This window comes from Oncorhynchus masou, chromosome 21, assembly GCF_036934945.1.
Source record: "Oncorhynchus masou masou isolate Uvic2021 chromosome 21, UVic_Omas_1.1, whole genome shotgun sequence".
In the NCBI taxonomy this organism is placed as follows: domain Eukaryota; kingdom Metazoa; phylum Chordata; class Actinopteri; order Salmoniformes; family Salmonidae; genus Oncorhynchus; species Oncorhynchus masou.
Window position 1 is genome coordinate 6,256,205 of NC_088232.1, and position 60,948 is coordinate 6,317,152.

The window sequence follows — 60,948 nt, forward strand, 5'->3', positions numbered from 1 at the left end:
TCCACGAAAGTGAATCTTAATCGAACCTAACCTTCATGGATAAAAATATAAAACCATGGAAGTGAGACAGTCATTATGTATAATGCACTTTGTAATATTCATGTCATACCAGTGCAGTGGAATATTTTTATGTAACCAACAACCTCACCAATTTTAGCATAGCGTTAATTAGCATCCATATGCACGCGAGCTAGCTAATTAGCAATAGCATCCTTTTGCACGTGAGCTAGCTAATTGCTTACAATGAGGGAATCTTATTTAGACAAATTTGACTACTTGAGCAGTAAGCCTAGGTTTACATGTACAGTTATGTAATCGATTTGATCGTTGATTTTCTGTGTTTCTTCAATGTATGATTTGTGTTTTGCTGGCTCTAAACGTGTATCGTTGATGCCGACGGCCATTCCCTAAGTTACACATAGCGAGTCTACACAGGCTACACATAGTATATACAGTAATGAAATTCATGCCTTTCTAATTATCGTGCATTTTACGTCTATGCTTATTTTCTTTGATGTACAGAGTGGAGGGCGAGAGTCCCAAAATCAAAAAATGCAGCAGCAGTCGACTTCATCACTGCCCCTTCTGCACATACAAAGCTGAGCAATATATTGCCAACAACCACATGTAAGGTCATGCTTCAGTGAGGCGTAGAGGTACTATTTTACTCTTTGTTTATTGAATATATTTGATATTCACGTTTTTTTGCCTTATTTTTCAATTACATCAGTGTATCTAATTAAATTGTATAACTTGTTACTTTACTGTTATTCTTCTCTTTCAGAGTTAACGATCATAAAGTGTGGCTTCAGTTGTAGAAATGCGACTGTCAGGGGGTAGCATTGAGGCACAACACCGGAAACAGACAAGTAAACGGAAGTGAACAAGGCTAAGAACAACTTCCACGTTCGCGGTTTTATTTAGACGTTTTAACATCCTGGAACTCAAAATCGGATTAATTGAACTGCACATCACCACCCCGTGTAGTGTTTAGTTCGAGTTTGAGACAGGACTTATTTGATAGCTAACAATGGCTAACTGTATGAATTTTCACACTCAAATTTCCTCCGTCATGGAGGTTCTAGCGAATGCAGCCGTTGAAGAGATCTGTAAACTCGTAGACGACGACTATGCAGTGTTTCGTTTGGAAATAACTCAAAGCCAAAAAGAAAACAGGGCATTGCGGAGGAAACTACTGGAATCGAAGGTGGCACGGGAGCGCGCAGAAAGGACAACGCGAGAGCGCGTCCTCGCCAGTCGTCCCAGTAGTATCAAGATTGTCGAACGATACAGAGGAATGGCAAGAGGTACATTTAAACGAAGGACGAGGATGCATGGTCTGTTTCGGGTCATAGCGTAGTGCCTGTCACCTCGTTCACCAATGCAGATATGTTCAGATGTGTTACCCAGAATTATGTCTGTATATTGTATATAGAACAAGTAGAATCGGACAGTCGCTTTAAAAACAAAAAACAATTGAACAAAACAAATGTAGGGATCTGGCAGTTCTTGGGCGATGGTCTTCCACAGCTTTGATGATAGGCAGTTCAGAAAGGTATTATCTTGAGAGGGAGCATACAGTGCATTTGGAAAGTATTCAGAACCCTTGACTTTTTCCACATTTTGTTACATTACAGCCTTATTTTAAAATTGATTAAAGTAACCATTTTCCTCAATCTACACAGAATACCCCATAATGACAAAGCGAAAACAGGTTTTTAATATTTTTTTCAAATGTATAAAAAATATAACAGAAATACCTTATTTACCCTTTTCTATGAGACTCGAAATTAAGCTCAGGTGCTTCCTGTTTCTAGTGATCATCCTTGAGATGTTTCAATTTGATTGGAGTCTATCTGTGGTAAATTCAATTGATTGGACATGATTTGGAAAGGCACACACTTGTCTATATAAGGTCCTACATTTGACAGTGCATGTCAGAGAAAAAACCAAGCCGTGAGGTCGAAGGAATTGTCCATAGAGCCCTGATACAGGATTGCGTCAAGGCACAGATCTGAGGAAGAGTACCCCAAAAAATTATGCAGCATCGAAGATTCCAAGAACACAGTGGCCTCCATCATTCTTAATGGAAGAAGTTTAGAAACACCAAGGCTCTTCCTAGAGCTGGCTGCCCGGCCAAACTGGGCAATCGGAGGAGAAGGGCTTGGTCAGAGAAGTGACCAAAAACTCAATGGTCACTCTGACAGAGCTCCACAGTTCCTCTGTGGAGATGGGAGGACCTCCCAGAAGGACAACCATCTCTGCAGCACTCCACCAATCAGGCCTTTATGGTAGAGTGGCCAAACGGATGCCACTCCTCAGTAAAAGGCACATGACAGCCCACTTGGAGTTTTCCAACAGGCACCCAAAGTCTCTCAGACCATGAGAAACAAGATTCTCTGGTCTGATGAAACCAAGATTGAACTCTTCGTCCTGAATGCCAAGCATTGCATCTGGAGGAAACATGGCACCCTCCCTACAGTGATGCATGGTGGTGGCAGCATCATGCTGTGGGGATGTTTTTCAGCGGCAGGGACTGGGAGACTAGCCAGGATAGAGGGAAAGATGAACGGAGCAAAGTACAGAGAGATCCTTGATGAAAACCTGCTCCAGAGTGTTCAGGATCTCCGACTGCGGTGATGGTTCACCTTCCAACAGGACAATGACTCAAAGCACAAATCCAAAACAACGCAGGAGTTGCTTCGGGACAATGTCCTTGAGTGGCCCAGCCAGAGCCCAGACTTAAACCCACTCAAACATCTCTGAAGAAACCTGAAAATAGCTGGGCAGCGACACTCCCCATCCAACCTGACAGATCTTGAGAGGATCTGCAGAGAGGAATGGGAGAAGCTCCCCAAATACAGGTGTGCCAAGCTTGTAGCATCATACCCAAGAAGACGCTAGGCTGTAATCACTGCCAAAAGCTGCTTCAACAAAGTACTGAGTAAAGGGTCTGAATGTGTATGTTAATGTGACAGCAGTTATTTTTAAAACATTTCTAAAAACCTGTTTTGTCGTTGTAATTATGGGGTATTGTGTGTAGATTGATGAGGGGGAAAAACAAATGAATCCATTTTAGGATAATGCTGTAACGTAACAAAATGTGGAAAAAGTCAAGGGGTCTGAATACTTTCTGAATTTAGTACAGCCAGGCTGGGCAGCATGGTAGAGACAATACAATATTTACTGAGATCTCTACATAGGATGGTCCAAGTCCGTTTTAGATAGAACACCTGCCTGTGGGTAAAACAACCTATGGTTACCTACATTGCCTTCAGAAAGTATTTATACCCCTTGATTATTCCACATTTTGTCGTGTTGCAGGCAGAATTCAAAATGGATTCAAAATATTTTTCTCTCAACCATCTACACACAATACCCCGTAATGATAAAGTTGTAACATGTTATTTGAAATTTGTTGCAAATTTGTTGATAATGAAATACAGAAATGTATAAGTATTCACACCACTGTGTCACCTTTTAGAACTGTGAATCTTTGAGTACGTCTCTAAGAGCTTTCCGTGCCTGTATTGTGCAACATTTGCCCATTTATTCTTTTCAAAATTCTTCAAGCTTTGTCAAATTGGTAGTTGATCATTGCTAGACATCCCTTTTTTATGTCTTGCCATAGATCTTCTAGTAGATTGAAATCAAAACTGTAACTCGGCCACTCAGGAACTTTCACTGTGTTCTTGGTAAGCAACTCCAGTGTAGATTTGGCCTTGTGTTTTCGGTTATTGTCCTGCTGAATGGTGAATTAGTCTCCCAGTGTCTGGTGGAAAGCAGACTGAACCAGGTTGTCCTCTAGGATTTTGCCTGTGCTTAGCTCCATTCCGTTTATTTTTTTATCCTGAAAAACTCCCCAGCCCTTAATGATTACAAGCATACCCGTAACATGATGCAGCCACCACTATGTTTGAAAATATGGAGAGTGGTACTCAGTAATGTGTTGTTGGATTTGTCCCAAACATAACACTTTGTATTGAGGACAAAAAGTTAATAGCTTTGCCATTTAATTTGCACTATTACTTTAGTGCCTTGTTGCAAACAGGATGCATGTTTTTGAATATTTTTATTCTGTACAGGCTTCCTTCTTTTCACTCTGTCTATTAGGTTAGTATTGTGGACTAAATACTATGTTTTTCATCCTCAGTTTTCTCTCGTCACAACCATTAAACGCTGTAACTGTTTTAAAGTCACCATTGGCCCCATGGTGAAATCCCTGAGCGGTTTCTTTCCCCCGGCAACTAACTTAGGAAGGACCTGTATTTTTAAAGTGGCTGGGTGTTTTGATGCGCCATCCAAAGTGTAATGAATACCTTTACCATGCTCAAAGAGATATTCAAAGTCTGCTTTTTTAAATGTTTTACCTATCTACCAATAGGTGCCCTTTGCGAGGCATTGGAAAACCTCCCTGGTCTTTGTGGTTGAATCTGTGTTTGAAATCCACTGCTCGACTGATGGACCTTACAGATAATTGTATGAGTACAGAGATGAGGTAGTCATTCAAAAATCATATTTAACACTATTATTGCATACAAATTGAGTCCATGCAACTCATTGTGACTTTTTAAGCAAATCTTTACTCCTGAACTTATTTAGGCTTGCCATAACAAAGGGGTTGAATACATTAAACTCAAGACATTTCAGCTTTTAAATTGAAATAATTTGTTTAAAAAAATAATGAAAAACAATTCCAATTTAACACTATGGGGCACTGAGCACTGTGTGTAGGCCAGTGACTAAAACACATACATGTAATCAATTTTAAATACTGTAGGCTGTAACACAAAATGTGAAAAAGGAGTGTGAATGCTTGCTTAAGGCACTTGTAGGTTACCCCATTGGCTCACAGAAAAAACTTGATCCTTTTCAAACAATTTTCTTGTCTGCTGTTTTAGTAAATTACAAAACTACATTTAAGAAAAATGCATTTTTAACATTGCCTGCTTCAGAGAGAGAGAGAGTCCGGGACAAGGTAGCACGTACGGTGAACAGGTCAGGGTTCCAAAGCCGCAGGCAGAACAGTTGAAACTGGAGCAGCAGCACAACCAGGTGGACTGGGGACAGCAAGGAGTTCAGGCCAGGTAGTCCTGAGGCATGGTCCCAGGATTCAGGTCCTCCGAGAGGCAGAGAGAGAGAATTAGTGAGAGCGAACTTAAATTCACACAGGACACCGGATAAGACAGGAGAAATACTACAGACATAACAGACTGACCCTAGTCGCCCGACACAAACAGTTGCAGCATAAATACGATACCCCCAGACAGGGCCAACCAGGCAGGATATAACCCCACCCACTTTGCCAAAGCACAGCCCCCACACCCCTACAGGGATATCTTCAAACCACCAACTTACTACCCTGAGACAAGGCTGAGTATAGCCCGGAAAGATCTCCCCCACGGCATGAATCCGAGGGGTGCGCCAAACCCGGACAGGAAGATCACGTTAGTGACTCAACCCACTTAAGTGACACACCCCTCCTAGAGAATGGAAGACTACCAGTATGCCAGTGACTCAGACCCCATAATAGGGTTAGAGCCAGAGAATCCCGGTGGAGAGAGGGGAACCAGCCAGGCAGAGACAGCAAGTGCGGTTTGTTGCTCCAATGCCTTTCTATTCACCTTCACACCCCTGGGCCAGACTACACTCAATCATCGGACCGACTAAAGAGATGAGTCTTCAATAAAGACATAAAAGGTTGAGACCGAGTCTGCGTCTCTCACATGGATAGGCAGACCATTCCATAAAAATGGAGCTCTATAGGAGAAAGCCCTGCCTCCAGCTGTTTGCTTAGAAATTCTAGAAACAATAAGGAGGCCTTCGTCTTGTGACCGTAGCATACGTGTAGGTATGTACGGCAGGACCAAATCGGAGACATAGGTAGGAGCAAGCCCATGTAATGCTTTGTAGGTTAGCAGTAAAACCTTGAAATCAGCCCTAGCCTTAACAAGAAGCCAATGTAGAGAGGCTAGCACTGGAGTAATACGATCAATTTCTTTGGTTCTAGTCAAGATTTTAGCAGCCGTATTTCGCACTAACTGAAGTTTATATAGTGCTTTAGCCAGGTAGCCGGAAAGTAGAGCATTGCAGTAGTCTAATCTAGAAGTGACAGAAGCATGGATTCACTTTCCTGCATCATTTTTGGACTGAAAGTTTCTTATTTTTGCAATTTTACGTAGATTTAAAAAAACTGTCATTGAAATAGTCTTGATATGTTCGTCAAAAGAGAGATCAGGGTCCAGAGTAATGCCGAGGACCTTCACAGTTTTATTTAAGACGACTGTACAACCAAGATTGTCAGATCCAACAAAAGATCTCTCTGTTTCTTGGGACCTAGAACTAGCATGTCTGTTTTGTCCGAGTTTTGCCTCCATCCACTTCCTTATGTCTGAAACAGGTTTCCAGGGAGGGCAATTTTGGGGCTTCACCATGTTTCATCAAAATGTACAGCTGTGTATCGTCCTCATAGCAGTGAAAGTTAACATCATGTTTCCGAATGACATCACCAAGAGATAAAATATATAGTGAAAACAATAGTGGTCCTAAAACGGAACCTTGAGGAACACCGAAACTTACAGTTGATTTGTCAGAGGACAAACCATCCACAGAGACAAACTGATATCTTTCCGGCAGATAAGATCTAAACCAGGCCAGAACTCGTCCATGTAGACCAATTTGGGTATCCAATCTTTCCAAAAGAATGTCATGATTGATGGTGTCAAAAGCAGCACTAAGGTCTAGGAGCACGAGGACAGATGCAGAGCCTTGGTCTGACGCCATTAAAAGTTAATTTACCACCTTCACGAGTGAAGTCTCAGTGCTATGATGGGGTCTGAAACCAGACTGAAGCGTTTGTCTTCAGGAAGGAAGTAAGTTGCTGCGCAACATCTTTTTCTAACATTTTTGAGAGGAATGGGAGATTCAATATAGGCCGATTTTATTTAAAAAAAAAAATATTTCCTTGGTTAAATTTGGGGGTTTTAAAGAGAGGCTTTATTACTGCCACTTTTAGTGAGTTTGGTACACATCCGGTGGATAGGATTCCCTTTATTATGTTCAACAAAGGAGGGTCAAGCACAGGAAGCAGCTCTTTCAGTAGTATAGTTGGAATAGGTTCCAATATTCAGCTTGAAGGTTTAGAGGCCATTACTATTTTCATGAATGTGCCAAGAGATATAGAATTAAAGAACTTGAGTGTCTCCTTTGATCCTAGGTCCTGGCAGTGTTGTGCAGACTCAGGACAACTGAACTTTGGAGAAATACTCAGATTTAAAGAGGAGTCCGTCATTTGCTTTCTAAGAATCATGATCTTTTCGTCAATGAAGTTAGTGTATTTATTACTGCTGAAGTGAAAGCCATCCTCTCTTGGGAAATGTTTTTTAGTTAGCTTTGCGACAGTATAATTTGTTTGGGGGGGGTTGTTCTTATTCTCCTCAATTAAGTTGGGAAAATAGGTTGATCGAGCAGTATTGAGGGCTCTTCAATATTGTATGGTACTGTCTTTCCAAGCTAGTCGGAAGACTTCCAGTTTGGTGTAGCGCCATTTCCGTTCCAATTTTCTGGACTCTTGCTTCAGGGTTCGGTTATTTTCTGTATACCTGGAAGCAAGTTTCTTATGACAAATGTTTTGTTTTTAGGGGTTCAACTGCATCTAGGGTATTACGCAAGGTTAAATTTAGTTCCTCAGTTAGGTGGTTAACCGATTGTTGTACTCCGATGTCCTTGGGTAGGTGGAGGGAGTCTGGAAGGGCATCTAGGAATCTTTGGGTTATCCGAGAATTTATAGCACTGCTTTTGATGATACTTGGTTGGGGTCTGAGCAGATTATTTGTTGTGATTGGAAATGTAATAAAATGGTGGTCCGATAGTCCAGGATTATGAGGAAAAACATTAAGATCCACAATATTTATTCCACGGGATTTAACTAGGTCCAGAGTATGACTGTGGCAGTGAGTAGTTCCGGAAACATGTTGGGCAAAACCCCACTGAGTCGATGATTGCTCTGAAAGCCTTTTGGAGTGGTGGGTCTGTGGACTTTTCCATGTGAATATTAAAGTCACCAAAAATTAGAATATTATCTGCCATGACTACAAGGTCCGATAGGAATTCAGGGAACACTGTATATGGCCCAGGAAAACAGTAGCTATAAAAAGTAGGAGTAGGCTGCATAGATTTCATGACTAGAAGCTCAAAATATGTAAACTTAGTTGTTTTTTAAATTGAAATGCGCAGGGGATTTAGTCACTAGTGTAACCAGGAGGAGAGGCCTCTTCACACAGTACATTCATCAGGCTTAAGCCATGTTTCAGTCAGGCCAATCACATCAAGATTATGATCAGTGATTAGTTTATTGACTATAACTGCCTTGGAAGTGAGGAATCTAACATTAAGTGATTCTATTTTGTGATATCACAATCTCTTTCAATAATGACAGGAATGGATGAGGTCTTTATTCCAGTGAGATTGCTTATGCGAACACCGCCATGTTTAGTTTTGCCCAATCAAGATTGAGGCACAGACACGGTCTCAATGGGGATAGCTGAGCTGACAACACTGACTGTGTTAGTGGCAGACTCCTCTAAGCTGGCAGGCTGGCTAACAGCCTGCTGCCTGGCCTGTACCCTATCTCATTGTGGAGATAGAGGAGTTAGAGCCCTGTCTATGTTCATAGATAAGATGAGAGCACCCCTCCAGCTAGGATTAAGATCGTGACTCCTGAGCAGGCCAGGCCTGGTCCTGTTTGTGGGTGAGTCCAAGAAAAAGGGACAATTATCTACAAATTCTATCTTTTGGGAGGGGCCGAAAACAGTTTTCAACCAGCGATTGAGATGTGATAGTCTGCTGTAGAGCTCATCACTCCCCCTAACTGGGAGGGGGGCAGAGACAATTACTCGATGCTGGCACATCTTTCTAGCTGATTTACACACGGAAGCTATGCTGCACTTGGTGACCTCTGACTGTTTCATCCTAACATTGTTGGTGCCGAGGTGGATAACAATATCCCTATACTCGCCAGTTTTAGCTTTAGCCAACACCATTTTAAGATGAGCATTTACGCCTGTAGCCCTGCCCCCTGGTAAACAGTGTATGATCTCTGGATTATTCTTTTTAAGTCTAACACGGAACACAAACCGGCTGCGCGCATGCGCCATCGTACATAAATGTATTTTGTCCCCCCACACCAAACGCGATCACGACAGGCAGGTTTAAATATCAAAACAAACTCTGAACCAATTATATTAATTTGGGGACAGGTCGAAAAGCATTAAACATTTATGGCAATTTAGTTAGCTAGCTTGCACTTGCTAGATAATTTGTCCTTTATAGCTAGCTTGCTGTTGCTAGCTAATTTGTCCTGGGATATAAACATTGAGTTATTTTTCCTGAAATGCACAAGGTCCTCTACTCCGCCAATTAATCCACACATAAAACCAGTCAACTGAATCGTTTCTAGTCATATCTCCTCCTTCCAGGCTTTTTCTTCTCTTGACTTTATATTGCGATCAGGAACTTTCATAAATCAGGTGCATTACTGCCACTGACCCTGTTCATCTTTCAGTCACCCACGTGGGTATAACCAATAAGGAGATGGCACGTGGGTACCTGCTTCTATAAACCAATGAGGAGATGGGAGAGGCAGGACTTGCAGTCGATCTGTGTCAAAAAAAGAACTGACTTCTATTTTAGCCCTTGGCAACGCAGACGCTCGTTGGCGTGCTGGGGCAGTGTGGGTGCAATAATTTAATTACAGATTTCTAAATGTATTCAGCCTGTAATCCTGTGGGTAATGGTCAGGGCTAATGGTGGGAGGTTTTGGCAGCTCAGACGCCGTAACAGGTGGAGGAGAGACATGAGAAGGCTCTGACTCGTTGCTTAATGGGGAGAACCGGTTGAAAGTTTCACTCGGATGAATGTGCGACACCAGATGAGCATTTCGACAGAATTTGCTTCCAGAAGCCAAGAGAAAACTGTCCGGCTACGGCGACTGTGCGAGAGGATTTATACTACTAGCTGTACTTTTTGGTGGCACCAATGCTGTTTCATCTTTCCAACACTGAAATTACCCTTGCCTAACGATTGTGTCTGAAGCTGGACTCAACATAAGGCGATAGTTCTCCTGTATATTATGAATAAAGCGACTGCAATTAGATGGCATAATGTTAATGTTGCTACTTAGCTTCGGCTGGTGGAGGTCCTGTAGAATAATGTCCAGATAAAGCGTACGAGATTAAAAATGTTGAGCAAGGGGAAAAATAAAAATATAAACGGTTGTTAAAAATGTAGAGTTTGCAACAAACCGCTCAGCAGCACGTAAACATTACACGTTTTCCACACACTTAGCTACGTGTAAGCTACTTGAGCACCTGGTCCCCACAATTCCCACGCCGAGTTGCCTAAAGCCACAGGGCTCTTCTTGCAGGCTATATTTCCCTACGTGGCAGCATTGCGATCCGTAGGTCAGGGTTTTTGACCTGGTTAGCAGTGGCAGTTCTAGACCATTTCATCTGGAGGGGCCAAGCTGTACCAGTTGTACTGTTAGAGGGACCAGTTACATTAGACGTTATTGTTGTCATAAAATTTTCCTCACTGCATTGCAGGCAAAAGACCATGTTCATAATCATTCAACAATTTATTAGCATTTTCTGTCTAATAACAGATGTAAAAAAGGAATGATAGCAAAAATGTGTTATGTAACAATTATTTCATACTCCACATTTAGGGGGGCCACAAGGGGGTCCAAAATTGTTGTCACATTACTTACTGCATTATTTACTAAATGAAAAAAATATGATGCATGGAACATAATACATCAAGTGTTACCTTACATCCTTGCCTATTGTAGACTTGGTCAGTAGTGTACAATATACCGTTGATAGTGCTTGACTTAACTAGGTACCAGGACTCATTTTGGGGGCCGGTACAGTTTATATTTAGGTGCAGAATCTCCACAATACTTTTGAACTAATATTCTATAAGAGGAACAGGAGTTGAAGCAGTAGAAAATTTGATGTGCTGGTACTCGGCTCCAGTGAGCTCCTGCACAAGTCAAGCACTGACATTGAACATTGACAGTAGCTAACCTAACCACAGCTTTCTCCCAATCACACTCTCAGGTGAAGGACATCTCACTGGAGGCCACAGGAGCTTTGTGAAGCCAGTGGGACACAATACTTGGAGAGATGACCAACCAATCACTGTTGATGAGGAGAGTGGAACCTCAACCCAGCACGTTATCATGATAGAGGTTAGTGTAATAGTGTAGCATAAAAAATGTGTTACTTTGTAAATCAAATGTGTCCATTTATTTCAGAACGCTCCCCTCAGCGATTCACTTGCTTACATGTATATCCTCATTTATCTGCCATAGGTGAGCTTTGTGAGACTTCACATTGTTATCTAATTCAACTAATGTAATGGTAATAACCTCTCTTCTTGTCAGTCTGCAGATGCAGAGGCTGAAGATCCTGGTGTCAAGCTAGAGAGGTCTGAAGGAGAGGAGGACCCATGGCACAGCAGAGACATCCAAACTGGAACGGCTGAAGCGCCCCATGTAAACAGAAAAGACTCAACCGCCCCAGCACAGCCAAGGACCCGACGCAGCATCACGGAGGTCAGTGGAATGTCGAATGCCGTCCTCAAGTCAGAGACAGACACCAAGACTTTAACTGTAACACACAGTCTCTTACACACAGGATGTGACCACAGATCAGATCCAGAGAGACTGGGGCTGGGGAGACTGGGCTGTCCTCCTGCTCCCGGCTCAGAGTACTTACCAGTATTTCAACAGAGCCAGAGAACAGTTAATTCCAGTGGGGATGGTAACTCGTTAGACACTAGTGGTGATGATTCATCTTGTTCTTACGCAACAGAGATGGACCCTGGCAACATATCCTTGGGTTTAGAGACACAAACTCGTCTGTCCAGAGGGGACTGGAACCGGTACAGTAGTAGTGTATACTCTGAAGGGTGCCTAGATAAGAAAGGGGAGGGTCTGGTTGTAGATGAAGTGACCATGATAGTGGAGGGCGACGTTCCTCCCACATGGAATGCAGATAGTCACCTAGTAGACAGACACTCACAGGGCAGAGATTTCTTAAATTACAGGGGAAGCTTAGAGACAAATCCAGATGTCACGACCCACTCCCCTTTGCACACGTTCAGGGATCATGACCAAGTGTCTACGTCGATGGGGCCTTCCGATTTACACAGCCGTGTCCTTTTCGATCAGGTATTGAATTCAAACGACAGGGCTAAAGCCCAGACTCAGGGACGTGTAACCACATCAGGCAATAGCAAAGAGAAACGGTTCCTCTGCATGTTCTGTAACAAAGGCTTCAGCTGCCTCCAGAAGGTGGAGGTCCACCAGAGGATCCACACAGGGGTGAAACCCTTCAGCTGTACCCAGTGTCACATGCGCTTCGCCCAGGCTGGCACCCTGAAGAGGCACCAGAGGGTCCACACAGGGGTGAAACCCTTCAGCTGTACCCAATGTAACATGCGCTTCGCCCAGGCTGGTGACCTGAAGAGGCACCAAAGGGTCCACACAGGGGAAAAACCCTACAGCTGCCCCCAGTGTGAGAAGAGATTTACCCGCCAGCACCAGCTGAAGATGCACATGAAGGTCCACACGGGAGAGAGGCCATTCGCCTGTACGCACTGCGGGAAGAGATTCTCAGATAGGAGCTACCTCAGGATACACCAGCAGAAAAAACATTCCACTCAATAGCTTCAGACGTTTAGATGTATTAAATATAAAGATTCATTTTCATTGTTGTCAGCAGAAAGGAACCACAGATGCATTTGGAATAATGCGAGTAGCAGATTTCAGTGTTGAATATTCCTGGGTAGAATATTGCATCCAGACATGTGATATATATTTTAGGCATATTTGTGACTAAAAAGTCTGTTACATATTGTGTTTGTACTGTGTAGGCCAGGGATGGGCAGCATTGATGGGTGTGGGAGCCACAAAAAAATCGGAACTCAGTCAGAGCCCGCCCTAGCCTTTTGGGGGCCCTAAGCTATATTTTGCGAGTAAAGCATTTTAGCAAAGAGAAGAAATTGTAGTTTTAGAGTTAATTTCCTGCAATTCTACACATTTTGTCATGGGGCATAGAGAAAATGTTGCAATTTGTAAGCAAGTTTTCTGCAATTCTACACATTTTTGTTATGAGGTGGATAGAAAATTGAAAATTCTTAATGTAATTTTATGCAATTCTACGCATGATCATGAGGGCTCCCAGGTCAGTAATTAAATCATGATTGCTACAAGTTTGGAAATAATATGCATTTTGCCAGAGGGTGGAAACAACTGCTTGCAGTTTTTTTTATATGATATCAAACGATCAATTGGTTGCCCCCTGTCAGTAATTCGGCCATGATTACTACAAGTTTAGATAGCTTGGGGGGGGGGGGGGTTAATCCATAGACAAAAAGGTTGCCCATCCCTGGTGTAGACTATATGTGACGCGCTCTATAATAATCAGTCGGAAGTAGCAATTACTAATTTGCATGTAAATTGTGTTTTTGTCGAAATTTAGATTTTTTTGCTATCTGGGGGTTTCATCTGGTTTTAACAAAACAATGTCTTTGCTTTCATCATCTGTATGTGTTATTGCCAAATTCCGTATGAATATAGTTTTTAATCCTTCAAACGTAGGATAAAACGTGGCACTTTCCAATCCGTTTGGTGGATGCTAGCTTGTAACACATCAGGCTTTCGAGGCACTAGCTTAACCCTCATCTATTCCGAAATCATGAATGAATTACAAACTAGCTAGCTCACTATATAGTTTAAATTAAGCTACAATAAGCTATTCAATCGGATGATTTTCCTGTTTTCCCAATCAAAGCTACTGTAGTGTATCATCTGCGGGAAAAGGCTACACTCTCTCGCTCATAAAGACCCATCATACATAGTTACACTGTCACTACTGCCTACACCGTAGCTAGTTAGCTTTGCTTTCAACTGCACTGATGGATTTCCGGGAGAGAGAAATCGCAATATTTTTAAATAGTAATTTTGTGCTTGGAGCTGGTTCAGACGATCAGTGGCATCAACTTATTGCCGACTACTTTTTGACCCTGCGCCACAGAGCAATGACATAAGCGACTCAGACAAGCTCACTGAAGTCGAGGCCGTGCACCTTGAGGAGGCAACCGAGGAAGACCACCTGTGCACCTGTTAATGGTGAATCGATCAATGACGGCGCTTCAGTCGGTCGAGGGGAAATATGTCAGTGGTGCTGGGCAAGAAATTGAAAAGGATTGCGAGTTCAGGTGAACGTGCACGTCCAATAAAGGGAAGCCCTGATATTTGGTTTTTACCCCCGAGGAGATGGTCAAGAGACGTGACCAGATGAATTAGCTAACTCACCAATGGTAAGTGCTTGCCATTCAAGTAGTAGTCAAGTTTATGTGGGTGTGTAATGTGTGCATGTTTTCTGTGCCTGTCTATCTGTTAGTGTGTTTGGGTGTGATAAGGCACACGTAGACAGACGAGCTAACTGTTCATGTATTAAAGCCAACTGTGTGTGTGTGTGTGTGTGTGTGTGTGAGTGTGTGAGTGTGTGAGTGTGTGAGTGAGTGAGTGGCTGGCTGGCTGGCTGGCTGGCTGGCTGGCTTTGGGGGGAGAGAGTGAAGTGGGGGATGTGTAGCCCATGCAACCTAGCTATGTAGATAGTAACTTATGGGACCTGTGTGTGTTGTGGGTGCTGGTATTTGTCCTAAAGACAGGTTACATAAATCCATGAAATGGCCATCTATAAAGTTATGACATTTATTTATATCGAACCTGACCCATTTACACTACTAATAAAAGTGTGTGTGATTCACGCATGCATTTCGATCTGTACAGGTTGCATAGTTTGTGTTTTCTTGAACATGTTTATATCACTTTAAAATTTATTGGCTAGAATAGATGACGACAATGACTGAATGTTAAAAAATAGTATATTGTTAGTTGTCTTATTTTTCAGATGAAAAACATCTAGTGCTCATTGGCAAGATCTCTGGTTCCATGAACCTCTGCAAGGAAATGGTCATCTCGAACCGGAACTAACAAAAAGAAAACATCAGAGGACATATTTCTTTGAGCTAATCTGCAGAGAAACATTCAAGTTCCGACACGCGTAAGTTTTCATTTGAGTAATACAACCTGATGTCCTCTGTTCTTATTAGGGCTGCAACAGTATTAACAATTTCATGAGATATTTAAGAAAATATGAGTAGTAGGCTAAATCATGAATAGAAATAAAACAGCTGAGAATACATTGTGCCTTTCAGCACATTTTAACAGGCATGTTTTAAAAATGTCAGAATTTCTACAAAAAGCTGACTGCAGTGATAAAGTTCTATAGTTCTAAGGATCGTGATAAGGCTCCAAGGAAAAAGAGGTGTGGTGGTCATCTCGCCAGAAAACAGGTGCTGTCCTACGAGGACACTCAGTGAATCGTCCACTATGTCAACAACTTCACCAATATCCACGCGGTGCCGCTCCCAGGACAGATCCCTGGATTTAAGAAGTCAGACATCCTGATGCTACCGACATTTGAGACCAAAGTCCTGTGTGTGGCGCTAGTACAAAAACGTTCATGCGTGATCATGGTGAGTGTTTTCCTAAATCTCTATACTTATATTTGTACCAAACGCTCGTCAGCTCAAGCCAGTGACAAAGACTCTAACCAAAGCCCACACGAATCGGATCCAAAGAGACTGTCGGACCTTACTCTCTGGTGACGCACTGGTGTAGTCAGATTTTCTTTAACATTTCTCATTTTAGTTGTTGCTTAGAGACCAGGACTTACTCTGACCATTTTTAGCTCATTCTGTTGCTTGTACACTACATTACCAAAAGTATGTGGACACCTGCTCGTTAAACATCTCATTCCAAAACCATGGGCATTAATATGGAGTTGGTCCCCCCTTCGCTGCTATAACAGCCTCCACTCTTCTGGGAAGGCTTTCCACTAGATGTTGGAACATTGCTGTGGGGACTTGCTTCCATTCAGCCACAAGAGCGTTAGTGAGGTCGGGCACTGATGTTAGACGATTAGGCCTGGCTCGCAGTCTGCGTTGTAATTCATCCCAAAGGTGTTTTGATGGGGTTGGGGTCAGGGCTCTATGCAAACCAGTCAAGTTCTTCCACACCAATCTCGACAAACCATTTCTATATGGACCTCGCTTTGTGCAGGGGGGCATTGTCATGCTGAAATAGGAAAGGGCCTTCCCCAAACTGTTGCCACAAAGTTGTAAGCACAGAAACGTCTAGAATGTAATTGTATGCTGCAGCATTAACATTTTCTTTCACTATAACTAAGGGGCCTAGTCCAAACCATGAAACACAGCCCCAGACCATTATTCCTTCTCCACCAAACTTTACAGTTGGCACTATGCATTGGGGCAGGTAGCATTCTCCTGGCATCCGCCAAACCCAGATTCTTCCGTTGGACTGCCAGATGGTGAAGTGTGATTCATCACTCCAGAGAACGTGTTTCCACTGCTCCAGAGTCCAATGGCGCCGTGCTTTACACCACTCCAGCCGACGCTTAGTGTTGTGCATGGTGATCTTAGGCTTGTGTGCGGCTGCTCGGCCATGAAAACCCATTTCATGAAGCTGACGTTGCTTCCAGAGGCAGTTTGGAACTCAGTAGTAAGTTCTGCAACTGAGGACAGACGATTTTGAGCTTCTCATTCTTTGAGCTCGTGTGGCCTGCCACTTCGCGGGTGAGCCGCTGTTGCTCCTAGACGTTTCCACTTCACAATAACGGCACTTACAGTTGACAGGGGCAGCTCTAGCAGGGCATAAATTGTATGAACTGACTTGTTGCAAATGTGGCATCCTATGACCGGGCCATATTGAAAGTTACTGAGCTCTTCAGTAAGGCCATTCTACTGCCAATGTTTGTCGATGGAGATTGCATGGCTGTGCGCTCCATTTTATACACCTGTCAGAAACGGGTGTGGCTGAAATAGCTAAATTCAGTCATTTGAAGGGGTGTCCACATTCTTTTGTATACATAGTTTATGTGTACAATTGTGTGCACATGTATCCATGTGTGTGTGTGTGTGTGCGTGCGCGTGCGCGTTCGTAAGTGAAAAAGAAGAACATTGGCACTCGTCAATGGATTTCATGTATTGTTTTGTAATTAAGTAAATACTTGTTGTTCATTATTTGAATAAATGTCTTAAAAGTAATTGCAAACGTTGACTGCGTTTTTCTCAAAAACATGATTTGGTGATACTCTGCATGTCATGGCATGTAACTTTCTTGTCATTTGGAGTGGAGTGATCATGACGGTCTCAGTAGAAAGCTAACATTCTCCTTTTTCCAGCACTGTGTTTTGGGGTCAATGTGACTGATTATGATAAAGCGAGTCACATATCATGTTCACAAATGCCTACTTCATTATTTCCATTTAACTACTTCATTATTTTCCCAAAACACTTTTAATGAGAAAATGAATGCAGTTCATCAAGTTCATGCCGATTTTAAATATACATATATATAATAAAATGTATGTGATTTTCATATGGTGTATTGAACACTTGTTTATGTTTAATAAAACAATTGGACTTTTCATTCTAAGACTTTCATTGAGACTCTTTAATATACATCACATCTGATCTCACCCTATTCTGCATACACCAGACAGCACTTTATAACCAATATACACTTACTAAATATACCTACACAAACCCAGACACTAACAAACACCTACTGTACATGTCAAAATAGTTTAGTCAGGTTTGTCTGATGATGACTTTTGACTTATCATCATTATTTATTTATTTTTACCCACAACATCATATTTATGTCCAGCATGATGGGTTTAACAACAATGAAGTAATTCTGTAACTACAGTATAGGACTCAAACGTGGTGGGGATGGGTAAAGACTCCATGTCAAAGGTGTGTTTATTATCTTTGTGTACATACCTGAGGGAGTGTATGTCTGTGTAATCTGTATCCCCTGTCTCTTCCAGGAGGAGGAGGGTCTGGGGGTGCTGCTGGTGAAGGAGGAGGGGTGTGAGGAGGGTCTGGGGAACCCTGAGGGGACCATGGTCATGGAGGACAACCTGACTACACCTCCTCTTGAACCCACAGAGGAACCAACTAAGCAGCACAGGACCAAACACAGTCTCACTGAGGTGAGCCCACTGTATGGTATTAGGTCAGAACCCGGACCAAACACAGTCTCACTGAGGTGAGCCCACTGTATGGTATTAGGTCAGAACCCGTATCCAAAAAGTATCTTAGAGTATGAGTGCTGCTCAGTTTCGCCTTTTAAATCATAATGAATAAGACTACATAGCAGGGATGCAAACTAGTCACCTTTCGTCGAAAATCGCCGTTTTGAATCGTGTAGATCCGATGAGAGAAGTTTTTTTGTGGGGGGACTTGGATCCCCTACTGGCTGCAAGTGAACGAGTGATGCGCGTTTGGAGAAATACTGTCGGAATCCAAGGCTCAGCCAATTGTTCACATAACAACAGAATGCAGCACGCGACTGAAGAGACAATCAACCTGCTAGTTACAGCATCGGCTCTGGAAGGACAACAGTAGGGTGCAACGGCAGTTTGCCAGTTAACTCACAGCAGCGCTTCCCGTGAACGATAACGAAGAGGTAGGTGAGAAGCCTGACCATGGAGACGGGGATGAGAAGGTGATGAAGCGTACTTCATGAGCAGTAACCGAAAAACAACTGACATTTGGAAAGTTTGAGGCGAGGGAGAAAGTGGTGGAACAAGTATCAGCATTGTTAAGTATCTTGCTAGCTGGATCGAATTCTCCGTTAGCTAGCCAGAGAACTGTTGAGCAACATTAGCCAACTTTGATGATCAAATAATTTAGTTTATTGTATGAAAATTAGCTGGCTAATAAAGTCAGACAGCTAGCTATCTAACGTTACAACATCAGATGAGCTAACGTTAGTAACCTAAATAATTTGCTATAGTATTAACTGATAACTGTTATACGACTCCTTGCGGTTCCTCAAGTTATAACGCGTTAGTTGCGTACTGGACCCTGGCAATTTGTGTGAAATGTTAACGAACTAACTACTATATGTGAACCAATGTTTACCCTCTACAGTATGTGGTTCATTTTCAGAATGAGAGAGTTAGGTTAACATGAGGCGTTGCTTGTTAAACAAGTGGGTTCAGTGATGAAGTGTAGCTAGAGCTGGGCCTGATTTATGCTGAATGCCAATTGGGTTGAAAGAAACGCCACACACGTTCCCTCCCGCCAGGTGTACTCTGCCTGAAAGAGATCAATTACACCAACAAAGGGTATCATGCTCTGCTGGCACATTGTAGAGCAGATGTCCACAGGAAGAAAGTGTACAATGTAATAACATTCCATGTAGCCCACAGATATTGCTTTTGTTGTGTTGAACTTGACCGTAACACTTTTGTGTGAGTGAGGGGGGATTATTAAATGTTTTACTCAGTGAACGTTATTTTTGTACACATGTAGCCTTGTGCACTTGATGTCTACTATAGTGGCCACTATAATAGAGCAAAAATAGAATGCCTGTTTGTTTCATTCTATTTCTACTTTAAGATTTTTTTCCCCCAAGTCCAATATTTAGATGTGTTTGGGGTCACAAGCCTTCTATTTTAAAGGCTGTCATGGTAACAAGCATTCTCTTTTAAAGGCTGTCATGGTAACAAGCGGTCTATTATAAAGGCTGCCATGGTAACAAGCGTTCTATTTTAAAGGCTGTCATGGTAACAAGTGTTCTATTATAAAGGCTGTCATGGTAACAAGCGTTCTATTTTAAAGGCTGTCATGGCTAACTGGAATATTGTATTGTTTTTTTCTCAAGACTTGAGTGTCATTTGTTGTAAAATCTAGGCAACAAATAACATTGGATTGCTTTCCTTACATTTTTTAGCTGCGAGTTAGGTTCACATTAACCACTTTTTATTTTATACACAGAGACTGATCATGTAGATCATATTCTTTGTTTAATTAATTAGTTAAAACCAGCATTTCCCCCTAGCAGGGATTTTCTTTTGCATGTTTCAGTGCCCCCCCAAAAAGTGTTACCTCACCAGTTTGCATTCCTGTATATAGGCAGGTGGGGACCTGATCCTAGACCAGCACTCTTACTCTCAGACTGTGGATACTGGCCCAGGTCTTGATTAATTTTGTTTTTAAGTGTGGGACTATGCCTTTGACTTAACAAATCATTAAATAGTGTCAAGTAATCAAATCGACTAACACACTTGCATAGTATTCATAGCAATCCTGTCAGAAATATGTGTATAGGTGGCAGGGAAGTCAGGCGCAGGAGAGTCAAACGGAGTGTAAAATGGAGTCTTTTAATAAATGTCCAAGTAACATGCTCCATAACACTAATAATAAAAATGAATATAAACAAATATGGGTACGAAGACCCGACGCGCACCTATACAAATAACACGACACTGACAATAAACAATCTCTGACAAAGACATGAGGGGAAACAGAGGGTTAAATACACAACAGGTAATGAATTAGATTGAAAACAGGTGTGTGGGAAGACAAGACAAAACCAATGGAAAATGAAAAATGGATCAATGATGGCTAGAAGACCGGTGACGTCGAACGCCGTGCACCGCCCGAACAAGGAGAGGCAACGACTTCTGTAGAAGTCGTGACAGTACCCCCCCCGACGCGCGTCGACACCGGCCTCGGGGACGACCCGGAGGGCGAGGTGCAGGGCGATCCGGATGGAGACGGTAGAATTCTGATAACATGGAACACGTCCTCCACCGGAACCCAGCATCTCTCCTCCGGCCCGTAACCCTCCCAGTCCACGAGGTACTGAAGGCCCCTCGCCCGACGTCTCGAATCCAAAATGGATCGAACAGAGTACGCCGGGACTCCCTCGATGTCTAGAGGAGGCGGAGGAACATCACGCACTTCAGCCTTCTGGAGCGGGCCAGCCACCACCGGCCTGAGGAGAGACACATGGAACGAGGGGTTAATATGGTAATTAGTAGGCAGTTGTAACCTATAACATACCTCGTTCACTCTCCTCAGGACTTTAAACGGCCCCACAAACCGCGGACCCAGCTTCCGGCAGAGCAGGCGGAGGGGCAGGTTTCGGGTCGAGAGCCAGACCCTGTCACCTGGTGCGAACACTGGGGCCTCACTGCAGCGACGGGCTGCGACAATTTTCTGGCGCCTTATGGCGCGCTGAAGGTGGACGTGGGCTGCCTCCCAGGTTTCCTCAGCGCGCCAAAACCAATTGTCCACCGCAGGAGCCACGGTCTGGCTCGGATGCCAAGGAGCCAGAACCGGCTGATACTCCTTTTCAATGTGTATTAGGGTAAGTTTAGTGGAGGAATGACGTAGCGAGTTCTGAGCCATCTCTGCCCAGGGCACGAACTTCGCCCACTCCCCCGGCCGATCCTGGCAATAAGACCGCAGAAACCTACCCACATCCTGGTTAACTCTCCACCTGCCCATTACTCTCGGGGTGAAAACCTGAGGTAAGACTAACCGAGATCCCCAGACGCTCCATGAACGCCTTCCAGACCCTTGATGTGAACTGGGGACCCTGATCAGACGCTATATCCTCAGGCACCCCATAGTGCCGGAACACGTGTGTAAACTCTGGCCTCTGCAGTTTGTAAGGCCGTAGGGAGACCAGGCAAAGGGAGAAAACCGATTCACAACGACCAGGATCGTGGTGTAACCCTGTGAAGGTGGAAGATCAGTCAAAAAATCCACCGACAGGTGCGACCAGGCCGTTGAGGAACGGGTAGAGGTTGTAGCTTACCTCTGGGCAGGTGTCTAGGAGCCTTGCACTGGGCGCACACCGAGCAGGAGGAAACATAAATCCTCACGTCCTTAGCTAAAGTGGGCCACCAGTACCTCCCATCAAGACAGCGCATCGTCCGACCTATCCCAGGAAGACCAGAGGAGGGTGACGTGTGAGCCCAATAGATCAATCGGTCGCGGACAGCAGACGGAACGTACAGATGACCAGCTGGACACTCAGGGGGAGAGGGCTCTGCACGTGACGCCCGCTCAATGTCCGTGTCCAGCTCCCACACTACAGGCGCCACCAGACACAAAGCTGGGATTATGGGAGTGGGATCCATGGATCGCTCCTCTGTGTCATACAGCCGAGACAATGCGTCTGCCTTAACGTTCTGGGAGCCTGGTCTGTAAGAAAGTGTAAACACAAAACGAGTGAAAAACATGGCCCACCTTGCCTGGCGAGGATTCAGTCTCTTCGCCTGCCGGATGTACTCCAGATTGCGGTGGTCAGTCCAGATGAGAAAAGGGTGTTTAGCCCCTTCAAGCCAATGCCTCCACACCTTCAAGGCTTCTACGACAGCTAACAGCTCTCGGTTCCCCACATCATAGTTTCGCTCCGCCGGGCTGAGCTTCTTCGAAAAGAAAGCACAGGGGCGAAGCTTCAGTGGCGTACCCGAATGCTGAGAGCGCACTGCTCCTATCTCAGCTTCAGATGCGTCCACCTCCACTATGAATGGCAAAGAGGGATCCGGATGAGCCAACACAGGCACCGAGGTAAACAGAGTCTTCAGGTGCCCAAAAGCCCTGTTCGACTCAGCCGACCACTGCAAGCGCACCGGGCCCCCCTTTAGCAGTGAGGTAATGGGAGCAGCCACCTGACCAAAACCCCGGATAAACCTCCGGTAGTAATTGGCAAACCCTAAAAACCGCTGCACCTCCTTTACCGTGGTTGGAGTCGGCAAATTACGCGCGGCTGTAATGCGGTCGCTCTCCATCTCCACTCCTGAAGTGGAAATCCGATGCCCTAGGAAGGAGATGGATTGTTGGAAGAACAAGCATTTCTCAGCCTTGACATATAGATCATGCTCCAACAGGCGACCAAGCACCCTGCGCACCAGGGACACATGCTCGGCGCGTGTAGCGGAGTATATCAGAATATCATCGATATACACCACTACACCAAGCCCGTGCAGGTCCCTGAAGATCTCATCGACAAATGATTGGAAAACTGATGGAGCATTCATCAACCCATATGGCATGACAAGGTACTCATAATGACCTGAGGTGGTGCTAAATGCCGTCTTCCACTCATCACCCTTCCGAATACGCACCAGATTGTACGCACTCCTGAGATCCAATTTTGTGAAAAAGCCTGCCCCGTGCATTAACTCAATAACCGTATTGATCAGAGGTAGCGGGTAACTATATTTCACTGTGATTTTATTAAGACCTCGATAATCAATGCACGGGCGTAAACCGCCATCCTTTTTTTTCCACAAAAAATAAACTCGAAGAGACGGGTGAAATGGATGGCTGAATGAACCCCTGATGCAGGGATTCAGAGACATATGTCTCCATAGCCTCAGTCTCCGCTTGCGACAGGGGATACATGTGACTCTTGGGATATGCAGCGTCTACCAGGAGATATATCGCACAATCCCCCCCGTCGATGGGGTGGTAATTGAGTCGCCTTCTTTTTACAGAAGGCGAGAGCCAAATCGGCATATTTGGGGGGAATGCGCACGGTGGAGACCTGGTCTGGACTTTCCACCGTAGTAGCACCAACGGAAACCCCTAAACACCTACCTGAGCACTCTCGCGACCACCCCGTGAGAGCCCTCTGTGGCCAAGAAACAGTGGGGTTATGACAAGCTAACCAGGGTAGGCCTAGCACCACAGAATACGCAGGAGAATCATTAAGGAAAAGACTAATCTTCTCCTTGTGACCCTACTGCGTTATCATACACAAAGGTGCGGTTACCTCCCTGATAAACCTTGACCCTAATGGTCGACTATCTAAGGCATGAATAGGGAAAGGCATATCCACAGAAACAATAGGGATCCCTAAACTATGAGCTAACCTTTTATTAATGAAATTCCCAGCCGCACCTGGGAATGCAGAGAAAAAAATCAGGAAAAGAGACAGAGACAAACATTAGTGCAACAGAGGGCTCTGGATGAGAATGGTGCCTACTCACCTGGGGTGATGCCAGAATGCCCTGCCTGCCTTCTCTATTCCCAGAGGAACCAACCCGGCACCGACCAGCAGTGTGCCCTCTGCGACCATGAATGGTGCTCGAGCGGGAACCCCCTCCAGTCTCCCTGCGCACCATCCCTTCCAATTCCATAGGTTCGGGAGAGAGGGTGCGGGAGGATGGAACAACCAGACCCCGATCTAGACGTCCACGAGTAGCCAGCATGTTGAGGGTGGTGTCTCTACAGGCCAGCTCCCGACGGACGTCCTTGCGTAGAGCTCACCTGCTGCTTTGCCTTCGGGTGGATGGTCGAATACTATCCGGAATTGGCGGGTGAACTCCTCAAAATGGTCCAACGCCGCATCCTCCTGTCTACACACAGCGCTGGCCCATTCCAGGGCTTTCCCGATGAGGCATGAGACAAGGGCGTAACTCTTCTCACGGTCAGATGGTACTGGGGAGACCGTGGCCAGATACAAGTTCAGCTTAAGGAGGAAACCCTGGCAGCCGGCAGTATCTCCGTTGTATCCCGTGGGTAGGGATAAATGGATCTTCGGTTCCGGAGGGGAAAAAGCGTTCAAGGGAGATTCCGGTTGTGGTGGTGGTGGCGCTGGAGAAACTCCCTGTCTCTCCCAGCGATCCATATTCTGGACAATGCGATCCATGACGGAGCTTAAACAGTCAATCTCCTCCGCTTGTTCCCGGACACGTTCCTCCACCTCCATGAGCGTAGTGTCCTCTCCTGCTGACTTCATAATATAGGGTCAGAGATTCTGTCAGAAATATGTGTATAGGTGGCAGGGAAGTCAGGCGCAGGAGAGTCAAACGGAGTGTAAAATGGAGTATTTTAATAAATGTCCAAGTAACATGCTCCATAACACTAATAAGAAAAATGAATATTAACAAATATGGGTGCGAAGACCTGACGCGCACCTATACAAAAAACACGACTCTGACAAAGACATGAGGGGAAACGGAGGGTTAAATACACAACAGGTAATGAATGGGATTGAAAACAGGTGTGTGGGAAGACAAGACAAAACCAATGGAAAATGAAAAATGGATCAATGATGGCTCGAAGACCGGTGACGTCGAATGCCGAGCACCGCCCGAACAAGGAGAGGCAACGACTTCTGTAGAAGTCGTGACAAATCCCTCATTGCCCAATCAGATGCGCCATAGCAGGGTGCTCATATCAGATTTCTTGATCCAACATTCTCACACTCTGTATCTCTTACAGCCAGTAGACATGGAGGATGTGAAGATGGATCTGCTGGTAGTCAAAGAGGAGAGAATAGAAGACATATCCGAGAGCACTGACCAGCTGAGTGGACTAAAGATGGGGGAGCAAGGTAAGAGAGAAATACATATAGCCTACATACAGTAATAGATCTTCAATGGGATAGTGATGCACCTGGCTATGATTTTTTGCCATAACTCCATATGTCGAGTTCTCTGCCATGTTTATGAAGTCTATTTTGTAACCTCTTCCCGCAGGTGGTTGGCTAGAGGCTAACAGAGGAGTCTGGGTGTCCATCTTGGATTCCAAGACCAGTGTAGCCAAGATCCCAGGGGATGACATCACTGAGCAGACCAGGACCAGATGCAACATAGTGGAGGTCAGCGGATGGGACAGTGTCCTCAATTCTGGGCTGGGGAACAACACTGTTAACCACAACCAGAAACAGACAGTGGAACACAAAACAACAGCTGAACTTAGTCTCCATGACAACAGACTGGCTGAGACCAGGGCGAGACGTAGATTAGGTCTGCAAGGGCGGGGAAGTGTCTGTATTCAGCTGGAGAGAACAGACACAGAGTTGGTTAGCGATGCTCCCTCCTGCTCCTATAGTTGTGATTCAGAGAGACTGATGGTGCCTCAGGTTAACCCCCTAACAGGTGCTGCCTTCAACCTGCCTTCTATAGGATCTATCAACTGGAACATGGACCCTGAGACAACACAGACACTCCCTGGCCTTCGTCCTCCTCACACTTTCCTAATGTTAAACCAGACCTCAGACAATGCCAATGCCTCAACACTAAATGGCTACGCAAGCCCATTGACAAATGAAAGTGGTAGTAATGCTATCAGCAGATCCAGTGGCAAAGAGAAGCGCTTCCTGTGTTCGTTCTGTGGGAAAGCCTTCAGTTTCCCCAAACAGGTGGAGATCCATCAGAGGATGCACACGGGGGAGAAACCATTCAGCTGCCATCTGTGCCGGGCTAGTTTCTCCCACTCGTCCAGCCTGAAAAGGCACCAGATGGTCCACACAGGGGTGAAACCCTTCAGCTGTACCCAGTGTAACATGCGCTTCGCCCAGGCTGGTGACCTGAAGAGGCACCAGAGGGTCCACACAGGGGAGAAACCCTTCAGCTGCCCCCAGTGTGAGAAGAGGTTCACCCGTCAGAACCAGCTGAAGATGCACCTGAAGGTCCACACGGGAGAAAGGCCGTTTTCCAATACGCACTGCAGGAAGAGGTTCTCAGAGAGGAGCTACCTCAGGATACACCAGCAGAAAAACCATTCCACTCTATAACATTGAAAGTAACCATTCCGCTGGATAGCTTCTGTTTTGTTGATCAAACCTTGCAATAAAGACAAAGATGAATTTTCATTGTTGTCAGCAGGAAAGACCCACAGATGCAGATTTCAGTGTTGAATATTCTTTGGGAGAATATTTCATCCAGACAGTGTGTGATATATATATATATGCCTAAAAAGCCTGCATAGTGTTTGTATTGAGTAGGCTATGTGATTTTCACAAATACCTATTTCATTACTTCCATTCACCCCCCCCCCCCCCCACATACACTTTTAATGAGAAAGTGAATGCAGTTTATCAAGTTCATGCAGTTTTAGTTGAGATGTGGGGTTTTCATATGGTCTATTTAAACTGGTGTATGTTTAATAAACACTGACTTTTCAGTCGGACTTTTATTGAGACTCCCTGAAGACACAGTGTACAAAACATTATGAACACCTGCTCTGTCCATGACAGACTGACCAGGTGAAAGCTATGATCCCTTATTGATGTCACCTGTTAAATCCACTTCAATCAGTACAGATGAAGGGGAGGAGACCGGGTAAAGATACATTTTTAAGCCTTGAAACAATTGAGACATGGATTGTGTATGTGTGCCATTCAGAGGGTGAATATGCAAGATAAAATATTTAAATGTGTTTGTACAAGGTATGGTAGTTGATGAAGCATTGAGCATTTCCAGCCAGTTGTGTCCAAAATAGGTTCATTACTCAAGGCTTTGATTAACACAGTGTACACTAGTGGCACCTGCTGATGAAAAGCATTTAGAACAGCCAAATTATTATAGATGACGACGCACAGGGTAGCCTTTTTGTCTTCTACAGAAGCCAATACCAAACCAATCAGGTGGCTAATCGGCAAAACGAAACGTTTCGGACGTCATTGATCACGTGCATCTCATAAAATTATACAAGCATCGGCACACTGCTTCGAACTGCTAAGCGATTTCAACGCATGCCTCAGAGCTCTGGTATCAAACGTAGCATCACGTGTAGTAGGCGCCATCCAGCCAACCTGATACAGCTGTGGGAAGCATTGGAGTCAACATGGCTCAGCATCTCTGTGGAACACTTCCGATGCCTTGTAGAGTCCATGCCCCGATGAATTGAGGCTGTACTGAGGTCAAAAAAGAGTGCAACTCAATATTCTGAAGGTTTTCCTAATATTTTCTACACTCAGTGTACAACACATCTTTCACCCTATTCTGCATACACACAACAGTGCATTATAATCAATATACACTTACTAAATATACCCACACTAACAAACACCTACTCTATGTGAAGGGAGTCCGTATGCTGCTAACAGCTTAGCTTCCTCCACTGTTTGACTGCCCCATACTGGGCTTGAACCAGTGATCCTCTGCAACACTCATGACCGCCCTCCTTGACAGCGTGCAAAACTACTTCGACCTACAACAGGTACCTCTTGAATGGCTCCATCGGCAACATTTCAAGCTAGCTATGGAGTGAGTTTACGGTACGTTCTTAACTCTGTTACATGTACACTTCAAAATAGTTTAGTCAGGCTCGTCTGATGATGACTTTTGACTTATGATAGCTGACTCATATTTATCCACAACATCATATGTATGTCTACCATGATGGGTTTAACATCAATGAAGTAATTATGTAATTACAGCGTTTACGTAGTTGGGATGGGTAAACACTATGTTGAAAGTGTGTTTATTATCTGTGTGTATGTACCTGAGGGAGTGTATGTCTGTGTAATCTGTATCACCTGTCTCTTCCAGGAGGAGGAGGGTCCAGAGGTGCTGCTGGTGAAGGAGGAGGGTCTGGGGAACGCTGAGGGAACCATGGTCATGGAGGACAACCACACTACACCTCATCTGAACCCACAGAGTAACCAACTGAGCAGCACACAGACCACACACAGTGTCACTGAGGTTTAGTCCACTGTCAACTACATGAATGGTATTAGGTCAGAGCCAGTACAGTATAGGCAGGTGGGGATCCTAGATCAGCGCTCTTACTCTGAGACTATGGATACAGGCCCAGATCAAACCCTTGAATGAGTAGGTGTGTCCAAACTTTTGACTGGTACTGTGTAGTATGATGAGGCAGAGTAGATATGGTTGGTGGGATGGTGTTTGTAAAAATGCTTCACTGATGTAAAGTGACAACCCTGTCCTGTTGTTTGATGCTGGTGTTTTATGAGGAAAGTATAGTGCTTTACTTCATGTTTACTTGGCATGAAATAGTGAAGTTGTGTGTAATTTAATGTTGAACCTTTTTCCAAAGTATTCTTACATTCATTTTATCAATTCGAGGGTACCAGATTTACAAAAGATTGTGTTACCATAGTGAGAAAATGTATACTTCTTGTTACATATCATTTTGTGAAATAAAAGTACACTACTTAGAGTCCAGAAGGATAGAGTATGACCATTTTGTTGAAATTAAATAAAAAATCTAATCTGTGCTGATTTATTTAAAAAAATCTATATTAATCTGAGGGACTGAGTTTCCCTTATCTCAGGTGAACCAAAACATTATACACTGCTCAAAAAAATAAAGGGAACACAAAAATAACACATCCTAGATCTGAATTAATGGAATATTCTTATTAAATGCTTTTTTCTTTACATAGTTGAATGTGCTGACAACAAAACCACACAAATTATCAATGGAAATCAAATTTATCAACCCATGGAGGTCTGGATTTGGAGTCACAAAATTAAAGTGTAAAACCACACTACAGGCTGATCCAGCTTTGATGTAATGTCCTTAAAACAAGTCAAAATGAGGCTCAGTAGTGTGTGTGGCCTCCACGTGCCTGTATGACCTCCGTACAACGCCTGGACATGCTCCTGATGAGGTGGCGGATGGTCTCCTGAGGGATCTCCTCCCAGACCTGGACTAAAGCATCCGCCAACTCCTGGACAGTCTGCAACGTGGCGTTGGTGGATGGAGCGAGTCATTATGTCCCAGATGTGCTCAATTGGATTCAGGTCTGGGGAATGGGCAGGCCAGTCCATAGCATCAATGCCTTCCTCTTGCAGGAACTGCTGACACACTCCATTCCATGAGGTCTAGCATTGTCTTGCATGAGGAGGAACCCAGGGCCAACCGCACCAGCATATGGTCTCACAAGGGGTCTGAGGATCTCATCTCGGTACCTAATGGCAGTCAGGCTACCTCTGGCGAGCACATGGAGGGCTGTGCGGCCCCCCAAAGAAATGCTACCCCACACCATGACTGACCCACCGCCAAACCGGTCTTGTTGGAGGATGTTGCAGGCAGCAGAACGTTCTCCACGGCGTCTCCAGACTCTGTCACGTCTGTCACATGTGCTCAGTGTGAACCTGCTTTCATCTGTGAGGAGCACAGGGCGCCAGTGGCGAATTTGCCAATCTTGGTGTTCTCTGGCAAATGCCAAACGTCCTACATGGTGTTGGGCTGTAAGCACAAGCCCCACCTGTGGACGTCGGGTCCTCATATCACCCTCATGGAGTCTGTTTCTGACCGTTTGAGCAGACACATGCACATTTGTGGCCTGCTGGAGGTCATTTTGCAGGGCTCTGGCAGTGCTCCTCCTGCTCCTCCTTGCACAAAGGCAGAGGTAGCGGTCCTGCTGCTGGGTTGTTTCCCTCCTACGGCCTCCTCCACGTCTCCTGATGTACTGGCCTGTCTACTGGTAGCGCCTCCATGCTCTGGACACTACGCTGACAGACACAGCAAACCTTCTTGCCACAGCTCGCATTGATATGCCATCCTGGATGAGCTGCACTACCTGAGCCACTTATGTGGGTTGTAGACTCCGTCTCATGCTACCACTAGAGAGAAAGCACCGCCAGCATTCAAAAGTGACCAAAACATCAGCCAGGAAGCATAGGAACTGAGAAGTGGTCTGTGGTCACCACCTGCAGAACCACTCCTTTATTGGGGGTGTCTTGCTAATTGCCTATAATTTCCACCTGTTGTCTATTCCATTTGCACAACATCATATGAAATGTATTGTCAATCAGTGTTGCTTCCTAAGTGGACAGTTTGATTTCACAGAAGTGTGATTGACTTGGAGTTACATTGTGTTTGTTTAAGTGTTCCCTTTATTTTTTTGAGCAGTGTATTTTTGTTCAGTATAAAAACCAGTACCGCGTTTCAAAGAACGGTGCGTGTACCTTTTTCATTTAACCTCAACCATTGAGCTATGACGCCGACCAATAAGATAATTTCATTTCAAGTGTAAACGGAAGTAAACAGTGACCAAGAACAATTTCCATGTTAGTGTTTTTATTGTTGTTATTTAGAGGTTTATTAACACGCTGGAACAGAAAATATCACAAACCTACCACAGGCAGTGTGTAATTCGCGTTGGAGACAGGACTTAGTTTATATGTTATCTAGGTAACGCTAGCTTGCTAGTTGATAACGTTAGCTAACGATGGCTAACAGCATGGTTTTTCACACTCAAATAGCTTCCATCATGGAGGTGCTAGCGAATGCAGCCGTGGCAGAGATCTGTAAACTCATAGACGACGAACATGCAGTGTTTAGTTTGGAAATAACTAAAAGCCAGACAGAAAACAGGGCATTGCAGAAGAAACTACAGCTACTCGAACTGAAGGTATCACGGGAGCGCGTCCTTGCCAGTCGTCCCAGTAGTGTCAAGATCCTCGACCGATACAGAGGAATGGCAAGAGGTACATTTTGCAGAAGGCTGTGCTGCCTGTCGCCCCCTTCCCCTTTGCACACATGTTCAGATGTGTTACCCAGAATTGGGTCTTCGTTAACCCATTCAAATGGACGGTAACTGTTATTTAAGCAGTGTGGTATATGGCCAATATACCACGTCCAGGGGCTGTTCTTCAGCACGACGCGACCTGGACACAGCCCTTAGCCGTAGTATATTGGCCATATATCACAAACCCCCGAGGAGCCTTATTGCTATTATAAACTGATTACCAACGTAATTAGAGCAGTGAAACTAAATGTTTCAAATAAGCAATACATTATTTTTCAACTAGAAAAGAAACACTTGCAAAATTGCATCTGGATGTATTTTGTGAGCAATAATTCCCCTGATTACTTAGCTATCTTGCGTAAAGACACAATATAATATTCTAACCAGATGTTTGTTTATTGTATTTTCGGTTTATTTATTCAAAGAAAAAAAATGGATACATCAATCAATAAATAGTATATCAAGAAGTTATGAGAAATGTTACCTTACATCCTTGACAAGTCTAGACTGTGTCAATAGTGTACAATATACTGTTGAGCATTCACGGTAGCTAATCTAACCACTAGAGCCCGACCGATATTGGTATCAGTGGATAATTGAAACTAACGATATGGAAAAAGGTAATCTGATGCTTATCTGAACAATTGCGGCCATTCTTACTTATAATTTGTCACAATATAAGAAATCAACATTTGAAGTAGTTATTGGACAGCAATTTATGAAAATATTACACTTTAATTTTCCACTGTAACAGTATATCGGTAGATATATCTGTATCGTTAAGTTTTGTCACCCCAATACAGGAATCAGTATTGGACAAAAAAAAAAAAATATATATATATATATATCGGTCAGGCTCTACTAAGCACCTCTTTTCCCCCAATAACTCTCTCAGGTGAAGGACATCTCACTGGAGGCCACAGGAGCTTTGTGAAGCCAGCGGTACACAATACATGGAGAGATGACCAACCAATCACTGTTGATGAGGGGAGTGGAACCTCAAGCCAGCATGTTATTTTGATAGAGGTTAGTGTAAAAGAGTTGCCTAAAACGTGTTACTTTGTAAAGTAAATGTGGCCAGTTCATTTCAAAAAGGCTACCCTCAGCTAGGGATGGGCATGGTTATTCGAATATCCAAACGGTTACTATTCGATTACTAGGGAAAGTATTCATTTTTCTAAAATTAAATAATGATCTATGTGACACTGCTACATAGCCTACAAGGATAGACCAATGCTACATAGCCTACAAGGATAGACCAATACATTACATTTTTTTTTATAAAACAGTTTGACAGTTTTCATTTAAAAAAAGGCACCGGTAGCCCACATACGTTTCACACTGGTGTACCTTATTGTCGGTCAATCAAGAGGAACCATGTGTAGCAAGTGAAGTGGGAGCTTTCTAATCAATGCAAAATGGAATTAAAGTTACAGAATTAAGTTGGCTACAATGATCAACCAACAGGTAGGCTGTTTCATATGAACGGAGTTGAAGACAAGGGAGGGAAGCCCAGCAAAATAGCCTCAGCCTTGCTACTACTTTAGTTAGCTAGCTGGCTAACTTTGGTGTCTACTGTAGCTAGCTAGCTAGCGTCTTTACAACGATGCAGTCAAGACATGCATGACAGAAACTATGGCAGCACAAGTTTGTCTAACTAGCGTGAGTTGATTTGGCTACTTTCTCCCTCCGTGCTACACACATTTGCCCCTGCTCCTCTCTAACCCCCCCCCCCCACCCTTAGTGTAGAGCACCTTCTCTCTCAAAGTAAAACATTTAAATACATAAATAAAGTAAATACATTCTTTAAAACACAAAAATATTATGATATTAATTAAGTAGTGAAATCATTTCAAATGCCCAATGCCACTCACTTGCTTACATGTTGTTGTAAATAAATATCACCTGGGAGCATGAGCAGCAGTGTGCTGTGTTTTCCTTTCTGTTTTCCATGAGTTTGCCTTCAACTCCAGGACCTGCGGAAAGTACCTGGATGTGCGTATGTTCTTTTTTATTTATTTTATTTGACCTTTATTTAAACAGGCAAGTCAGTTAAGAACAAATTCTTATTTACAATGATGGCCTAGAAACAGTGGGTTAATTGCTTTGTTCAGGGGCAGAACGACATATTTTTACCTTGACAGCTCAGGGATTCGATCTAGCAACCTTTTGGTTACTGGCTCAACGCTCTAACCACTAGGCTACCTGCCGTTCTTCAGCTTTTGTACAGCCACATTAACCTGTCATAGCCTTTAGAGACCCGGAAAAAAAAGTTTGGACATAAAAATTGATAGTGAATATGAACAGAACATTTATTAACAAGCTCTTGTTTAGATCTTATTTCGTGTGAAAATTATTCCACTGCTCTGAAAACTCAAACTATTCTTTAGATATTTACCTATTAGAAAATATTGAATATCAAACTCTCAAAAATAATTACACACAAGAAAAAATTATGAAGGTGACACCGCTACACGTGATAATTGAAAAGCCCAAAATGTCCTCTCATAGGTACAACAGGACCTAACACAGTGGCATGTATGGCCTTAGAGATACGGATCAAAAACAAATGTCCATTAAAGAACATAAAAATGAATTGCTGGGTCTCAGGAGGATATAGAAAAGCCCAAAATGTCCTCTCATAGGTACAACAAGACCTAACACAGTGGCATGTATGGCCTTAGAGATACGGATCAAAAACAAATGTCCATTAAAGAACATAAAAATGAATTGCTGGATCTCAGGAGGATATAGGAGCTTGTGCGACTTCCCTATGACATTGTTATCCAATTCAACTCATGTACCACCTCTCTTCTCGTCAGTCTGCAGATGCAGAGGCTGCAGGTCCTGGAGGATTGTCTCTGGTCAAGCAGGAGAAGACTGAAAGAACGGCTCCTTTAGCCACAGAGAACCCCATCACCGCCCCAGCGCTGCCCATGACCCGATGCAGCATCGGGTCAGTGGAATACCGAACGTCGTCAGAGATGGACCCTGAGACTTTAAATGAAACCCACAGGCTCTTGCACACAGGATATGACCACAGATCAGATCCAGAGAGACTGGGCTGTCCTCCAGCTCCAGGCTCAGAGTACTTACCTGTATTTCACCAGAGCCAGAGGATGGTTCATTGCCGTGGAGACGGTGATGATAATGCGCTAGACACTGGCGGTGATGACCTGTCTTGTTCCTACGTGACAGAAATGGATGCTGGCAACATATCCTTGGGCTTAGAGAGACAGACTGATCTGTCTAGAGGGGACTGGAACCAGTACAGTAGTAGTGTATACTCTGAAGGGTGCCAAGACAAGAAAGTGGAGGTTATAGTGGTAGATGAGGTGACTGTGAAAGTGGAGGGCGACGCTCCTCCCACAGGGAATGCAGATAGTCATCTAGGAGATGGACAGTCCCAGGGCAGAGATTCCTTAGATTACAGGGAAAGCTTAGAGACCAATCCAAATGTTGCGACCCACTCTCCTTTACATTCGCTCAGGGATCGCGACCCAGTGTCCACGTCAGTGGGGCCTTGCGATTCACAAGTCCTTTTCGATCAAGTATTGAACTCAAACGAGAAGGCTAGAGACCAGGCTCAGGGAGGGGGAGCCACATCAGGCAATAGTAAAGAGAAACGGTTCCTATGCATGTTCTGTAACAAAGGCTTCAGCTGCCTCCAGAAGGTGGAAATCCATCAAAGGGTCCACACAGGGGTGAAACCCTACAGCTGTAGCCAGTGTGAGAAGAGGTTCTCCCAGACTCGTGACCTGAAGAGGCACCAGAGGGTCCACACAGGGGAGAAACCTTACAGCTGCCCCCAGTGTGAGAAGAGGTTCTCCCGCCAGGACAATCTGAAGATACACCTGAAGGTCCACACGGGAGAGAGGCAGTTCGCCTGTACGCAATGCGGGAAGAAGTTCACAGAAAGAAGCTACCTCAGGATACACCAGCAGAAAAACCATCCCACTCTATTAACATAAAATTGTAACCATTCCACTTGATAACTTCTGAAGTTTAGATCAAAACCTGCATTAAAGGGTAGGTAAGCATAAAAATTCAACCAAATGTAACATATGGAATTGCATTAGTATACGCATCAAAAGTCCAAATGCAAAGTTACCTCACTTTTCTATTTTTCAAGTTATTACATAAAACCCATCAGAATGCTGAAGTCATGCCGGAAGTTGTTTTTGCGCGGTGTGACGTAATATGGAGGCCCCAGGCAAGCCACCCTATTCTCCATAATGTAAACTCCAACAGAAATAACTAAACCATATAATTTGCACTCATGACTACTGGTTTCAATTACATTTGAAACCAGTAGTCATCAGCCAGATTACAAGCAAATACTTTGAATTGGTTACAAATCAGCTTGCAAGGTTGCTAGCCAACTAGCCTGCTAACGTCGGTAGTGTAAAGTACTTAAGTAAAAATACTTTAAAGTACTACCTAGGTAGTTTTTGGGGTATCTTTACTTTACATTTTTTACTTCACTATATTCCTAAAGAAAATAATGTACTTTTTACTCCAAACATCTTCACTGACACCCAAAAGTACCTGTTACATTTTGAAGGCTTAGCAGGACAGAAATGGTCCAATTCACGCACTTATCAAGAGAACATCCCTGGTCATCCCTACTGCCTCTGATCTGGTGGACTCACTAAAAACGAATGCTTTGTTTGTGAATTATGTCTTATAGAGAGTGCCCCTGGCTATCCGTAAAGTTTAAAAACAAGAAAAATGTGCAGTCTGGCTTGCTTAATATAAGGAATTTGAAATTATTTATACTTTTACTATGGTACTTAAGTATATTTTAGCAATTACATTTACTTTTTATACTTAAGTATATTTAAAACCAAATACTTTGACTTTTACTCAGTAGTATTTTACTGACTTTCACATTAATATAGACCACAGTTTTGGAAAAACTTAATGCCATCTAACCGGCTATCAAATCATGTTACCAGTACATGCAGCAGGGGAGGGCCATCCTCCTCAGTGAAATGTAATAAAAATAAAAAGTGAAACATTAAAAAGTTTTTTTTTTCAGATAAAACTATACTAATTATATTCATATGTCATCAAATAATTGATTAAAACGCAGTTTTAAAATGAAGGTCTTTTGTAACCTCAACAGCACTTTCTGGGGAAGAACCATGGTGTAGCCAATTTGTAAGTCGCTCTGGATAAGAGCGTCTGCTAAATGACTTAAATGTAAATGTAAATGTAGCCGGAGGACAGCTAGTTTCCGTTTTCTTCTGGCTAGATTGACTTCAATACCCCCCCTTCCATAGACCTACATGGTAATTATAAACACTTCCAGAGGATGACCTCCAACCAATCAAAGATTTTGCAGTATGAACTGACATCTTATCCATCCAATCATATGATTATGATCAGAGAATGAACCTAGTGTGTTGTATTGGGGTTGTGCTGCAGAGCATTCTGGGGGTTCTGTGTATCGAGAAGCTTGGTGACATTATTGGATAGAGATTGAGAGTAAAAAGGGATAGCAAGGCCAATTGAAATAACTTGCATTAACTGGACAAAAATACAGTTCTAAAACCAAGAAAACAATTTCAAATCTACCTCCTTCTCCTGTAATTTGAAAAAATGAATTTGAATTGAATAATATCAAACTTCAGAAGCAAGTAGCAGTAGCTAGCTAGCTACCAGCACAAGCATGCAGTTTTCGTCAGCAGAATGGCTAACGCTACCGAAAATGTTGTGGACTTTTTGTTAAAGAACCACTTTCGTTCTCTGGGGTACACAGAAAAGGTGCGAATTAAAACAAAGGGTCGACCTCTGCCTGAGAACAGTTTCAGGAAGAAGGATGAAAAGGTGAGGGCGTTCGATACCAATTGGTATCAAAAGTGCAGCAGGTTAACAGGGAGCCTTCCATCAAGCCACCTGTATTGCTGACCTTGCCTGCTTTTTGGAAAGTCAGAGCCTTGTGCGAAAGGGTACAGTGACCTGAAGAAAATCAAATGTATTTATAAAGCCCTTTTTACATCAGCCGATGTCACAAAGAGCTATACAGAAACCCAGCCTAAAACTCCAAACAGCAAGCAATGCAGATGTAGAAGCACGGGGGCTAAGAAAAACTCCCTAGAAAGGCAGGAACCTAGGAAGAAACCTAGAGAGGAACCAGGCTCTGAGGGGTGGCCAGTCCTCTTCTGGCTGTGCCGGGTGGAGATTATAACAGTACATAGCCAAGATGTTCAAAATTTCATAGATGACCAGCAGGGTCAAATAATAATCACAGTGGTTGTAGAGGGTGCAACAAGGTCATCGCCTCAGAAGGAAATGTCAGTTGGCTTTTCATAGCAGTGCATTCAGAGTTGGAGACAGCAGGTGCGGTAGAGAGAGAGTCGAAAACAGCACATCCGGGAAAAGTTGGCATGTCCGGTGAACAGGTCAGGGTTCCATAGCCACAGGCAGAACAGTTGAAACTGGAGCAGCAGCATGACCAGGTGGACCGGGGACAGCAAGAAGTCATCTGTCCAGGCAGTCCTGAGGCATGGTCCTTGGGCTCAGGTCCTCTGAGAGAAGAAAAAGAGAGAATTAGAGGGAGCATACTTAAATTCACAGGACACTGGATAAGACAAGAGAAATACTCCAGATATAACAGACTGACCCTAGCCCCCCCCCCGACACAAACTATTGCAGCATAATTACTGGATGCTGAGACAGGACAGGAGGGGGTCGGGAGACACTGTGGCCCCGTCCGACTACACCTCCGGACAGGGCCAACCAGACAGGATATAACCCCACCCACCCATATCTTCAACCGCCAACTTACTACTCTGAGACAAGGCTGAGTATAGCCCACGAAGATCTGCCTCACAGCACGAACCTGAGGGGGGCGTCAACCCGGACAGGAAGATCACGTCAGAGACTCAACCCACTCAAGTGACGCACCCCTCCTAGAGACGGCATGGTAGAGCACCAGTAAGCCAGTGATTCAGCCCACGTAATAGGGTTAGAGGCAGAGAATCCCAGTGGAGAGAGGAACCAGCCAGGCAGAGACAGCAAGGGGGGTTCGTTGCTCCCGTGCCTTTCCGTTCACCTTCACACCCCTGGTCCAGATTACACTCGATAGGACCTACTGAAGAGATGAGTCTTCAATAAACACTTAAAAGGTCGAGACCGAATCTGCGCCGGCAGACCATTCCATAAAAATGGAGCTCTATAGGGAAAGCCCTGCCTCCAGCTGTTTGCTTAGAAATTCTAGGGACAATAAGGAGGCCTGCGCCTTGTGACCATAGCGAACGTGTAGGTATGTATGGCAGGACCAATTCAGAAAGATAGGGGCAAGCCCATGTAAACCCTTAATCAGCCCTAGCCTTTACAGGAAGCCAGTGTAGAGAGGCTAGCACTACAGTAATATGATCTAATGTTTTAGTTCTAGTCAAGATTCTAGCAGCCGTGTTTAACACTAACTGAAGTTTTATTTAGTTCTTTATCCGGGTAGCCAGAAAGTAGAGCATTGCAGTAGTCTAATCTAGAAGTGACAAAAGCATGGATACATTTTTCTGCATAATTTTTGGAATTATAATTTTAGATTTTTGCAATGTTAAGTAGATGGAAAAAGCTGTCCTTGAAACAGTCTTGATATGTTCGTCAAAAGAGAGATCAGGGTCCAGAGTAACGCCGAGGACCTTCACAGTTTTATTTGAGACGACTGTACAACCATCAAGATGAATTGTCAGATCCAACAGAAGATCTTTGTTTCTTGGAACCTAGTATCAAAAATACATTTTCGATTGTGCTTATTCTCAATTAAGTTGGAAAAATATGATGATTGAGCAGCAGTGAGGGCTCTTCGATACTGCACGGTACTGTCTTTCAAGGCGAATTGGAAGATTTCCAGTGTGGTGTAGTGCCATTTCCATTCCAATTTTCTGGAAGCTTGCTTCAGGGCTTGGGTATTTTCTGTATACCTGGAAGCTACTTTCTTATGACAAATGTTGTTGTTTTTTACGGGTGCGACTGCATCTAGGGTATTACGCAAGGTTAAAGTAAGTTCCTCAGTTAGGTGGTTAACCGATTGTTGTACTCCGATGTCCTTGGGTAGGTGGAGGGAGTCTGGAAGGGCATCGAGGGATCTTTGGGTTGTCCGAGAATTTATAGCACTGCTTTTGATGATCCTTGGTTGGGGTCTGAGCAGGTTATTTGTTGCAATTGCAAATGTAATAAAATGGTGCTCCGATAGTCCAGGATTATGAGGAAAAATATTAAGATCCACAATATTTATTCCACGGGACAAAACTATGTCCAGAGTATGACTGTGGCAGTGAGTAGGTCTGGAGACATGTGGGACAAAAACCCACTTAGTCGATGATGGCTCCGAATGCCTTTTGGAGTGGGTCTGTGAATATTAAAGTCACCAAAAATTTGAATAATATCTGCCATGACTACAAGGTCCGATAGGAATTCAGGGAACACTGTATATGGCCCAGGAGGCTTGTAAACAATAGCTATAAAAAGTGATTGAATAGGCTGCATAGATTTCATGACTAGAAGCTCAATTTTTGTAAATTGAAATTTGGTATAGTAAATGTTAGCAACACCTCTGCCTTTGCGGGATGCGCAGGGGATATGGTCACAAGTGTAACCAGAAGGAGAGGCCTCATTTAACACAGTACATGAAATCAGGCTTAAGCCATGTTTCAGTCAGGCCAATCACATCAAGATTATGATCAGTTCATTGACTATAATTGCCTTGGAAGTGAGGGATCTAAAATTAAGTAGCCCTATTTTGAGATGTCACAATCTCTTTCAATAATGTCAGGAATGGAGGTGGTCTTTATTCCAGTGAGATTGCTAAAGCGAACACCGCCATGTTTAGTTCTGCCCAACCTAGATCGAGGCACAGACACGGTCGCAATGGGGATATGACTACAGACTGTGCTAGTGGCAGACTCCACTAAACTAACCCTATCTCATCAATTGTTCAGCCAAACGCCATAACAAAAGCAGGGAGCATATACATACCCACATCAGATTTAAGCTTCTGGGGAAAAGCCGCATCGATTATGTAATGGACGTAGGACTGCGTATTCAAACTGCACAACACAACGAGAAAGTAAGAAGAAACAGAGACGGTATCAAGCTGCTTATCGACACCACTGCATTTTTGGGCATTGTTAGGGTTGCGTCAATCGAATCTGGTATCAGGATAAATATGACAATGAGTCACTGATTGTATACTATGTACTTTTTATTAGCTAAGCAATAAGCGGTAAATGCAATTTTCGTATATACAGGCTCTCTGTCCCACCTCGCAGGGCAAACAGAGAACTGGCCAACACCCTAAAGGTATCTACTTTAATACTCTGACAGAAGTAGTTCCTGCTTCCGAGCTGGCCTGTCAGAGTAGAGATCAAGTGTGGTTTAAAATTACTCAACCTATCGTTGATTGTTGGCGCACGAACTGGTCCCAGCCCCCGAGCGCTCCAGTTGATAGATGTAACTGTTGCTGTGTAGAGTATCTATGCGCTCATACTCTAGATACCGTTATCACATATCTGGTTTCTGTTATTGCTAAGTTTGAGTTCTAACAAAAGACAGTCTGTGGTTTGCTACACTACGTTCTGTATGTGTCCCCCACAACTCATTCCACAGTTCCTGTCTTCATGTTTTTCTGTATTTTTCCATCACGAGAAAGGCCCATGGCCCTGAAACTGTTAACAGTGTCTCAAGTCAGCTATGTTGCATAACACATACACCCACGCAAGCCAACAGCAAATAATATTCCATCACATATGATATGGTAATGGGCTATAGTGTATAACACAGAACCTCACAGCATGCAATAATTGGCTGTTTAGAGAACATGAAGAGGGAAAGTTCCACTAACAAGAGAAACTACTTGCAGAGGTAATTGCACGTTACAATACTTTACCTGCTTCACATATGGAACTTTCGACTGTATTATCTGAGATGTCGTAATCCATTCAGAATATGTTGATAGCTTCCATCGCATAATACCTTAAGTGTGATTAAAGAGAGCGGTTGACGCGGCACATTTGTATTATGCTCGCTCAAGTAGGCTTTCCACTTTCCTTCTGTATTTATTTAGCAAAGGTGATAACACAATCACTCCGGACAGACAAGCAATAACTTATTACATAAATGTTGCAGGAGCCTAGGCTGCACCTAAACAGAGATTGGACATGCTGTATGGGATGATAGTGATGACATGCAAATTAATGTTATTAGGCCTACAGTTGCATAAGCCCTGTGAGTTCTATTGTCTATCAGTGGTTGTGTCTGTGTTGAGGAAATCCCCCTCTTAATCTAGTCTAAATATACACTACTGTTCAGAAGTTCGGGGTGACTTAGAAATGTCCTTGTTTTTGAAAGAAGGCCAGCATCCCTGGGTCGCCTCTTCACTGTTGAGTTGAAACCGGTGTTTTGCGGGTACTATTTACTGAATCTGCCAGTTGAGGACTTGCGGCGTCTGTTTCTCAAACTAGACACTATAATGTACTTGTCCTCTTAATCAGTTGTGCACCGGGGCTTCCCACTCTTTCTATTCTGGATAGAGCCAGTTTGCGCTGTTCTGTGAAGGGAGTAGTACCCATCACTGTTGAGATCTTCAGTTTCTTGGCAATTTCTTGCATGGAATAGCTTGCATTTCTCAGAACAAGAATAGACTGACGAGTTTCAGGAGAAAGTTATTTGTTTCTAGCCATTTTGAGCCTGCAATCGAACCCACAAATGCTGATGCTCCAGATACTCAGCTAGTCTAAAGCAGGTCAGTTGTTGCTTTTTTAATCATTACAACAGTTCAGCTGTGCTAACATAGCTAATCTAAGTTTATAATTTTAAAAGGCTAACACAACGTACCATTGGAACACTGGAGTGACGTTTGCTGATAATGGGCCTCTCAACGCCTATGTAGAAATTCCATTTTTTTTTTTATCAGCCAGTTCCAGCAACAATAGTCATTTACAATATTAACAATGTCTACACTGTATTTCTGATCAATTTGATGTTATTTTAATGGACAAAAAAAGTACATTTCTTTCAAAAACAAGGCCATTTCTAAGTGGCCCTAAACTTTTGAATGGTAGTGTAATTCATATGAACAAGTATTAGGTTGCTGCAGTTTGTCATGGTTTTTAAAAGCATGTGACCTGATTAGAAAAAAAATGGTCCCATCTTAGCCCATGAAACCTTTTTACCACGTATTAATCACTGTCATACCTTATAGGGTCCAGTTTTCCTGGTTAGGTTACCAGATAAGGAAAAACTCTAGGCCCCGGAAAAAAAAAAATTGCAACACCCCTCTGGGACCTATGGTGCCACCAGTCTGCTTGAAGTTGTAAGGTATGTGGATGATCAGGGCTTTATTCAGGAACGTTTCTTGGGCTACTTTGATTTGTCATGTGGACCAGATGCGCAGTCTGTTTGACTTTGTGAATTCTGAGATGTCTGAGTTTAACTTCATGGAGAAACTCGTTGCTGTTAGTGGAATTCTAAATTCCTCTGTATTGTTTCCCAATCAGAATTAAATACTCTGTCAATGCATTTAAGGGTTTGTAAGACCCTATATATATTTTATAAGAATGGACAGAGCCCCGATCTTAAAAGTCAGGTAACAGCGTTTAATTCAAGAGAGTACTGGTATATACACATTTTTCCACAGGTTATAAACTGAAAATGACGTCAGCGTTTTCTAAATGTTCTATCTCTTCATGACACCGGTAGAGAGGCCCTATAGTTCTCGAGCCTTCCCTCCTCGCCTGTAGCCAAGGTCAGTCAGTCAGTGTAGATAGCATTCTAGACAGTCTAGAGATAGTTCATCCATTTGTACCAAGGCACTGTTCTAAACTCCTGACTATATTATATACAATTGGGAATGGGAGCAAGAGAGAAAATTCATATGTGTACAGTACATAATAGCATTTGGACTAGTCAGTCCTGATTGAAATGTATACATAATTAGTCATCATTGATAAAAAATTCCCTTAACATATCCACCCTTTGATTAAATATTATACATTCAAACACACATTGTAGTTATATTGTAATATTGAAAAGCCTATTTTTATTAGAGATATTTCTTGTCATCAAAACATCACCTAAACATAACCCAACACTTGCATTCGCCATAACTGTTTCTCAGGCCTACATCAGAATCATAACTCTTCTTATCAGGATTTTCGTTGCAATCTTTATTAAAAAACAGTCTAATATTGAGATGGGAGGCTAGGTTGTATCCCTAAACATCAAAAATGGTCTTATCAAATATAAATTCCCCACAAATAAAAGATCCAGATTCGTCCACTTGTTCTGTAGACATGCATTCAGTCCTCCACGGGTCAGAACCTGGAATCTGCTGGTATCTCACCATCTATTGCCATCGATTTCTCCAGAGTCCTGGAAATAAGGCCTCATACACAGGGAATTAGACAGCAGCCCCATAAAACTAAAACAGTCACACAGGTGAATGTAGCCCATAATACAGTGATCATAATATTTTTTCCCATTTTCCGAACATACTTATCAAAACAATTAGTCAGAGAAGTATCCACCCCAGAGTTTTCTGCCAAACCGTGAGCCAGGGTGGTCAAAACAGCTGAGGCTTCGGGCACTGATTCGTCCGGAGCTGTGTTATTTGGGATGTAAGCACAAACATGTTCCCTATAATCACACGTACTTCTCCCTTTTCAGCCATTAACATATCTAATGCAATTCTATTCTGCCAAGCCATCCAGCTGGTTACTTCAGTCTGTTCTGCAAAACCTTTAATAGCATCTCTGGTATACTTGTTAAAGCGCTGTTGATTATCATAAATATAATTAATCCAGTCCACGTTCTTATTGAGAGTAGACCCCCCGGAAATGCTTAACTCTAATCCTGCTAGGATCTGATTTCTTGCTTTGACTCATCTGGCACCCCCCTTGGAACCCCAATGTTATCAATGTATACGTAGTCAATAAGAGACCCGGATGGAATAGCTCTTTTCTCCCATTTGGCTATACTTCATGTCTTGGTGTTGAATGAGTGTGAAAGGCATTACAATGGAGCATAATCCTGTCGGTAAAACCTCGCCCTGACATCATTTCCCAAGAGTACTGTACCGGGCCAAACGGTAATAATCTCCTCCGGTCACTGTGAAGGGAGGAACCTGGGGATTTAAATAGTGCAAATCAATACAACTGTCATTATCTGGCATTCCTGCTTTCGTGAACAGCTTTACCATACCGGCCTAAACTCCTCTACCCAGAACCGTACTAGGGTGTCGACCAAGAACTGGTCATATCCATCATACCACAACCCTAGATTCTCCTTCATTACTGTTTAAAGGTTTAGGCGTATCTTTATGCAATACATCCCTCTCTCCGGATTACAATCAAAAACTCACCTTCACTATACTCCACCTCCTGCCATACTGGGTGAGTGGAGGGTGGTATAAGGTGATTTGGTAACAAAACGGATGGCACTGTGATAAACTGCATCCAATTTGCTGAGTAGGGTGTTGGAAGCTATTTTGTAGATGACATTGCCGAAGTCGAGGATCGGTAGGATAGTCAGTTTTACTAGGGTAAGTTTGGTGGCGTGAGTGAAGGAGGCTTTGTTTGCGAAATAGAAAGACGATTCTAGATTTGATTTTGGATTGGAGATGTTTAATGTGAGTCTGGAAGGAGAGTTTACAGTCTAACCAGACACCTAGGTATTTATAGTTGTCCACATATTCTAGGTCAAAACCAGGGTGGTGATGCTAGTCGGGCGGGCGGGTGCGGGCAGCGAATGGTTGAAAAGCATGCATTTGGTTTTACTAGCGTTTAAGAGCAGTTGGAGACCACGGAAGGAGTGTTGTGGAGCATTGAAGCTCATTTGGAGGTTAGTTAGCACAGTGTCCAAGAAAGGGCCAGAAGTATACAGAATGGTGTCGTTAGCGTAGAGGTGGATCAGGGAATCACCCGCAGCAAGAGGGCGAAATCATTGATATATACAGAGAAAAGAGTTGGCCTGAGAATTTAACCCTGTGGTACCCCCATAGAGACTGCCAGAGGTCCGGACAACATGCCCTCCGATTTGACACACTGAACTCTGTCTGCAAAGTAGTTGGTGAACCAGGCGAGGCAGTCATTAGAAAAACCAAGGCTATTGAGTCTGCCGATAAGAATACGGTGATTGACAGAGTCGAAAGCCTTGGCCAGGTCGATGAAGACGGCTGCACAGTACTGTCTTTTATTGATGGCGGTTATGAAATCGTTTAGTACCTTGAGCGTGGCTGAGATGCACCCGTGACTGGCTTGGAAACCGGATTGCAAAGCGGAGAAGGTACGGTGGGATTCGAAATGGTCAATGATCTGTTTATTAACTTGGCTTTTGAAGACTTTAGATCGGCAGGGCAGGATGGATATAGGTCTGTAACAGTTTGGGTCTATGGTGTCACCGCCTTTGAAGAGGGGGATGACCATGACAGCTTTCCAATCGCTGAGATCCTGATTGAAAACAGAGGTGTATTTGGAAGGCAAGGGCATATAAACTTTTTCAACCACCACAAGTATGTCTGAATTCAGCTGTATTGACCCTTTGAGCAGAATTAACTTGGTTAAGCTTTCATAAATGTCCATTGAGTTTTTTTACTCTGAGAATTAGAACATAACAGGTTAAAAGTCTGACATTTAAAAAAAATACAAATAAAATAGCTTTGATGTCTCTGTGCGTTCCACGTCTATACCGTGGTTCTCCCATCATCCTCAATTTTTCAAGTCAAAGCCTCCACTGATATGCAGGTATCTTAGCCAGCAAGCCAGCCAGATAAAGTTGGTTATTTTAGCGTGCTAGCTAGCCTAGCCAGATAACTAGCCATAGCTTGCAAACCACCACGGTCTACATAGCTAAGTAGTAAGCTAGAGAACAACTAGTCTAGCATAGGCAGGAACCCACATAAAAGCAAGCAGATGTAAATTAGAGAGAGATTAAATTTACCGGTTGACGGTTCTGTTAGCTACCAAAGAAGAGCCAAGGAGAGGCCTTTAGAGGGAGAGGCCGTTTCACCGGCCGAGGGAGAGTCAGCTAATCCAATAGTGGTATAGTGTGGTAAATCCACATTGAATAGCCGGTTTATCTCCATCACTGCTGACACTTGCGATGTACAGGTAGGTCGGTAGGAAACAGATTGCAGGCTTCACATTCACGCTCGGCACAGCACCTGGTTTCCGTCTCATTCCGAATCTTGCATTCCACTGGTTAAACTAAGGCTTTGAAGTCCTCCGGGGTTAAATGAGCACCGCATACGGTAGAAGTGCTCGCTTCAACCGGACAAACCGATCCCATTTCAAAGCGAGCTTCTCGTTTTTGGGTCACAAGTGACTCGTAATCAAGTCCTTGTAGGTATTACTGCACTAGCTACGGACGATGGAAAACTACTACAAACGTTCGACTACCACGCACAGGAGAAGAGGATATGCAGTTTTTCGCATGAATTTATATAGTTACTTCTTTGTGGATGTACATCGTAGCTCGCCAACACTTGGTATTGAATTTAATGTTAGCCAGATTGAGCTGGCTAGATAGCGCCGGTTCTCCATATGACGCTGGCAATGGTGCATTTTGGGTTGCTCCAAAAGATATCTGAAAATAATCATGAATATTTCAAAACATAACTATTTTTGGAGTTATAGGTAACCACACCATGACTAAATCTGACCACACTACGTTGTTACTTTGAGTAAACTCATGCTTCCTACCCTTTAAAGACAAAGATTCATTTTCATTGTTGTCTGCAGAAAAGATCCAACGATACATTTGGAATAATGAGAGTAACCGATTTCAGTGTTGGATATTCCTGAGTAGAATATTGCATCCAGATATTTTGTCATAAGCCTAAAAAGTATGTTTCATATTGTGTTTATACTGTGTAGGATAGAACATTTCATAAATGGGAGATGGAAGACATGGTTGTATTTTGTTCCACCTCGGGTATGGGGCATCTCAAAAACTAAAGCCCTTTTTGAGAATAGCTCGTAGACAGGGTATAGGCCAGTTTGGTCCACCATACAACAGGCTGCTCAGAGCCCTATACTACAAATGTAGTTTGAGGAGTTAGCGAGGTAACTTTGGCCAACTCGGAATAATATGTACAACGAAAATGGCTTAGCTTTTAGCCAGGTACATCTCTATGGTAACGAATCCTTCAGAACGAACCCTGGTCTGGTTTTCCAAGAGCATCTTAAGGCTAAGTGCATCGTTAGAACCTTCGTAGGCGACCCGGTACATCTCCGCGCTGTTTCCAAAACCATCGTTATTGACGTTGCATTTCAAAATGATTGTAATCTAACGTCTGCCTTAGACCAATTTGTAACTTTAATGGATTACAGAGTTAATGTTTACACTTAATTCATTGAGCTTTATCTACAGATATGTTCGTTGGTTATTTACATTGTATTCGAATTCGTGTGTTGGAGATTGAGAGAACCACATACATATTTGTTGTATTGGTTGGTATTGGATTACGCTATTGACTACAAGTTCCAGAATGCCTTGCGACAGGAGGTAACGAGAGAACGCGCCAGTTATGTACAAGTGATTATCCTGACTTTCGATAGCAACTTAATGTTATTGTTTTGTAGAATCTAAAGTTGTTAAATGTAACGTGAACAAGTTGTATTTCTAAAATAAGCTTTAATTTCAAACCCGACGTCCCGAGTCATTACTTTGAAGGTGGCTGTTCTACGAGTGGTATATAGAATAACTAAGTGCGTCCTTCGATGCTTTTTTGCCCTCCCGCTTCACTTTATACACAGAAGATCTCAGCTAAACATAGAATTACGTGCTGTAGCTCTGTGACAAAAGTTGACTACTATTACAAAGTTGCCAATGTCTTTGCAATTTATACAAACAAGCGACATATAAAAATGATTAAACTCAAATCCGAGATGACTGCATAAAAAAAGCAGGCTATAGGACTATACATGCAATCAATTGTTCTATTTGCTAACGTGCGCAATCATGTGCCAAATAGGCGATTTAATGCATTTTGATTGGGTAAGCATTAGAAAAGCAGCGTCAATATTTTGCAGCCGTAGGTGGTCAAATTTCTCTAGGAGCTGATCCGTCATCAGTATTGCGAAATAGTCCTAATGTTAAAGTAAGATTTGAATTGAGAAAGCTGATCCGAGCACAGCGCTTAATTTCTTTCCGCCGCGAGTTGAGGACCAATGAAATCAGAACCCCTCCCTTTCACAAATATTTCGTCATCATCAACTTCACAGGAAAACAACTAATTTAAATATTTTATTAATCAAATGTGTTAAAACATAGTAATGTTAAAATACATAATCACGTCAAATGTATTTGAAACTTCATGCACAGTAACTTTTGTATGACTTAATACAATTATTTTATCGATAGGAGTGGGGGGAAAATGCTTGTGCATTGATAAGCACACCAAAATAATAAAATAAAGACAGCACTTCTAAAAGCCTATTTCACACTCTAGCCTATTGAATTGGCAAGATAACTTCGCTGTAATTTCCCAAGGATTGATGTTTCAGCATTGTCTAAATAAAGAGTTAAGCGTTGGAGTAGCCATGAGCGGGGTGGCAGGGTAGCCTAGTGGTTAGAGCATTGGAATAGTAACCGAAAGGTTGCAAGTTCGAATCCCCGAGCTGACAAGGTACCCTGAAAGTACCCCTGAACAGGCAGCTAACCCACTGTTCCTAGGCTGTCATTGAAAATAAGAATTTGTTCTTAACTGTAGGTAAAACCTCTTGTTCTCTTGTTCACTGACTTGCCTAGTAAGATAATGGTAAAAAAAAGAGCAACGTGCAGTCAGATGAGCAATAGATATTACTACTATGGATGAATGAGCTTGAATTGGATGCGAAGTGAAGCGAGCAAGCTTTAGAAAACTGAGTAGATCTAGCTTGCTTTGTAGTATAACCCTCTTGTCCTGCATCTTCTGGTGACCTATTGAAAACAGTACAAGAATGATATAGCAAATTATGATGTATGCCTTTTTTTGTTTTGATGACAAAACAAAGTAGCCTACACACTTGTGGAAGTTTGTCGCTTTTGGGGTCCATCTTCAGATCCAACTGACCAGCTTTCGGGGTCCAGCTCCAGATCCAACTGACAGGCTTTCGGGGTCCAGCTTCAGATCCAACTGACAGGCTTTCAGTGTCCAGCTCCAGATCCAACTGACAGGCTTTCGGGGTCCAGCTTCAGATCCAACTGACAGGCTTTCGGGGTCTAGCTTCAGATCCAACTGACAGGCTTTCGGGGTCCAGCTCCAACTGACAGGCTTTCGGGGTCTAGCTTCAGATCCAACTGACAGGCTTTCGGGGTCCAGCTCCAACTGACAGGTTGAATACCATGTGCCTTTTTTTGTTGTTGACGATTCTATCAGCCAATCAGGGCCTGTATCCACATATCATCTCAGAAAAGGTCCTAGGAATCCTGTTAAACCTTGTTTTAAGAAGACGAAGAAAGAGTTGGTTATAGTTGGTTATAGGATAATGTTAATTAAGACACTGCTCAGACAAACTCTGAGCCAGGAGTAAAATCAACTTTTAAAAGTTTATATCAGCTGATAATCACGACAGTTTTAAGTAACGCAAAGGAAAGCTAGTGACGCTCATAGACATTGTTGCAAATGATGGGGAATAACCAATCGCGATGAGGCATCGCCAGCTGTGAACTCTACATCATGCTTCAGACAACTACGGTGAACGTGACTACATCAAATGTTGCAATGGTAAAACTTTTGATATAATTTTCACCTGACACGATCACTTTGCCTACTCTTAATTCTTGCCTAATATGATGACATATCTGTGATAATGCCTTCAATCATCTTTACTTGACAGGAAATAGCGAAGCTCTGTGTAATGTAATGTTAACCCTTTTTTACCAAGTATTCTCAAATCCATTTAATCAAAGTGAGGGCATCAGATTTACAGAAAATGTAAAGTGTTACCATAGTGAGACGTTTTTCTACGTGATCATGTATTGTTTTGTGCAATAAAAGTACTGTACTTTACGTTGAGTGTATGACCATTTTGTTGAAATTGGCATGTTTTAACATCAGACCCAGCTCTGCCAGCTGAATTTAAGAACCCACCACTTATTGTATATAGGAGAGGTCGCAATTTACATGACAGATTGGTCCATGCCAACTGCCAGCCACAATAGAAAATGAGCCAGGTACTTTTACTCCCTCTTCTGAATGGTAGTTATAAATGCAGAGGTTGCACACAGTGCAACAATATGAAGTTTGAATATTTCTGCCATCCACATACAAAAAAACGGGTCCAAATAAATTACATTATTACACCCATGTTATCTATAATTAAATGTTCATGTGGGCTGTGTTATGTAGGTAAAACCTCTCGTTCTCTCAAAGAGAATTAGTGAATGTAAAAGTTCCATCAGGAGTAGCAACCTGGATTATCCAGTCGCAGTACATTTTAATGACATTTCTACATTTTTAGATTTTGTGGCATAGAGAAAGTCAAGATATCATACGGGAGGTGATATAAATAATACTCTTAGCAAAAAATAATGTTTTGGGATTTTCACCCTCCAGACATTATTCCCTAAAGGTCTTAATAATGAAATGCCCATGTATGTGGTTTTAAATGTGAACTTGATAAGTCATGTACTCATTGTGGTTTTAGTCTTGTTTAATACGTTTCATGTACACACTTTATAATACTTATGAAATTCACATTGTTATATTTGGTAACACTTGCTTATTTTCCCTCGACTCCAATACCCATTCGATGCATTGGTGGAGCAGTGTCTACATAAGGGTGCAGGTTGTAAACACTCAAAAAATCTCTGATGAAGGCCTTGAGGCCGATACTTAAAGCTTAATAAAGAGCAGTGATATTAGCAAGAGCAGTGTGCGGGTTTCTTCTACTTTTTTATATATTTTTTTATCTTGAAATTAAACACAAAATGTAATCTGTGCTGACTGACTTTGTTGTTTTTGTACCATTGAGTCAAGATATTTATAACAAACTTAAATGGCTCCATATTATTAGGTACTTGAATCAGTGTTAAGAGACGGGCTTGGCTGTGGTTAGCATTTTATTATAGCATGTCATGTTTTTGTGTACAGCAAATAGGTTATGTAAACCTTTATGCTTTTCTGTGCAATCTTTGTTATGTCTACAGTCCATGGTGGACTGAACAACCTCAGCTTTGGTGGTCATCACCGAGACAGAGGTTCCAGTCAGGGATCCAGTCTGCAGCCCAGACCCTTCTTTACACATTCTCAGTGCAGAGATGATGCAGGACCTGGGGCTGATAGAGATGGACCTGGGGCTGATAGAGATAGACCCTCCTGTTCCTATGATACAAACACCACAGTATCCACGATGAACAGAGCAGGTCAACCTGGGCTGCAGCCTTCACAGAGAGTTGTGAGAGACCCCCCTGGTGGGAGTCTAACAGGAAGTCTGTCTTCTCCTTCAGGGTCTCGTCTAATGCCTGGTGACTGGGTTCATAGAAGACCTGGGTCTAGCCTTCCTCAGTTACCTCATGGTTACCCCACCAATACAGACATGGTTAGGATGGGCATTCACCACAAGAGGTACCTAGCCTATAACACAATACACAATGCCAACAACACCCAAAAAATGGCTAGAGGTCAAGGAGGGAGCTCAAGGACTAACCACATTGATGGTATCTCCTGCTTCTACTTCCTGGGGTGTCATTGGGTCACAACGTGGAAGGCCGAGCATTAGGATGGACGCTGACAAGCTGTACGCATGGAAAGCGCATTGCTGAGACAAAGTATGTGAAGAAGCACTCCGTTCACACCAAGGAGAGGCCCTTCAAGTGTAAACTACAGTGCCTTGCGAAAGTATTCGGTCCCCTTGAACTTTGCGACCTTTTGCCACATTTCAGGCTTCAAACATAAAGATATAAAACTGTATGTTTTTGTGAAGAATAAACAACAAGTGGGACACAATCATGAAGTGGAACAACATTTATTGGATATTTCAAACTTTTTTAACAAATCAAAAACTGAAAATTGGGCGTGCAAAATTATTCAGCCCCTTTACTTTCAGTGCAGCAAACTCTCTCCAGAAGTTCATTGAGGATCTCTGAATGATCCAATGTTGACCTAAATGACTAATGATGATAAATACAATCCACCTGTGTGTAATCAAGTCTCCGTATAAATGCACCTGCACTGTGATAGTCTCAGAGGTCCGTTAAAAGCGCAGAGAGCATCATGAAGAACAAGGAACACACCAGGCAGGTCCGAAATACTGTTGTGAAGAAGTTTAAAGCCGGATTTGGATACAAAAAGATTTCCCAAGCTTTAAACATCCCAAGGAGCACTGTGCAAGCGATAATATTGAAATGGAAGGAGTATCAGACCACTGCAAATCTACCAAGACCTGGCCGTCCCTCTAAACTTTCAGCTCATACAAGGAGAAGACTGATCAGAGATGCAGCCAAGAGGCCCATTATCACTCTGGATGAACTGCAGAGATCTACAGCTGAGGTGGGAGACTCTGTCCATAGGACAACAATCAGTCGTGTATATTGCACAAATCTGGCCTTTATGGAAGAGTGGCAAGAAGAAAGCCATTTCTTAAAGATATCTATAAAAAGTGTTGTTTAAAGTTTGCCACAAGCCACCTGGGAGACACACCAAACATGTGAAAGAAGGTGCTGTGGTCAGATGAAACCAAAATTGAACTTTTTGGCAACAATGCAAAACGTTATGTTTGGCGTAAAAGCAGCACAGCTTATCAACCTGAACGCACCATCCCCACTGTCAAACATGGTGGTGGCAGCATCATGGTTTGGGCCTGCTTTTCTTCAGCAGGGACAGGGAAGATGGTTAAAATTGATGGGAAGATGGATGGAGCCAAATACAGGACCATTCTGGAAGAAAACCTGATGGAGTCTGCAAAGGACCTGAGACTGGGACGGAGATTTGTCTTCCAACAAGACAATGATCCAAAACATAAAGCAAAATCTACAATGGAATGGTTCAAAAATAAACATATCCAGGTGTTAGAATGGCCAAGTCAAAGTCCAGACCTGAATCCAATCGAGAATCTGTGGAAAGAACTGAAAACTGCTGTTCACAAATGTTCTCCATCCAACCTCACTGAGCTCGAGCTGTTTTGCAAGCAGGAATGGGGGAAAAATGTCAGTCTCTCGATGTGCAAAACTGATAGAGACATACCCCAAGCGACTTACAGCTGTAATCGCAGCAAAAGGTGGCGCTACAAAGTATTAACTTAAGGGGGCTGAATAATTTTGCACGCCCAATTTTTCAGTTTTTGATTTGTTAAAAAGTTTGAAATATCCAATAAATGTCGTTCCACTTCATGATTGTGTCCCACTTGTTGTTGATTCTTCACAAAAAAATGCAGTTTTATATCTTTATGTTTGAAGCGTGAAATGTGGCAAAAGGTCGCAAAGTTCAAGGGGGCCGAATACTTTCGCAAGGCACTGTATATGACAAGCGCTTCTCTTTCCTGAGTAACCTTATCAGACATGGGAGTGTCCACAACGGGGAGAAATCTTAGAAGTGTGGTTTTAGATGTACACTTGGGATATCTGGGAACCATTCTTTAGCACTGACATATTATAGTTATCATGTGAAGTGTCTTGGGGTAAGAGGGCAATTAACCACATATATTAACCCTTTGTTAACTTTTCATTTGAAACAGTTTTGAGTAAATACCTGTTTTTAGAGAGACAGTAAACCTGGGCTAGAACAAGTTGAATATTGACCTTACTGTTATGTTCTATTCTAGCCGACACACTGTTCTTTTGTAAAGAAGTCTGTTCTCAGCTTGAAAGAGATTGTTCATCAGGTTTGGTAGGTTACTTTCTAAGTGTAATCCGTTAGTTACTTGTCCAAATTTGTATTCAGTAATGTAACTTTGGGAATATGTGGTGGATATTATAAAATAAGGATTTGCTGGATTCCAAGTCAAAGTAAGATTCTTTATTTTTCTGAGCTCAGGAGAATAACAGAGTTACACAGCGCAGTCAGTCCAAATTCAGAAGCATTGGGTGATAAGCACTATCTTTATAGTTTCCTGTTCTTGGGCAGGACTTTCAATTCTCCTTTTATCTATACAAGGACACAGAAGCAAGCTGGTTTGTAACACAGAATTATAATCAGAACAGGAGATTATAATATGACAGTTTTACAAGGTTGGTCACATACTCAGTTATGTGGACACAACTAATTAATATTCCCCATTACAATTACCCAAACTCAGTAACGTAATATGATTACTTTGGTACTTTTGGATTACTTTCCCCTTAACAGGCATTCGAAGAAGACAAAATGGATCAATCAAACGCATTTGGTGTCATCAGTGGTCTCTGACTTGTGGTCAGAATCACTCAGATGGAACAAACTTAAACTTGCACCTGTTTTCAATGCTGAATTGAATTTCAATGAGAAAACAGAATTAATTCAACCACACATTTGTTTCATTACAAAAACTGTATGGTGAAGTCACAAAAAATATTGCATGTAACAGTTACATGACCTACAGCATGATCAAGCAAGGTAATGTTTCCGACATTTTTGGACTGATAAACAACTGTTGATATAGGACCGCAGTGAGTTACCGCAAGTCGCAAAGAAAACAGGAGCAGCCTCCATTATTCCAGCACCATTTCAACATCATCTTATCACCTATGCTTAGTCTAATACAGTGACAGTGTAATACAGTGACAACTAAACAATACCAACAGCAATTTATGAATACACGCCACTTCACCATCCATGAATGAATACACGCCACTAAATGCGTGTGTTAGTGAGTACATGTAATTAGTTACTCCCAACACTGCTGAACATAGGAGAGTTCATGTATAATTTAATAAACTGTGCCGTATTTCAAAGAACAGCGCACAAACCTTTCATTTAACCACACCCTTTGAGCTATGACGCCAACCAATGAGATATTTTCTTTTCCGTGTAAACGGAAGAACAATTTCCACGTTCGGGTTTTAATTTATCTGGTCGTTTATTAACACCCTAGATATCAAAATGAATCTTAACTGCACATAATCACACCAGGTAGTATTTCATTCGCGTTGTAGACGGGACTTGGTTGATATTTTATAGCTAACGCTAACAATGGCTAACTGTATGTTTTTTCACACTCAAATAGCCTCCATCATGGAGATGCTAGCAAATTCAGCCGTGGCAGAGATCTGTAAACTCGTAGACGACGACTATGCAGTGTTTCGTTTGGAAATAACTAAAAGCCAAAAAGAAAACAGAGCAATGCGGAGGAAACTACAGCTAATGGAAATTAAGGTGGCACGGGAGCGCGCCGAGAGGACAACGCGAAAGCGCGTCCTCGACAGTCGTCCCAGTAGTCTCAAGATCCTCGACCGATACAGAGGAATGGCAATAGGTACATTTTCCAGAATATCGAGTTTATTTTTTACAGAGACAGTGCACATTAATCATCGTTTCAGTAAAAGTGCCGGTTTTGGTCAGCCGGCTAATTACAATACAGATACGAAATTAGCAATGAGCACATGCAAAGCAACACAGGACAAGCCACACGTAAGCACAAAAAGCAACAAAACACAAATAAAAGCAACAAACAGTGTTTACACACCTCACAAGCTAAGACAACAGATAATATGGAAAGCGGCAATACACAGCTAGGGATTGTGTTCACAAGTCTGATCGTCTTTTAGCCATGTCTCTATGTTTTTGTGATGGTGCAGTTATGTGTTTCTGATGGCAGTATGTTCCAGACATGGGAAGGTCTCACAGAGAAAGCAGTTTGACTAAATGTGCTTTTCCTTAAGAGAACGAACTATACTGTCACTTCTCATGGGAGACCTTGTGGCTGCTACCATGGGTTTGGGTTTTCTGTTTCACAAAGGTACTAAGTGGAGAGGGAGCCAGCCCGGTTAGGATCTTGAATACAAGACATGCGTTGGTGTGTTGCACAAGCGTTTCTCAGATCTGAGGATGTGACAGGGATGATGTCTATCAAGCACTTTGAGAGCCCGTTTGTAGACAGACTGAATGGGTTTTTAATGTTGTACAGCAAACTTGGGCCCAACTTGTCAAGGAGTATGTTAAGTAGGGGAGTAGCATAACATTGAAGTACAGTTTTGCTGCCTCTGTAGTGAAACAATTTCTAATGTATTGGAAATTAGCTAGGTTCCACTGCGCATGTGTTTAGATGTCTTGCCCAGAATCAATGGTGGAAAAATGACTCAATTGTCATACTTGAGTAAAAGTAAAGATACCTCGATAGAAAAGTATTCAAATTAAAGTGTAAGTCACTCAGTAAAATACTGCTTGAGCAAAAGTCTAAAAGTATCTGTTTTTTTTAAATGCAAAATGCATCATACCGGCTGTGTTTGAAATGCAGTTTGAAATCTTGATTGCTGACAGTCCCAAAATGTTTTGCATATATCAACAATGGACTAATGTAACAAATACCACAATATAGTTCTGGTTGGAGTTTTGCATGAAGTACAGTAATGGAAAAAGGTACTCAATATTCATACTTAAATACTATACATGAAATTCCTAATATTAAGCAAACCAGAGAGCATGATTTGTATTTTTTTGCGGACTGATAGGGCAAACTACAACACTCAGACATAATTTACAAACTCAGTATTTGGGTTTAGTGAGTCCGCCAGATCAGAAGCAGTAGGAATGACATTGAGTTATATTGATGGGTGCGTGAATTGTACCATAATTCTGTCTGTCTGAGTATTTTTACTTAAGTACTTTACACCACTGCCCAGAATTGGTTCTTGGTCAGTTCTTGGATAGTATGCCATACTTCCTCTAATTACTTAGCTATCTTGAAAAAAAAATTATTATACCAGGCAGGTCAATGAAGAACAAATTATTCTTGCATACACAATATCATATTCTAACCAGATTCTTGATTTACTTAATTTCCTATTGTCATACTCAATTAAAATAATGTGATGCATGGAACATAATCAATCAATCGATAGCATATCAAGAATTTATGAGAATTATTACCTGATATCCAGAGCCGGATTACCGAACGGGCATGCAGAAGCTCTATTTTCATGTAATCTGACCAAAGCACCGGTCCCAATCCAAGTGCCAGTGCCATTTAGCAAACTCCAGGCGTTTACATATGTTGGATGAAAATAGAGCTCTTTGGCCAGGCACACCAGTGGTGGGCTTGCTGTTGAAATGAGGATGCATGGAGCAGAAAATAACCCCATACCTACTGTAATATATGGTGGTGGGTCTTTGATGTTATAGGGTAGTTTTGCTTCCACTGGTCCTGGGGGCCCTTGTTAAGGTCAATGGCATCATGAACTTTACCCAGAACCAGGACATTTTAGCCAAAAACCTGGTTGCCTCAAACATGGCCGCAAGTGAATCTTCCAGCAAGACTATAACCCAAAGAACACATCCAAATCCACAAAGAATTATAAAATCAACATTTTGCAATGGCCATCACAGTCTCTGGATGTGAAACCCATTGAAAACCTTTGGTTTGAATTTAAGTTGGCAGTCCATAAGCGCAGACAAAGGATATCAAGGATCTGGAAGTATTCTGTATGGAGGAATGGTCTATGATCCCTCCCAATGTGTTCTCCAATTCATAAAACATTTTAGAAAAAGGCTATGTGCCGTTATCCTCGCAAGGTAGGGTATTGAAAGGAATTGAAAACGGGTGTACATTTTTTTATGACTTGTTAAACAAAACCTCTCTCTGAGCAATTGTAAGAAAATAATATAATTTCCCCCTTTTTTAAATTGCTCAGTATTTATCAAGGGTGTTAATAATTTCGGACCCCACCGTAGGTGCCCCAGGGCCCCAGATGTGCTAGTCCAGCCCTGCTTACATCCTTGCCAATTGTAGACATTGTCAATAGTGTACAATATATCATTGTGCATTGACAGTAGGTAACTTAACCACCCCTTTCCCCCCAATCACTCTCTTAGATGGAGGACATCTCACTGGAGGCCACAGGAGCTTTGTGAAGCCTGCAGAACATGTCTCGTGGAGAGATTACCAACCCATAGCTGTAGATGAGGGGAGTGGAACCTCAACCCAGCATGTTATTGTGATAGAAGTTAGTGTCATAGTGTAACATAAAAAATTACACTACATCAAATGTGGCCTGTTTATTTCAGAAAGGCTCCCCTCAGCTATTCACTTGCTTACATGTACATTCTTATTTATCTGCCAAAGGGGAGCTTGTGACGACAATATTGTTAACCAACTCATGTACGGATAATAACCTCCTCTCTTCTTGTCAGTCTGCAGATGCAAAGGCTGCAGGTTATGGAGGATCGTCTCTGGTCAAGCAGGAGAGGACTGAAGGAGAGGAGGACCCACGACAACGCAGAGACATCCAGACTGGAGAAGAGGCTGGTGCAGTGCCCCCTGTAGCCACAAAGATAATCGCCACCTCACCCCAGCCCAGGACCCGATGCAGCATCACGGAGTTCAGTGGAAAACCAAACGCCGTCCTCAAGTCAGAGACAGACACAGAGACTTTAACTGTAACACACAGGCTTTTACACACAGGATCTGACCACAGATTAGACACAGAGAGACTGCAGCTGGGACCACTGGGCTGTCCTCCTGCTCCCGGCTCAGAGTATTTACTTTATGGTAATCCAAACCCAAGGACTGTTCATTCCCATCGGGACGCAGGTGACGTGTTAGAGACTGGCAATGATCTGTCTTGTTCTTACACTATAGAGATGGACCCTGGCAACATGCCCTTGGGTTTAGAGACACATACTGATCTGTCTAGAGGGGACTGGAACCAGTACAGTAGTAGTGTGTACTCTGAAGGGTGCCTAGATAAGAAAGGGGAGGTTATAGTCGTTGATGAGATGACTGTGAAAGTGGAGGGTGACGCTCCTCTGACATGGAATGTAGACGAGACTCACTTAGGAGAAGGACACTCACAAGGCAGAGATTTATTAGATTACAGGGAAAGTTTAGAGACAAATCCATATGTTTCGACCCACTCCCCTTTACACAAGCTCATTCGTCGCGACCCAGTGTCCATGTCGATGGGGCCTTCTGATCAGGTATTGAACTCAAACGACAGGGCGAGAGCCGAGACTCAGGGAGGGGGAGCCACATCAGGCAATAGTAAAGATAAACCTTTCCTCTGCAAGCTCTGTAACAAAAGCTTCAGCTGCCTCCAGAAGGTGGAAATCCACCAGAGGGTCCACACAGGGGTGAAACCCTTCAGCTGTACCCAGTGTCACATGTGCTTCGCCCAGGCTGGTGACCTGAAGAGGCATCACAGGGTCCACACAGGGGAGAAACCGTTCAGCTGCCACCTGTGCCGGGCCAGTTTCTCACACTCGTCGAACCTGAAGAGGCACCTGAAGGTCCACACAGGAGAGAGGCCGTTTGCCTGTACGCACTGCGGGAAGAGGTTCTCAGAGAGGAGATACCTCAGGATACACCAGCAGAAAAACCATTCCACTGTATAACATAGAAAGTAACCATTCCACTTGATAGCTTCTGATGTTAAGATCAAACCCTGCATTAAAGACAAGATTAATTTTCATTGTTGTCAGCGGAAAAGATCCACAGATGCATGTGGAATAACGAGAGTAAATGATTTCAGATTGTTTAATAGTCCTGGGTAGAATATTGCGTCCAGACATTGTGTGATATATATTGTGTTTGTACTGTGTAGGCTATTTGATGTTCACAAATGCCTGTTTCATTACTTCCATTCAACTACTTAATTATATTCAAGACTTCTAATGAGAAAATTATTGCAGTTTATCAAGTTCATGCAGATGTTTTGCTGAGACGTGTATGTGTGGTTTTCATATGGTGTATTTGAAACATGTTTTATTTAATTAACACAAAATTGGACTTCATTCTGACCTTCTGACTTTCTTCATTCTGACTTTCATTGAATCTCTTTCTAGTATACATCACATTCGATCTCACCCTTTTCTGCATACACCAGACAGCGCTTTATAACCAATACAGGGACAGAAAGTAGCCTATGAATGGGAGGCTAGGAGCCATTTACAGTGCCTTCAGAAAGTATTCACACACCTTAACTTTTTCCACATTTTGTTCTGTTACTGCCTGAATTTAAAATATATATTTTGTCACTGGCCTACACACAATACCCCATAATGTCAAAGAGGATTTTTATTTTTGTGGAAATGTAATAAATTAATGTAATAAAAAATGTAATGTCTTGAGTCAATAATATTCAACCCCTTTGTAATGGCAAGCCTAAATAAGTTCAGGAGTAAAAATGTGCTTACTAAGTCACATAATGGGTTGCATGGACTCACTCTGTGTGCAATAGTCGTATTTAACATTATTTTTCAATGACTACCTCATCTCTGTATCACACATATACAGATAATATGGTCCCTCAGTCGAGCAGTGAATTTTCAACCAGAAAAACCAGGGAGGTTTTCCAATGCCTCGCAAAGAAAGGTGCATATTGGAAGATTTAAAAAAAAAATGGATAAATAAAAAAGCAGACATTGAATATCCCTTTGAACATGGTGATGTTATTAATTACACTTTGGATGGTGTATCAATACACCCAGTTACTAAAAAGATACATGCATGGATTTCACCATGAGGCCAATAGTGACTTTAAAACAGTTACAGAATTTAATGGCTGTGATAGGAGAAAACCGAGGATGGATGAAAAGCATTGTAGTTACTCCACAATACTAACCTAGTTAGAGTGAAAAGAAGGAAGCCTGTACAGAATGCAAATATTCAAACATGCATCCTTTTTGC

General features: G+C 42.8%; 3 protein-coding genes across 7 annotated transcripts; all 3 read left to right on the forward strand.

Moving 5' to 3' along the window:
- Positions 1–880: 880 nt before the first annotated feature.
- On the forward strand, positions 881–26,880 carry LOC135507630 (neurotrophin receptor-interacting factor homolog). Of its 5 annotated transcripts, XM_064927198.1 has the most exons (6): positions 881–1,307; positions 11,118–11,248; positions 11,444–11,614; positions 17,988–18,152; positions 25,195–25,306; positions 25,452–26,880. In XM_064927198.1, exons 1-6 carry the CDS (start codon positions 1,031–1,033, stop codon positions 26,489–26,491), a joined length of 1,896 nt encoding a protein of 631 aa, XP_064783270.1. In that variant the 5' UTR covers positions 881–1,030; the 3' UTR covers positions 26,492–26,880. The 5 variants fall into 5 exon arrangements, 1 of the variants encoding a protein (XP_064783270.1); XR_010450680.1 differs by lacking the exons at positions 17,988–18,152; positions 25,195–25,306; positions 25,452–26,880 and adding an exon at positions 15,363–15,526 and having other exon boundaries at positions 11,444–15,134; XR_010450681.1 differs by lacking the exons at positions 17,988–18,152; positions 25,195–25,306; positions 25,452–26,880 and adding an exon at positions 15,420–15,526 and having other exon boundaries at positions 11,444–15,134.
- Positions 26,881–30,712: 3,832 nt separating this feature from the next.
- LOC135507694 (zinc finger protein with KRAB and SCAN domains 1-like) lies at positions 30,713–36,213 on the forward strand. The gene is made up of 3 exons (XM_064927301.1): positions 30,713–31,160; positions 32,097–32,227; positions 34,024–36,213. The coding sequence occupies exons 1-3, from the start codon at positions 30,902–30,904 to the stop codon at positions 35,170–35,172; spliced, it is 1,539 nt and encodes a 512-aa protein (XP_064783373.1). The 5' UTR covers positions 30,713–30,901; the 3' UTR covers positions 35,173–36,213.
- An 18,934-nt stretch (positions 36,214–55,147) lies between these two features.
- On the forward strand, positions 55,148–60,389 carry LOC135507681 (transcriptional regulator Kaiso-like). The gene is made up of 3 exons (XM_064927279.1): positions 55,148–55,581; positions 58,137–58,267; positions 58,455–60,389. Exons 1-3 carry the CDS (start codon positions 55,299–55,301, stop codon positions 59,652–59,654), a joined length of 1,614 nt encoding a protein of 537 aa, XP_064783351.1. The 5' UTR covers positions 55,148–55,298; the 3' UTR covers positions 59,655–60,389.
- The last annotated feature ends 559 nt before the right edge of the window (positions 60,390–60,948 follow it).

What these genes read in the sequence shown, in the direction of transcription:
- LOC135507681 (XM_064927279.1), top strand. Translation starts at nt 55,299, where the DNA reads ATGGCTAACTGTATGTTTTTTCACACTCAAATAGCCTCCATCATGGAG. An exon ending in ATACAGAGGAATGGCAATAG is followed by an intron (nt 55,582 to 58,136) that starts GTACATTTTCCA and finishes TCACTCTCTTAG; the next exon opens with ATGGAGGACATCTCACTGGA. An exon ending in AGCATGTTATTGTGATAGAA is followed by an intron (nt 58,268 to 58,454) that starts GTTAGTGTCATA and finishes TCTTCTTGTCAG; the next exon opens with TCTGCAGATGCAAAGGCTGC.
- LOC135507694 (XM_064927301.1), top strand. Translation starts at nt 30,902, where the DNA reads ATGGCTAACAGCATGGTTTTTCACACTCAAATAGCTTCCATCATGGAG. An exon ending in ATACAGAGGAATGGCAAGAG is followed by an intron (nt 31,161 to 32,096) that starts GTACATTTTGCA and finishes TAACTCTCTCAG; the next exon opens with GTGAAGGACATCTCACTGGA. An exon ending in AGCATGTTATTTTGATAGAG is followed by an intron (nt 32,228 to 34,023) that starts GTTAGTGTAAAA and finishes TCTTCTCGTCAG; the next exon opens with TCTGCAGATGCAGAGGCTGC.
- LOC135507630 (XM_064927198.1), top strand. Translation starts at nt 1,031, where the DNA reads ATGGCTAACTGTATGAATTTTCACACTCAAATTTCCTCCGTCATGGAG. An exon ending in CCAAACACAGTCTCACTGAG is followed by an intron (nt 18,153 to 25,194) that starts GTGAGCCCACTG and finishes TATCTCTTACAG; the next exon opens with CCAGTAGACATGGAGGATGT. An exon ending in ACTAAAGATGGGGGAGCAAG is followed by an intron (nt 25,307 to 25,451) that starts GTAAGAGAGAAA and finishes CTCTTCCCGCAG; the next exon opens with GTGGTTGGCTAGAGGCTAAC.